The sequence below is a fragment of the Onychostoma macrolepis genome, chromosome 03 (genome assembly GCF_012432095.1).
Source record: "Onychostoma macrolepis isolate SWU-2019 chromosome 03, ASM1243209v1, whole genome shotgun sequence".
Taxonomy (NCBI): domain Eukaryota; kingdom Metazoa; phylum Chordata; class Actinopteri; order Cypriniformes; family Cyprinidae; genus Onychostoma; species Onychostoma macrolepis.
This window is the reverse complement of record NC_081157.1, coordinates 28,019,318-28,091,406: the sequence shown is the minus strand read 5'-3', so window position 1 is coordinate 28,091,406 and position 72,089 is coordinate 28,019,318. Positions and strand designations below refer to the sequence as shown.

Below are 72,089 nucleotides of genomic sequence, written 5' to 3'. Positions count from 1 at the left end.
AGCTCTGCGTGTGGCTGTAGATAACTGCCATAGACGTTTTGATATCAAGATTTCAGACCCCTCTTTTCTGAAGAAAGCCCTCCTCATAATAGGTATCCATGTTCACTTTTAGTTCTCTGTTGTCAAACACTGACAGTCCTTGTCACTTAAACTATGATGACAGGCTTTGAGTCTGAAAGGGATTGTTCAACCAAAAATGAAAATTCTGTCATCATTTGCTCACCCTCATGTTGTTACTCACCCTCACCTTTTATCCCATGGGTTTCTCTCTTCTTCTTTTTGAAGAATGAAAAAAAAAAAAAATAATTTTAAAAAATCTTGCCTGAATCAGGAGAGAAATATGCACAGATCAAGCACTGTTTACAAGCAGAAACAGTTCTAAACAAATAATAAATAATAAAATAAATTCCACCATTCTAATAATGGTGAAATAATGAATGGTGGAATTTGACATGACTGGACAACAAACAATGGATTTTTTTTTTTTTTTTTTTAGTGGAGGAAGCATCATTATGGATTATGTACGTGTATTTTCAGAAGCAATGAAATGCCTGAATTTGTTTCTTACAAACATGCAAACTTTTCACTTCACAAGATATCACTCAATGGACTGGATTTGTCTTGTGGATTATTGTGATGTTTTTTATCAGCTGTTTAAACTCTCATTCTGACGGCACCCATTCACTTCAGAGGATCCATTGGTGAGCAAGTGATGTAATGCTAATTTTTTCCAAATCTGTTCCGATGAAGAAAAAAAAAATCATATACATCTTGGATTGCCTGAGGGTAAGCACATTTTCAGCAAATTTTCATGATCTACCATGATTTCTTTGAATACATTTTGATTTGCCACCTGCCTCCTGTTGGTGGAAATAGCGCAACTCAAATTGCGGCAGACAGACAGCAGTGAATAAGACACAATCTATAATAATCCTAATTTGCATAGGTGTGTTTTTGTTAAAATAATCACAATGACTTAATTTAAATACTCATTATTAAGTGTTATTTCACTGAATTTAACACCTGGTTAGTGAATAAGAGCCAGGCTTTGCGCTAAAATGTCAGATTGGTGGGACAAAAGACGACAAAATCAGGCTGTCGAAAGTTTAAAAGTAAGCAAAAGACAGAGAAAGAAAGTGTTTTTTAATAGTGGAACACCTCTGCGTCAGTTCTTCACCCAGAGTATGCACTTCTGCAACCTAATGAGACTGTTCTCTATCTGTGGCACCCATGAATACTAAAAAAACAGGGTCTGAAAAATAATATATACAACATTTGCTCTATGATGAGATGGATTTTCCTCCCATTAAGGAATAGCACAACACAGCAGCCTGATTACTTTGACTTGAGGCAAGTTTGCGCGTCTCCCTCATTAGTGCACGGAGAGTCCACTGGGGGTTTTGCACCATGTTAATCACCTCCTGGATGCAATATGGATTCCACTCTCAAGCCCTCATTTCAGAGCACTGTTTTGACCAAGGCCTGGAGCAAATCACCTGCTATAATTGTGATCAATGGGCCATGTCAACCTATTTCACAGACAAGTGCTTCTCTTGGTGGCTGGGGTCAATGGCACAAATAGCAATGATTTACATAGCCAATACTGAAAGTTGCAGAATCACCGCAGACAACTTACCTAATACAAGAGATTAAATCTTGCAGAGCAAGAGCATTTGAAAGCTTTTAGGAAAGACACTTAGCACCGTGGCTCTCAGATAGCACTGGGACCTGGGCACAAGCCTTTAAAAGAGATATATTGTCAATTTAGTGAGAACAGAGTTAGCCTATAAAATCTTGTGTGGCAATGGTTATTAGGTAGTATTTCTGACTGCACTTCACAATCTCACCACTGATGTTACAGATTTTACTTTAGCAATCCAGGTTGGAATGGTACGGAGCTCTTTAATGGACATTGTGGTGGGAAAAATTCGGGGTGAATGGAAAAAATTCAGGGTGGGAGGAAAAACATTTTTTCAAATGTTTTGCGTTTTCTCGCAAAACTTTTGCATTCCCTCGAGAAACTTTGTGTTCCCTCGCAAAACCATTGCGTTCTCTCGCAAAGATATTTGCGTTCTCTCGCAAAACCATTTGAGTTAGGTCAAACTCTTCCTGTGTACTTTACAGCTTGCAGTGGTTACAGGCTTACAGCTCGTATGTTCACAATGGAGCGGTTCATAGAGTTTTATTTTGAACTTGGACCCAAAGTAATACAGTCAGTGCTTATTTTGAGGCACGGTTTTGGGACATTCTAAAACGCGACTTAATGTTTTAAAACAGTGACATTGGAGGACTAAATTCGATAATAATAAATCCTGATAACAAATGTTAGACTAACATTAATAACCTTATTAATAATATTACTATTAATAAAGCAGAATATGAACGCAACGCCCTGCACGTTAAGCCTTTTCTTCCCCATAGAAAATGCTTAAGGTAGGCTATAATGAAAGGTTCATGCAGCTCGTATGTTCACAATGGAGCGGTTCATAAAGTTTTTATTTTGAACTTTGACTCAAGTAGAAAGAAATACAGTCAGTCAGTGGTTAGTTCAAGGCACGGTTTTGGGACATTCTAAAATGCTTTAATGTGGCTTAATGTATTAAAACAGTGACATTAGGACCAAATTCGATAATAATAAATACTAATAAAATTGTTAGGTTTATATTAATAACCTTATTAATAATATTACTATTAATAAAGGAGAATAGCCCAGAATATGAATGCAACGGATTTGGTATTTTTAAATCACCGTTTTCATTATAGCCTACTAAGCGTTTTATGGGGGAGAAAAGGCTTAGGCTACGTGCAGGGCGTTGCATTCAGATTCTGGGCTATTCTGCGTAGTATATTAATAAGGTTATTAATATTAGCCTAATAATTGTATCAGCTTTTATTATTATCGAATTTGGTCCTCCAAGTCACTGTTTTAAAACATTAAGCCACATTAAGCGTTTTATTATGCCCAAAACCGTGCCTTGAACTAAGTACTGACTTATTAATTTATTTGAGTCCAAGTTCAAAATAAAACTCTATGAACCGCTCCATTGTGAACATACAAGCTGTAACCGCTGCAAGCTGTAAAGTAAACAGGAAGAGTTTGTCCAAACTCAAATGGTTTTGTGAGGTAATGCAAAAGTTTTGCAAGGGAACACAAATATATTTGCGAGAGAACGCAAAAGTTTTGCGAGGGAACGCAAAGTTTCTCGAGGGAATGCAAAAGTTTTGCGAGAAAACGCAAAACATTTGAAAAAATGTTTTTCCTCCCACCCTGAATTTTTTCCATTCACCCTGAATTTTTCCCACCACAATGTCCTTTAAAGGGCTCCGTAGAATGGTGTCTCACATATAGGCTGTTAGTATTTTTGCATGTTTTTAATGTTCATTCTGGTGCATCGGTGTATGGGTCATCCCACAGCCCCTGCAAGTGGACACATGCACACTCAGTTAGGGGGTGGTGAATTCAGTGAATTCGTTTTTCTATCTGCAAACATCTTGCAAATGAAGTCGCATCAAAGGAGCATAAAAGGTATACATTCATGTAGACTTTTTAATGTGCCATTAAGCGTATGTACTCAGGAACCTCAACTGCAGGGTGACTGCCAGATTTAACCTTTTTAAAACCTTTTTAATGACATAAATCCAAAATCATTATAAGAAAACTCAGAATCTCAAATCTCAAAGCACAAGAAGGCAAAATAACTATAAGATGTGGATTTCTTACTGCCACATAAGAATAAAAAAAAAAGTGCTTTGGTAAATAATAATTAAGCCAAAAAAAATCTGAATTCGGATAAAAAGTCATAATTAGGAAATAAAAAGTTGAAATTATGAGATACAAATTTAAATTCTGCGATACATAAAAGTCATAAAAGCCTAAATAATGTGATAAAAGGTCATAATACTGAAATAAGTGAGTTATGACAAAAAAATAAGTGAGTTATGACAAAAACTCAAAATCATATGAAATAAAATTCAAAATTGAGAAAAACAACTGACGCAAAGCTGAAATTATGATATTAAGTCTAAATTACAGTATGACAAAATTCATAATTGAGATTATGACAATTAACAATTAACAATGTTGAAATTAACAAAGTTGAAATTGAGACATAAAAGTCATAGCTCTAACACAAGTAGAAATTATGAGATAAAAGGTCAGAAAAGTCAAAAGGTTAATTACATTTTTTAAAAGTTAGAGTTTTTTTTTTTTTCTTATGTGGCAGAAATAGGTTTAATATAGATAATATAAAACCTAAAATTAACCTTATAAATAATAATATATGCTACCTGTTAGTGAATGTCCTTTTATAAATAAACAACTATTTTCATGGAACAACAGACAACATACAGACAATTAATACCTTGCTTCAAATATTCATGCATGATGTAACTATTTTTTGGCGGGTCTCCACCTTATGCTTCTTAGAAGAGTCACACAGATTTGCAGTAAACTAGTTTCAGCGCTGTGTGTTCAGACCGTAGGTTTTCACTGTAAGATCACTGATGTAAACAGTTTTGTTTATTTTTAAAAACCGATAAATTTACAATTTGACCATGAAATGTCGATAAACCTAGAATATTTTCTTTTACAATGTATTTTCAAGATAATGAATTATCTTATCATTGTTTGGTTGTATGTGATTCCTTCTCAGCAGTGTTAGGAAGGTTACTTTGGAAATGTAATAGGTTACAGATTACAAGTTGCCCTGCTTAAAATGTAATAAATTACATTTACATTGTACTTTTCAATTACTTTATTAAAGTAATGTAACTGATTACATTTAATTACTTTTATAAATTTCTAATGTTTTCAACTGTTAATCATTTTCAAACATGTAAACCAGGCAGTTTTAACCTTACAGTAGTACTCGACACTAATTACTGTCAGACTTTTAAAATCCTTCATCACTTGAATTAAGATTATATTTCAGTTTTAAAGGAGACATCGCATGCAAAATTCACTTTCACATGGTGTTTGCATATTAATGTATCTTAGCAGTGTCTGGACACAACCACCCTACAATGATAAAAATCCATTCACTCCTTTTTTTCAATCCCCCAAAATCCTAAACAGTCTCAATTATCAAGCCGTTTTGATTTTCTGAGCAGTATGATGTCAGAGCCGAGGACGCTGTGAATTCGTTTTGTTTTTAATGGTAATGCACCGCCAAATACACCTAAATTTGTTTGTGTCTGTACAAATAATTTTACTCCACACTGCTTTCTGAACAAGGGACAATTCAAGGCAGGTTTTGTTAAAAAGTTAAAACTCAAGGATAGATCAGTACCCATTGTTCGTGATCCAGCTGCACCTCCAGAAGAAGAAAGTATCACACTTTATATTTTTCATGATTATTTGCAAATCGCCTTTGCTCTTCCACGGAAGAAAGGGGCGGGTGAGCGAAGCTCATTAGCATTTAAAGGGACATGCCCCAAAAACAGGTAAAAAAGGTGTTGTTTTACACAACCAATGAGGAATTTTAACCAATGTATGTTACAGACCTTTCATGAAGACCCTAAAGCAGGGGTGTTAAACTCAGTTCCTGGAGGGCCGGAGCCCTGCAGAGTTTAGATGCAACCTTAATTAAACACACCTGATCCAACTAATCAAGTCCTTCAGGCTTATTTGAAAACTAGAGGGTTTGTGTGTTGGAGCAGGGTTGGAACAAAACTCTGCAGTGTTGCAGCCCTCCAGGAACTGAGTTTGACATCCCTGATCTAAAAAATGAAACCAACTTGTGGAAGATCAATGTCCCCTTTGAAGCACAGCCACCGCAAAAATCAGACTTACTCTGAGATCATTCTGAGGTTACATACATATTTAAAATCATAACAAGAAATATCTTATTAGCTATGATACTGTTTTTGAAATCAAATCTTTTCACAGCTATGACAGCAAACACTGGAATCTAACAATTCCTTGGAAAAAACAGTTAATCTTTAAACAATGAAGCATATAGGAAATAAAAGAGTTATCAGATAAGCATGTTCTAAACTCCTGAAACATTGGTGTTTCATATTTTAGAGCAGTCACTGCAATTTATTAAATAAATCAATTAAATATGTATGTTTGAGTTTGTGTGAAAAAAAAAAATCATTTGTAACCCCCTTTGTAATCCTTAACATTCATAAGTAACTGTAATTTAATTACACATTTTTCTCAGTAACTGTAACTGATTACAATTACTTTTATTTTGTAATTAAATTACGTAATTCCATTACATGTAACTAGTTACTCCCCAAAACTGCTTCTCAGTATTCATCAGCTATTGTTTCTGCAAGGCCTTCTGCAGTCTGATTGCACATCACAACCTAAGGAAAATATCCAGTCAAAATCCATTGAACACAAACTGTTTGCAGTGCAGTTTCTATTTGCAGCCTGCCTGAATGTGAATCACAAGGAGATTGTGCTTCTGTTTCTAGAAGGGAAGAATACAGCAGACCAGCTTAGAGATCCTGTTTGCGACTGCCATTCAAATATAACACGTAATCAATTCATATTAAATATGGATGCTGGACTATGAATGCTCAGCAACAATAATGAGGGTTCATTAACCATTAATAAAACACAATTAACTATTAGAAAATGCAAGGGAAATATATTACTGCATTTCATTAGATGTAGGGGATAAAACGGATAGTTCACACAAAAGCATTGATTTTTGTAATCATTTACTCGCTCCAAGTCATGCTTATACGGTTTACAATGTGTTCCTTTTACTTTCAAATTATTTTTACATCCTGGTTCCAAACTCTGCTTCACTTTGACTGTATGGAAAAGAGCAGCTTGGACATTCAGCTGAATATCTCTTTTTGTGTTCCACGGTAGACAGAAAATTGACTTGGAAAAGGCTTTCATGAACAAGGAGTAATTGATGACTGAATTTTCATTTTTGGGTGACTGGCCCTTTAAAAACAGCTTTTCAACTATATTTGCTTGGTTTCCTCCTCCTAAAACATCCGAAGTAGGAGAACCTCAAGGAAATTCCACAAAGCAGCACAAGAAAACTAGAAACGGCATGTGGTAAAACCAGCATGAAATTATCAATAAACATTAAACGGCCTTTCTGTGCAAGCAGAGAAAGATTACGCAAACACACGGCGTACAAAGAACAGAAGATGTGCAAATACGCTCACACCATCTGCAAATCCAGCCTTAATGTGATGATAGTTTCTAATCATTATCCATGACCCCAGCCTCCAAAGACAACCCGGTTAGTTTTATTTGCACAGGGCCAGGCACATATCATTAGAAGAGTCATTTCCAGTCTGGCTGACTGTGGCTCTGTGATAGATGGCATCAATGAGGGGCAATTCTCATTTCTCTGCCATTTTGTTTGGATTCAATTTAGTCAGAGCCCACAGTGGATGACACTTTGGTTTGGGCCTGGAAGCGCCCAGTTTCCACAGAGCGTAAACCTAGAGAAGCAGATGCTATAAATGAGCATGAGAGCGCTAAAAAAGGAGGCTATCAAAAAAAGGGTGTTGAAATGTTCATTACACCTGCCTAGCGAATAACTTTTTTTTTTTCAGAGAATGTAAAAGTATAAATTAAACCTCTAGATGAAGATTTTCAAAGACACATGTTGACGTGCAGAGGGGGAAAAAAGATAATCAATTTGAACTGCATATTAATTATGCATTATATAATTACATATGCACTGCACATTATAATTTCTTCATATTAATGTAACACAGTGTGCTGAAAGTTGACAGATTCTGCTTTTTAAACAGTGATAATCAGTGATCTTGCTACAAGAATTTATTTTCATGTTACTAAAATGACCAGTAAAACTTTACAGTAAGGTCTCATTTGTTACCATTAGTTAATGCGTGAACTAATATGAACTAACAATGAGCAATAGATTTTACAGCTTTCATTAACCTTTGCTAATGTTGTTACGCATTGTTAAATAAATACAAAGTTCATCCAAAAACGAAAATTTGCAGAAAATGTACTCACCCTCTAGGCCATCCAAGATGTAGATGAGTTTCTTCATCGAAACAGATTAGGATAAATTTAGCATTACATTCCCTGTGTCACTTCCTGCATGTTTGTAATAAACAAATCCATCATAAGGCTTTTTAACTTTAAACCATTGCTTCTAGCCAAAATACGAGCCCATGAGCCATAAAAATGATTCTTCCTGTGGCAAAGTCCATCACTTTTGTCCTCTCACATCAAAATCTACCAACATATTTGTTTAGAGCTGCACTTTTTCAATGGAGAAAAAGTGGATAGAGGGCTTTATTTTTAGCCAGAAGCAATTGCCAGAGGTTAAAAATACCTTAATGATGGATATTTCAAGCTTTTCACTTCACAAGATTTTAATTGATTGTAATGGAGTTGTCTGGTTTACATGTGGATTATTGTGATGTTTTTATCAGCTGCCAGAACTTTAATTCTGGCGGCACCCATTCACTGCTGAGGATCCATTGGTGAGCAAGTAGTGTAATGCTAAATTTCTCCAAATCTGTTTCAATGAAGAAACAAACTCATCCGGGGATGGCTTGGGGTACATTTTTAGCAAATTGTCATGTTCCGGTGAACTATTCCTTTAATTATTAGTTTGTGTTAACTAATGTAGTTAACTAATGTTAACAAATAAAACCTTATTGTAAACTATTACCAAACCAACCAACCGATCAAAAAAAAAAAAAAAACATACACAGATCAAAATGAAATGGGTGTCACGTGTGCTGTCTTGTGCATTAATATCTAAAATATGAAATATTCCACAGTGTTGAAGACACAACTGAATAAATCTGGGAATTCTGCCAGTCAAAGGAAATTACCAAATGCCAGTCGGAGCAGCCAGCCCAGTTAATGATCATCTACTCAGTCTTGATCAAACTCCTGCACTTCAAATATCAATGATAACCACTAAATTACTATAAAATAAGGAATAGTGATAAATAGACTACAAAACACCGGAGAAAACAGTATTGTAATTGAACTGACCTAAAACCGTTTTAATATCAACTGTGTGGGTGGCTCACTTGTAATATATCAGGAAAGCTTTACGACACCCTAATAATATTTTAGAGTGGAGTGTTCGGCCGTCTCGTAGAGAGACAAGTCAGACTAGATAAATTACTGGCAATTTTCAAGATGACGTTCTGAGATAAAGGATCCTGTGTGTTGTTGTAAGTGTCATTAAACTATCCATCAAAAAGCCAAACCACCCTCCCTGCCCGCAAACCATTTACAATTGCACTAAAGTGTTATCAGTTGAAACGCCTGATGTTTCCTTTTATTTATTTATTTTTTGTCATGTTTGTGTCTTTTATCTCCAGACAAAAAGGTTCGTTTTGACTTATGCTAATCGGGTTTACTTTATACTTTTTTTTTGTAAAACCAAAAAAGTCTTATTTTAGCAAAAATCAGAATCATCTCTCAGTGAAGTGGAAACATGCTGTAGTCGTTTTTCCGCTTCCTGCAAACTACACATATATACCGTGGGGCTAAAATGAGGGTGTATGCTGGCAGGTCTCTGGACAGGAATATCTGTAAATATCACTGCCTGCTGAGTTTCCTGCTGACTACTGCCAATACAGACTGGATGACAATTACCAGGTTCCAGAGAAAGGCTCAACCAAGGCTCTGGGCTGATGACCAAACGGGTGACATTTCTAACTCATGTCCCCCTTTGGTGAGCAAACATTAGCGATCGATGGATCAAAACAGTTCTGATTTAAACAACACAGGGAAAATGTCAGTAACAATTAGCTGATTCGGTCATTGGCAGGGGAAGCAGTAACCTGCTGTTCAATGGCCTTTCCTGGGCGCCTGGTTCCACGATATTACCTTTCCCATAATAAAGAAGAGATCGCAACGTTTATGCCTCTGGAACGCCGCTAATGGCAAACACACTACGGTCGAAACTGTCACATTTTCCACTTGCAAAGGTTTGAAGCAAAGAGAGGGTGAGAAAATTTCCTCCAGCCTTTGAGGCTGAGAATGATGCATGCAAGCAAGGGCTCTGATCTTATTACTGTTGAATGATTGCCCCAAACCGAATTCAGAGGAATGAACAGTCGTACAATGGTGATTGGAGCTTAGAGAGAAATGGCTCAGCCCTGTGCAAAAGGTAACACAAAGAGCACACATCTAAAATACCCTGTTCCTTTCCACAAGGAGGATAAAACCTGCAGATTGGATTATTTCATTTGCAGAGAATGAGACAGTGACTGGTAACCCTGTCATGATTAGGACTAATCTTTCGACAAAAGCACGAAACAAGAAAAAAGATCTTGTGAATTAATAAATAGCCACATTATCAATTCAAGAGAAAACAACCCTGTAAGTCTAAAAGAATGTGTATGTATGAGTAAATACAAGCACAGATGGTTTACTTGTCTGGCTTTTAGTTTTTTATGACGTTTTCCATTTTTTATTTGTTTTTATTGTGTCTCTTTGAGGGGTCACTCTGCGGTGCAGCTACTGCAAAAAGAGTAACACAGTTAGGTTATATCTAGCTTTTGTTTGTTTATTGTTGAAACTATTTTAACAAAGACCATTTGATGCATGACTAAAAGGTTACTATGTCTGTATGAAAGAAAGCTCTTTTGACAAGAAGCAGCTTTCAGCACCATGGACAGCGGCATGGTGCTTAAATGAGTGGATTATTATAATAAAGGGATAATTCATTATTTACACACCGTGACATCCTTCTGTTCAATACAAAAGATGGTATTTTTCAAATCTTGGTGAAAAAATAAAAGAAATAAATAAATAAGGTGAGTAAATGATGGCAGAATGTTGACAGAATAATTTTGAGTGATTTTGAGTGGTTTTCAAATTACTTTCTTTGGTGGAAAAAAAATAAATAAATAAAATATATTTTGACAAATTTTTGACAGAAGTCAAAGGTAAATAAAACCAATATTCTTCAAAATATCTTTATGTTCCACAGAAGAAAGAAAGTAATATAGGTTTGAAATTACATGTGGGTAAGTAAAGGATGACAGAATTTCAGTTTTTAGGTGAAATATAAATATACAATGAAATTATGTCATTTCAGAGTTTTGTCAATCTAATCTCCATGCTCAAGAAAGAACTTGAAGGTGGTAGTTTAAACATGTAATGGGAAATACATAGTAGAGTAAAGCCATATTAAATAGGTAGGTGAAAACAACCCCCAGATGTGTCATTCCAGGATATAACCATGTAATTGAAAATCATTTTGAAATGGCACTCTGCTACTCTGGAAATATTACATCCAGCAGAGTTTGAAATTGTTCCACTAAAAATTAAACAACTCCTTATAGGCTGACCGCACTTTGACCTGGGCTATTTCAGATGATATCTCACAGCACTAACCTCTGCAGCCAATAACATTTCTATATATTGTAGGGAACGCTCCTAATCTCGTTCAGAGATATCAAGAACGAGGCTCAGCGCTTGGTGGACTGAAAAGGTTAATGAAGCCCCATGCTTAATTGTATCAATGTCATCTGGGCCAATGCTGTTGACCCAATTGATCCATGGTCTCTGATCACATTTCACTAAAAGCGGATTCAGAATCACAGCAAGGGTGGCTGATTAGCAAGACAGACTCTCTGGTGCCCCACTAATTGGGAAAATTGTCTACAGATAGACACTCTCTCTGTAAACCCCACGAAGAGAATAGTCCCATAGCTTGCATTATATATTTACATGCTATGACCTTTGGGGCAGGTATTTTTTTCATGAAAGAAAAAAAGAAAGAAAGAAAGAAAGAAAGAAAGAAAGAAAGCTATTGCAAGGCAGGTTTTTCACTGAACGACTGATAAGCCTAATATTTTCACATTATTTTGGGGTACAGTGCTCATTTCATGGTGTCAACATTATATAAATATAACTTGCACATTCAGTATTTTGTGGGAAATGTCAGAACGACACCAAACGAGTGACATTTGCTGACTGAAATGCTCTTGTTCTCTAGTGCAATCCATGTCTACAACATCCAAGCCTTTGGAGATGACAGAGGTTAGAAATTATTTGTTTGCCTGTAAGCAGAAGTACAAGCAATTTAGGATTATATCCAATAAAAGTAAGCAATGTTAATGAGAATGTGTTTATCACTTTCAGCCTTCTACTCCACACTAAGACATGTGGACATTAAAATCCTCCGCTCTGAGAGGATGATTGTAATCGTAGGGATTTCACCTGTGCAAACCAAAGACGTCTCTCTCCAAGAGAAATGAGACCTGTCAACAATAATGTTCCTCTAGACAAACACACTGAAATAAAGCTCTGCGCAGCAGATTAGGGAATGAGGATTAAGGGTCTGTTTGTCTTGATAATTGTCTTTAGGAGATATTAAAACTACAAATGTGCACCAGTCCAGTGCCTTTGACCTTATTTAACCTTCCAATAGAGGCTGATGTTTCCAAACAACTACAAAACAGCAAGAGATAAAAGGACGGTTTCTATCTTCTAAACTATATTTACAGATGCTTAAATCGGATTCAGTATGTGACTGATATATTAAAGTTTACACATACAGTGAGGTCCAAAAGTCTAAGATTCCATTGAAAAGTACTATATATATATATATATATATATATATACTGTTACATAACCAATCGTGTGAACAAAAGTGCAAGTTATTTTGTTATTTTATTATCGTTGTCTTTTTTTGTTTGTTTTTTACATTCTTCACAGCAACAGTATAGCCAATCTACAATTTGAGGCTCAAAAATGAACAAAAATGCTCTTTACTTACATTAAAGTGCAATTAGACTTTTGTAGTTTGAACTTTTTAACAGAGCAACACGGCTGTGAATATTAAATCCACATTTACTGTGAAAATAGCATCCTCTTAACGCCACTGGTGTGAGAACCTCATAAATAATACTTTTAAGCAGAGAGCTGTTTACTTTAGGGTCTCGGAGAAGTAATTTTGTAAAACTATAAACAATTTAATATAATTAAAGAATCGATTAAGGATCCACTCCACGGTCGCAAGCAATTCGTGAAGACGCGGGGCAAATGAGAGTTTAAGCAGAAAAAAAAACAAAAAAAACAAAAACAAAATGCACTTAGCGCAATGGTACATGCAGCTGGGCAGTACTCCTTTAAAAAGACAAACGCACGAGGAATATGAAAATATGACGTGACGTCAGGCGTCGTCTTTAAATATTGATCTCGAGCGCTTGACTGCCGCAAAGCCGCTCTTGAGAACTTTAGAAAGACACAAACATGAGCTGAGCGGCGACGAGGCGAGCGCTGCGCGGCTTCGCGTTGGGAACTTGGGAGCAAAATGTGCCTTTTAGACATGGAATGTGAGATTTCCAAAACGGATTACATTTAGTAGGATGCTGTGTCACATCACCAGGTCAAACAAGAGGATTACTTTAAATATTTTAAACACTACATCAGCACAGAAGCGAGTGCGTTGCTGAGGTGATCTAAAAGTGACGCGACGCGACGCTGAAACTAAAGGGCAGTGGAATTAGGTTTGTTTTCGCAGATTTGGAAACTTCACGTTATTGATACCTGTTCTTCTCAGACTTTCTGTCCGGTAGGGAATATTAACTATCCTTTTCCCAAATGAGATGTAAATTCGCGCCGTCGGAGTTGATGGGGAGAACGAGACAGCCATCAAACCTCACAGAGAAACTTACGGAGAAAAACATGCCGTCTTTTCATCTATGGAGACATGGCATATAGGTTCCTGTCCAGCCGAATCGTGCCATCCTCAAACAGATTAAGCAGAAGATTTATTTTTATATTCACTATCTCTTTGTCTTTCATGTATCTATGCTACAGCATCCTCTTCTGCTCCGGTACAATCATGCCTAACCAGAGATTGGAGGAGCACCGCTGCGTCCGTCTGAAGAACATGGGGAGTAAAAAACTTTTACAGAAGTCACATTATTGCACTATATCAGCAAAAGCGAGAGTCATCTCAGACGAGACGAGGGCTGTGGGTCTCTTAAACCTTACTGGCAACCAAAGTAAACATTCAGCCTTTCAGAAAACACAAGATGTGCTAGATCACAAGCAGAGTAATAATAGTAATTCGCCAAAATATGGGAATAAGAAGTTGCCCAATGCACTTATAGTTGGTGTTAAGAAAGGAGGCACCAGGGCGGTGTTGGAGTTCATCCGGATTCATCCAGATGTTCGAGCTCTTGGGACTGAACCACATTTCTTTGATAGAAACTATGACAAAGGACTGGACTGGTACAGGTAGGTTTCTTTTCTGGCTTTTTGCATTAGTATTCTGGATTCAAAATTTCATTAGGCAATAGAAAATCCATCATTGCATTATACAAGAAAACCTTGAACATTTCAAATGTACACAGTTCTACACAAGTGCTATTGTACTGAAAATTGGTCCTCACAGTCATGCAGATATTCAGTGCCACAGCACAGCTGCAAGAATGATATTAATATTAATATTAATAATGAAGTTAATATTGAGTAATATTTTGAGTAACATGCATATCAGACAAATACTGACCTGCTAGTTTTTGTGTTTCTTTTTCAACAATGAAAATGGTTCCTAAATCAGTCAAAGCATCATCTTCATGTGTCATAAAGCAGTGCACAGACAAAGCCTAAAAGGAACAGATAATATGAGTGTCGCAGATTTACCTTTGCTGCATAAAAGGTTTTCTAATCACTCCACTGAAGCTCCAGTTTCATGTTATTAGTCAAGGAAACCTCATCATTGATCAATCAATCAATCAATCAATCAATAAATAATAAATAATAAAAACTACAACAACGACTCAATGTAATTTTTTTTAAACCCACTCTTTGCTCCAGGCAAAAACTACATTGTCTCCAATATTGTTTGCAAAGAAATAAAAAACATAATTGTTCCACCTTTTAAAAACCTGCTCCAGGCAAACTCCATTCCCTCCTCCACTTCCACTTACAAACTGCTCACATACAGTGATACGTTTAGTAAAATTCTTCAGTGCTGTTTTACTAAATGAGAATTCTTGGAATGCAGATTGGCCTGAAAAATTACTCAACAAAATTAAACAAAATATGTTGGTATTTCACAAAGAAACAATGCTCAGTGGCAGTACTGCTGTTAAATTGTTGATATTTATTTTGATTTGAAAAGGGGAAGCTGAGATCCAGTTCAATAAAAATATGAATTAAATCATATGAATTCAAGAGCCACTCAAACTTTTAATTTTAGGTAAATCACATTTTTCAAAATTGCGCAAATCGTAAAAAATAACTGCTTAATGGGTAAAATGTCATAAAGGTAAGATCAGCAGGGTGCAAAAATGATGAAAACTGCCTTTTTGCAGTGGCAGTAAGACAAGAGCTGAAAACTCGAACTGCTGACAAGGAGATGTTAGCAGTAAGTCATAGTGAGAGAGCAGGAATGATAGCGTTTTGGCCAGAGACCCAGAGCGGAATGACACAGAGCGATTGTAGTGTTCGGTTTCAGGGGGAAAATATGCAGATAAAGGCCAATGGATCTCTTTCAAGAGTAAACCTTCCATAAAGCCTGCCAGGGAAAGGCATGGATCATATTGATCAGTGGGCAGATTAGAATCAACTCCTTCCTTCCTTCTTCCCTTTCTACTGATGGGCTGCCATTCAAATACCCATCGGGGAGCCGTTCGACTGTATGAGAAGTCTGTGTCGATTCTGTGTGGCGTGTAGTAGGGCCGTGAAGTAGGGGTCTCTGGGAGACAATATCATCCCTCCCTCTTCCAGCACGGCGTCTGCCTGCAGCTCGGCTTCAGTAATTGCACACACACATCACATCCCAGCTCAGACAGGACAGAGAGCGAAAGAGATGACTCCCTGTGGGCCATGTCCAAACGTGAGAGGGAAAATCCATAGAAGCCAACAGTACATACCTGTGTGAGAGCAGCCCTTCAGCCATTAGCAGGTGTTGCGGCTTGTTCAGTCTGCTCGTCGTCTGGAAGCCACAATAAAACACACTTCTCCTCTGTTTGTGTTCGTTTAGGGGCAACTCCACTCACCCACAGCCTACTGTGCTTAAATCAATTGAAGCGGATGTGTTTGTGAGATGTGTGGATCGATGCTAGTCCCTTGTATTTGGACATGGGGAGAAAAAGATGAGGAGGAAAAAGATGTAAGGAGAAAAAGAGCCAAGAAAAAGGGGTGATGAAAAGGAATTGCATGGCGCAGTATGACTGCTAAGCAAACAAATGCCCACAAACAAGTTATTAATAGAGTAATAGATGTTCTTTTGTAAACTACTGCAAGATGAACCCATTATACAGTAGTTCTTGATGCGTAAGTTGCTTTGATATAGGGAAGATCATTTACAAATTGTAGTCTATTACTGATTACAGATTACATGATGAAGACCATAGTTAATAATATAATCTTGGTTAGTAATGTATTCTGACTACTTTTTAGATTACTTTTTTTTTTTTTAATCAGACTGGTTTTAACCTTACCATTAAACTTACAATATTGAAATAAAAAAAAGTAAATATAATCAGTCATAACATCATAATATTAATTAAACATTACATTACACCAAGGTTTCCCAAACTATGCTTAATGTAAAAGCTGCAGTGGGTTTGTGAGTTGATAAAAAGTAAATCATAAAAATGTAAAATAAACTAATTTAAACACTTGAACACTAAAATATAAATATATAAATATCTTATTTGTTTACCGAATGTGACCGTAATATGCTCTAATTACATGCATGGTGTAAATTGGGCCGGGGCCGTCCGGGGCTAAGCCCCGGCACATAGACTCCAGGGATCGACATTAACGCTTCATTAATGCCAGACAAGTAACATGATTAAAACATCAATAACCAAAAATAACTATGTAAACACCAAAACGCAAGTATTATTCTGATTTTATTACATTTAGAGTAAGTGGCGAATAGTGAATATAGCTACTGTATATAATGCATCTGTTGACAGTATAAGGTTGCGCTGCTGAGGCGAGGTTCACGCAGCTCTCGAGGAGAAATCAAAACGCGCAACACTAAGAAACTCAGAATACTGAGGTAAAAATTCAAAATGGAAAGATTTTATATTTAAAATACAGTTAGTTAGGCAACATCACTCACCATTACGACTGTTTAATAGTTCTATAAACAGTTCAATGAGCAAATACAATAATATTAGGTCACTTACATTTTTGGCGGAATCACAGCGCATCTCAAAGCAACCATCCGATTCATTGCTGAATGATTCAGTGTTTTGAACGAATCGGTTGAGTCAAAGTATCATTAGCCCATGCATAAACATCTGATAAATCTGCCGTTTGAACGAATCGTTTGAATGAACGACTCAATGACTCACTCATTAAACGCTCACTACTGGCACCTACTGGCGTTTTAATTTAGTTTAAAAGTATAATTTCCATCATTTCTTTTTTGTATATTCAATTTTTTTTTTTTTTAAAGAATCTCATAATTTAATGTAGTTGTATTTTTCAGTGTAAATTGTTATTATCTATACGTTATCAAATTAAACCATCACATTATTTTAATTGAATTTATAGATCAAATGTAAGAATTTGAAATGAAAGTTAATGAGATTAGTGGGAAAATGCCCTCTATAAAGGTAAAGAAAAAAAATATAAAATACCTTGGATAAAATGTAAAAAACATGCAGATGTATAGCCTATGTCACAGCTGATAGAACACTGATGAGAATATTGCATTAGAATAAATCATTTTTGCAAAAAAACAAAACACACACACAATACATATATATTTCCATTGTCCTCATTTGTAAGTCGCTTTGGATAAAAGTGTCTGGTAAATTACTAAATGTAAATATATATATATATATATATATATATATATATATATACATATATAAGCTCGATACCATAGAGCCCACCCCACAAAGCAAATCCCAATTTAACCCCTGCTTACATGTACTTAATTTTTGGAATCTCATTACGTAATCCAGATTACATGTAATCAGTTACTGCCCAGCTTTATAATTAAACACACACACACACACACACACACTGTAAACAACATGCCTGTAATATGTACACAAGCACACATTAACACATAAATACTCAGCTTCTCTTATTCTCACACTAAGAAACTCATCAATACTATTTGTGGATAGGTTAATTAAAATGCCACAGAGGCCAAGACACTGAAACAGTCCCCCTAATCCTTACTGAAAGCCATTTTATTTTAGCCACTGACATCTTGCAATAAGAGGACCAATAAGGGCGGCAATAAAGGGCAGAAGTAATGAGAAAGATGAATTGGCTGATTAAGTCAAAAGTTCCTTATAAAGCCCTTTAATAATGTGTTTTAGAGTCTTGTTTTTCATTTTACTTCAATCTTTGTCTTGGCAAGGCCCATTCATTAAATTCATATAGCGTTGTTGAGATTACCCCTGGGTTTTTACTAGAAGTTGTCCTAGATGGAGCAAAAGCAACAATGTCCTTGCTTGAAATAATAAGATCTCCGGCATAGCTTAAACAAAAAAAAAAAGCAAGGTTTCTGGACAATTTCGTTAATTGTTTTTTTTTAGTTTTGTATGCTCTACCACTCCTCCGAAGCATACAAGAGAGATGCAATACATATGTGGCGATGCTCATTACTTTATTTTTAGAATGGACAAGGATCCTTATGGCCTCATTTGTTGTAGGCGAACCTGTTTTCCCATTACGAGTCGACACTCATCAGCTAGGGTTCATATTCCAGCGATTCATCAAATCAAACAAATACTCTGCACTACACACCATTTTGACTTAAAAGGGCATCTGAATTCTATTGATTTTACTATAGCTGGAAGTTCTTCAAGTAGATTCCCTAAGAAGTCCTCAGATTGTACCAGACGTGTTTTAACATTTGCTAGAGCCAAGAAATTCCTCCTGGTCCTCCATTAATTGGCTCGAAGGGGAAAGGAGCAGCGAAACACAACAGTCAGAAAGGTTGACGAGGACAGAAAGTTGGACAGAGCTTATTTAACTGGGAAAACCGCACATTCCTCCATGCACACGAGAGACCTTTCTATTCCCCTGCATCTCTAGCGGGAATTGCTAATCCCAGCATGGTTCAGAGAGCTGTATAACTTCCTGTAGCATTAATTACCTACACAATTCAGTCTTGGATGTGCCCCAGCAGGAAACAGCAAGCTACCGAGATGGTTTGATTTGGCGATTTTAGTGTAAATTACTCATTAGACATGAGTGCCACTAGCAAGAGCGCCGAGTAAATAGGAGCTACTCTGAGGCAGTGTGTCTACCAATGGGAGTCCATTATGGGACTGACTGGATTAAGGATGAATGTTGAATGCTCCGAGTCACTCTAGAGACAAACCACAGAACCGCGGAGGAGCTGAAGGTGAGGGCTCAGATTCACTTAGAATACTTGAAGAGAAGCAGTCATCATATATTATCATACATTATGGCATTCCACTGGCCCTCTGCTGTGCAAATTAAATCGTGCATATACTGGGCCTATAAAACACATTCACCCCTTCACACATTTTGTGTTACTCTGTAATGCAAAGAAAAAATATATATATATACAAAATAAATTACAAAAAAAAAAAAAAAACATACTTTGTGCATTTAATAAAAATGTAAATTATGATAAAAAAATAACTAAATGCATTCTTCATGCATTTAATAAAATCCATGCCCTTGCTTTTACGCATGTAAATTATGATTAATAAAATAGCTAAATGCATTCTTCATGCATTTAATAAAATTCATGCCCTTGCTTTTACATAAGTTACAAAAAAAAAGAACTAAATGCATACTTCATGCATTTAATAAAATTCACGCCCTTGCTTTCACGCATGTAAATTACCCCTGAAGTTTTCTCTATACACATTAACATGACCTGCGACCACCAGTGCAGCTGAGGTGTTACACGTGCATTGAAAATACACCTGTGCGTGGGAGAATACTCTCCACTGTAGTACATTTCCAGGAAAGGGGTGCATCATAAAGACCAAGGACACACTTCATAAACCTGCCTCATATAGTGAGAAGAAATCCTTTGTTGGAAAAAGATGTCTCTTGATCCTTTAACACCACACGTTGTGTTTGATGATAACCTAACATTGCACATTAGAACACGTTCCTGACAGTGAAGCACTGGGAGAAGTTTTTTTGTGGATGCTTCGCAGTTCACAAAGACAGGAAATGAATGGCGCTGCAGAGAAAAATAGAGAGGAAAACATGCTGCAGTCTGCTGAAGTACTGAGACTTGGAAGATGATTAATCTTCCAACAGGACAATGACCCAAAAATATACCAAAAAATATAATAGTCGCACTGGAGTGGAGAGAATAGTTAATGCTCTTAAGTGGCCCAAATCAAAGTCACTCCAGATTAATTATATGCATAGGAAAAATGACTTGTTATTCATCAACAGTCCCCATCAAACTTGGGAGCATCAGCAGTTTTGTTAAGGTTAACAGTTATGTTCTGCATCACCTATCTCGACCGAAGAAGACAACAGCTGGAGTGAGGGAGAGGAATACTAATGTATCCAATTATTATCTATTTTTTATTTGTAGAACAGTAAAATGTTTGGATTTTTCCCTTTAACATCATAGAGCACTCTGTATAGATGTGGAAAAAAATCCAAGAGATTTTATAGTGCATATATGGGCACCAGAGAGGGCTATAGATATCATTTTTCACTTTTTTTCAGGCTCCACTGCGTAAATATAACCATTCCCCATTTTAAAATCAATTCACAAGCCAATGCATATTCACAAGTGCGCCTAATGGGAGAAGATGGCGGTGGGAGATGGTGTGCAGTGAAGTTGTCTGTCGCTACTGGATGCCATTTTAGTCATGACTTCTTTGGGAATGGCTCCAGTGTCTGCCACTGCACACATCATCTATGACCATTACCCTTCAGTAGCTGCATCAAGAAAAAAAAAAAAAAAAAAATGTATACATTGTGTACATAGAGTATGTTATTTAAGGCCTCTATTTTCATGCAATTGGACAAGTCATTAACGTGAGAATTTGCAATGACATTTTGTTTAGATCACACTTTACTTGCTTTTTAATGAATCACGTATGAGATGAAAAACAGGTATTCGGCATTGCGTTCAGGTGTCCTCCTAGCCATTTGCATTTCTGCCACATACTGCGTAAGCCTGCTTCTCATTATTCCATGGTAATGTTCCCATTATATCCTGCAGCTTTGCAATGAACCCTTTAAAGCAGCAGAGAAAAATAGCTCTGAGGAGGCAAGTAAACCGAATACGAAGTTACACCCGGCTGGCATGCCATGACACAAGCATACATAGCTGGATGTCTATTTGAATACATAACGCTCTGGATGCAACCCAACAATGAATTAAAGTAATCTGAAACACTGACACAATTAACTACTAAAACTCACCAGAAAATGTGCAGTTTGTAGGCCTCGGATTTGGGAGGCCATGCATTTTCTTTGTGGGTGGATCAGACCCATTCCCTGTTGGACAATGAAAGCTTTGGCTCTCCTCGCTTTCCACTTCTACGACTTTCTGAAGCGAGCAGTACTCTGTCTGTGCCTTTGAAATGAATGATAGCATATTGTGTTTTGACAATGCCACTGATACAAGACTGAAAATAATTGGGATAATGAAGCAACAACACTATAAGACTCATCGAATTTTGTAATCACTGATATAACGAGTATGATTTTTTTTTGTTTTACAAAACCATCCTACACAGTTCTTAGCTATGAAATTTGAAGCAATTTAACAAACTGAGATGCTCATATTACTCAGTATGATTGAGGCTACAACTATAAAATAATTAGACATACAGGTGCATCTCAATAAATTAGAATGTCGTGGAAAAGTTCATTTATTTCAGTAATTCAACTCAAATTGTGAAACTCGTGTATTAAATAAATTCAATGCACACAGACTGAAGTAGTTTAAGTCTTTGGTTCTTTTAATTGTGATGATTTTGGCTCAGATTTAACAAAAACCCACCAATTCACTATCTCAACAAATTAGAATACTTCATAAGACCAATAAAAAAAACATTTTTAGTGAATTGTTGGCCTTCTGGAAAGTATGTTAATTTACTGTATGTGCACTCAATACTTGGTAGGGGCTCCTTTTGCTTTAATTACTGCCTCAATTCGGCGTGGCATGGAGGTGATCAGTTTGTGGCACTGCTGAGGTGGTATGGAAGCCCAGGTTTCTTTGACAGTGACCTTCAGCTCATCTGCATTGTTCGGTCTGGTGTCTCTCATCTTCCTCTTGACAATACCCCATAGATTCTCTATGGGATTCAGGTCAGGCGAGTTTGCTGGCCAGTCAAGCACACCAACACCATGGTCATTAAACCAGCTTTTGGTACCTTTGGCAGTGTGGGCAGGTGCCAAGTCCTGCTGGAAAATGAAATCAGCATCTCCATAAAGCTTGTCAGCAAAAGGAAGCATGAAGTGCTCTAAAATGTCCTGGTAGATGGCTGTGTTGACTGTGGACATCAGAAAACACAGTGGACCAACACCAGCAGATGACATGGCAGCCAAAATCATCACTGACTGTAGAAACGTCACACTGGACTTCAAGCAACATGGATTCTGTGCCTCTCCACTCTTCCTCCAGACTCTGGGACCTTGATTTAAAAATGAAATGCAAAATTTACTTTCATCTGAAAAGATAACTTTGGACGACTGAGCAACAGTCCAGTTATTTTTCTCCACAGCCCAGGTAAGACGCTTCTGACGTTGTCTCTGGTTCAGAAGTGGCTTGGTAGCCCTTTTCCTGAAGACGTCTGAGCGTGGTGACTCTTGATGCACTGACTCCAGCTTCAGTTCACTCCTTGTGAAGCTCTCACGAGTGTTTGAATCAACTTTCCTTGACAGTATTCTCAAGCTTGCAGTCATCCCTGTTGCTTGTGCACCTTTTCCTACCCAAATTCTTCCTTCCAATCAACTTTGCATTTAATATGCTTTGATACAGCACTCTGTAAACAGCCACACCTTTCAGTAATGACCCTCTGTTACTTACCCTCTTTGTGGAGGGCGTCAATGTTCGTCTTCTGGATCATTGCCAAGTCATCAGTCTTCTCCATTATTGTGGTTTCAAAGAACAAGAGATACCTGGAATTTATACTGTAGGGATGGTCATTAATTGAAACTCAAATGTAAATATTCTAATATTTTGAGATACTGATTTTTGACTTTCATGAGCTGTAAGCTCTAATCATCAAAATTAAAACAAAAAAACTTTTGAAATGTTTTACTTTACATGCAATGAATCTAAAATATATGAAAGTTTCACTTTTTGAAATAACTTACAAGAAAAAATGAACTTTTTCACGACATTCTAATTTATTAAAATGCACCTGTATGCTGTGTCCCAAATGTGGCATAATACACTTTTTCTATGTATTAAGTACTCTACCATCTAGTGTATAAACTTTAAAATGTCAGAAATTGCAACAATAGGGTTCAATAATTAAAACAATCCATTAATTTTCTCAATAGGGAAATTGATTTTTAACTGCATAACACTGCATAAATCTTTAAAAACTGAGCTCTTGTGAATTTCTGGTGAAAAAACTACATTACCCATGATACAGAAAATACAGAAAATTCCACCAATCAGAGAGTCACAAGGAGCAAAGCATGGCAAAAGAGATCTTTAAGCTACTCACTTCTATGAAGCACCACAAATGACGTAATCGAGTCAGTAAAATATATTGTTTCTATAGATACAACCAGCAACTTTAAATTATAGCTTCATATACCTGTTGTTTTTAATGCCATGTTGCCATTACCAATGTTTCATGGGATTGTAGTTCTTTCCCTCATGGGACTGCAATACCTTTGTCTTTTTGACAGATTTTCAGATACTTTTTCACTTCAAATCAAAGTGTAATGTTGTGATTCTTTTTGTAGTTGGTTGGTTTGGTTCATGGCTTATAACACTTTATAAAATACTTTTTTTTTTAAACCCCTATGGGAAAATATGTAACCAGCATTGCTGAAAAAGTGGGCGGGCACTAATACACTTCATTTGGTTATCCAACATCAGAGTATGATAGCCCCTCCCCCTCCACTACTTAAGGCTACTTAATGTAAAGCACATGGGACTACTCACTATGTATACTACAAACAGCATAGAATAGTGTGTAAGCATGCAAATTGGGAAGCACCTATAAATACAGGTATGATGATCGTATTTGATACACGTGTGATGTTGTGCATCGCACCTTGAAATATGATCGTTGGACCACCATTTCTCTGAACTTAAGCCAGAATCCAGGAGACATCACCTCTTTGAGCTCTCCTCCTCCTCCTCCCAGGGACGTATCAGAAGTAAATGAGACCAAAAATACTGTGGCACTGCTGAGGCGCAAAAGATGTTTCAGTTCCAACACAAATGAGTTTGGAGATTGACAAGTCTGGGACCTTTCATCTTTTTATAGTCTCTGTTGAGGAGCTCTTTGAGCAACTACACATGAAGTCTGCAGACGCACCGCTCTGAATCAAAATACACCGTTTCCCGGTGTGGTGTATGGTAAAGTTAATTTATCACCTTGTGGTGGCCTTGCAGTCTATTTCAGGGTAGTCGATGGTCTAATTGCTCATGTTCTTTCTGTCCAGATCAATATTACCAACAGATCGTTATTGTTTAATTTCATATGTTGCAATTACAGATAAGACATAGCATGATGAATCCATGAGGGCAATTGAACACTGAACATGTTGTGTTGACAAATGTCTAGCAGAGCTTTAGCATGTATAAATCATTCATTAAAAATGAAGGGCTTAGATGAATGTGTGGCCGAAATGATAACACATTTTTAAGGTGTCATATTGAAGGAGTTATAATTCATTCAAGTGCTGATTTTAGTCGCATTACTACTGCCAGCACTGTTCACCTCCACCCACAGTGTGATGTACTGTATGTGTGGATGCTTCATGGTTAACTCTTAATAGACTTTCTCTGAGGCGAGTTCCTGTTGCTGACTGGTCGTTAATGGTCTGACATCCTCCCAGAAGAAAATCTGAGCAGCTGAAATATTCATGATTCGTATTACAGTGGTGGTAGAATTAAGCCATTCGCTCTTGCCAGGCCTGGAAGTGTATTGAAATTAGACATACATCTGTGAGAGTATACGACTTTGTTTATTACTGCACATGGAGATGTAACTGGTAATCAATTCACAGTTTCGACAATTATGGTAAACTGCATAAACGCTTTCAATTAACTTCCCCCTGGCAGTGACACAGAGCATGGCATTGTGTCCTAACAAGACGTGATGTTAAAAAAAAAGGTATCTTTTCCATGTTAAACACAGATTTTGGCCTTAACTAGCCATGATGGCAATGCACCATCAGCGATGAGATTCTATTTGGAATGGTTTCTATTTCTGTCACATAGCGGCTGACAGTTCAATCATTATTTTAGGTGTGTATGTGTTTTGTTCAATGTTTAAATAGTTGAATTTCAAATTATTTTTGCATGACTTTAACAGCCATAATGAAAATGATAACGGATAATTTATCTCAGTTTTTGAAAATAACTTAAAGGTTTTAAATGACAGCACAAGAGATAAACACGAGGGATAGGAGGACAAAATAGGTACATACTAGATTCAAACTTGCGTTCCAATGAGCCATGCATTATACATCAGGAGGCACATGCATTTCTAGTCTCAGCCTCAGTCACCAGGCCCGCTGTGACCATCTGATGCAATCACACATCTGATTGGCTGGTGCTATGCAACTTCGCCGACTCTGGGGTTGAGTTTACCTTGACAAAAAATTGTGTACAGGGTCAATACAGTGAATCTTCTGGAAGAACTACATAATCATTGGAATTTTCCAGTTTAGTGGTGCTACGTTATTGAAAAATATTTGAGTTTTGTTTGAGACACTTAAGTTAGTTAACTAGACACACTAAGAGTAGAATACATTCCGCAAGGTATTTTTCCACATATACAGTACATGTGAAATGGACTTGCTTTATGCCTGATCACTTCTGCATTTACCCTCAGTGGCAACCACAACTTCTGGTGTAGCGCAGTGTTAGAAAATTTTGAGGAAATTAAGCACAAAATGAAATCTTACCAGTCAATATGGACGAACTGACTGCTTCTATGCACACACACACACACACACACACACACACAAACATATATATATATATATATATATATATATATATATATATACAGTATATAATATCTTTAGGAATACTTTGTCCATGCAGAAATATTTATAATACAAATATAATATAGTTGCATTCTAGCTTTATATATAATAGATATGTTTGAGGGAAAAACGCACATGTCCTAAAACTATCCACTTCTGAACAATATAAAAATTTAATATTTAATAGGTATGTAGTAACTGTACAGGTAACGAAATTCAGTTATAATATACTTTTATTTTGATGTTTTTAAAAACATTATCAATAATGAAAAAAAAAAAAATCAAATCTTCAGGAAGTGTTAGGTAAACAACAGATCAAAGCAATATCGATTTGATACACCTTCATGCTAACTGTACTTAAAGCTTCCGTAATACTAAAATGTTGTGCTTACAATAGTTATAATGCACACTATACTATTACACTACAGTTTGTTGTGATTGATAGATACAGCAGACTATGAATCAAATATGTCAGATATTGGAACCTTGCATGATTTTAGTAGAAATACGTAGGATGTACAGTAGAGGCTACTTTTTGGATGGACACATATTCAGATTACAGTCTGCACACATTTCTGCTAATTTCTTTGTTGTTTCTATTTCGGTAATGACATTAGTTAACATGAACTAAGAATGAACAATACTTCTACAGCATTTATTAATCTTAATGTTAATTTCAGCATTTACTAATGCATTATTAAAATCACGAGTTGTGCTTGATAACATTAGTTGATGCACTGTGAACTAACGTGAACAAACAATGAACAACTCTATTTTCATTAACTAACATTAACAAAGATTAATAAATAGTGTAATAAATGCATTGTTCATTGTTTGTTCATATTAGTTAATACATTAACTAATGTTGACAAATGACACCTTATTGTAAAGTGCTACCACTGTTTCATATAAACCTGCATCTAAACAGTATATAAAAAACAAATCCAACTGTGATTGGCTGCTGTCTTCCCATCTAAGTGGGCAGTTCTTGGCCAGAAAAAGCTGCAAACTGAGCTGATGCTGTTTTGAAAAGTCTGGCTGTGTGAGACTTATGAACTACCCACTTCTAAATGTTTCCAAGAACACTTTTCAACAACGTTTGTGCTTAATATGTTGGACGCCATGCAAAAGCCCTGTTGAAAACATTTATGTAATTAAACCAAAAAGTGCCATAAGAGACAAACTGATAGTACTTTATATGACCCTAGGAAGACACAGGCACAGGATATTGTTAACTGGGATGGGCTCATTAAGAGTGTCAGCGATGACAAGCATTTGAACTGAGACAGGAAATGAGGCTCGCTGTCTAAATTGCTGTGAGCGTATGTCTCTGCAGCTTTGTCATGGTGATTGATGCTTTTCATTTGAAATACCAATCAGATCAGCACTTGCACCAACATGATTGTGCAATCCTCTGTCCTGCCATAAAGCACTTTAATTAGCACAATGAGGCTTAGATTAATTAGAAAGAAAGCAGCATAACTGCCCAGTTAATAATCGCATATGTAGGCTTAAGCAAGACTTCAGCTAATGCAATACTGCAGAGCCTCTGAGCATGCATTAGCTAAATATGACCAGGTTAAGTTTAATACCCGTGGATTGAGTCATTAGATTTCTATAGCGGGTGTAGAGGAGAACAAACCTCAGGACACCGTCACACATAAATGAACTGAAATCTACCCTGCAAAAGAGGGAAGTACAAATAACTTCACACATTTAATCCTTGGATTTTATATGTATAGAATTTTTAGACAGGTCAGATGTGCTTAAGTGCATGAAAGCATCAACCACAATGCAGAAGAAAACAGACTTTATTCCCAGTCCTGCTCATACAGCATCTGGAGGGCGTTTAGTATATCATATTGACTGAACATTCAAAACTGACCTTTTCATCAGACGTTGGTAGACATTTCTAAGGATCAAAATGGTGGACTTACAAGTTCCAATTTGAAGTGAAGGTTCAGGAATACAAAATTAAAAGAAAACGCCATGAAACAGCAATCAAAGCACAGAGTCGACTGTACTCTAGCTGTGCTGCATTCCCCAGTCTGTCTGAACTTCTAGAAAAATCCTCATGAGGTTGCATCAGAACAGTGTATAATGATTATGGTTATATATATATATATATATATATAGGGAGATTTAAAGTCAGTCAAAGTCACATTACTAAACAGGCATTTGCAAGTCAAACTATTACAAAAAGAGACAAATAATGATAGATTAATGTGAGGGCTGTTAGTAGTAGAATCAAAGTAGAATCTAGACACTATCTAGAGAATCTAGAGAAGTTGATATGCCCTACAGTCTTTCTTCACAATTGAACTTTTCACTTTCCAGTGATTAAAATACTTTTTTACGTTGGTTGTATTTGGTCTTATCAGATAGTGTGTGAGAAAGAGAGGATCTAAAAACATCTAGTCAGTTGTGGAGCCATTTATAGGTGACAATGGAGTGCTGTCTTACCAGTCTATATGGACGTATTGAAGGCTTCTAAAACGCAAACATATTAACGTATGCACAAATTTAGACACATAAAATATCTTCAGTTGCATTCCATTTTGTATAGATATTTTTGAGCAAATAACACCATGTGTGTCCTAAACCTAAACTACTTTTCAACAATATAAAACTGTAATAGGTATAGCAATTAGGACAAGGTGTTCAATAAATTTGACAGCATTGAACATATTTAATCTCACTGATTAAACAATAAAATCAACATATGAATTCAATTAATTAAATGTTCAATGAAACTAAAAGGATTCACAAATGTATATCTCCAAAGGTGTAAATGTGTAAAATGTTTTTGATGCTGTCAATACAGTTATGTATATTTTGTATGTGCAAATATATGAAGCTGTGAAACTATCAGTCATGTCAAGCGCAAAACGGATTACGATATGCTTTTTTGGTGTTAAATAATGGTGTAAATACCATTAATCTGACTAGCACAAACCTTAGTAAATCATGTTTTCATGATTTATTTAAATACTCTCCTCCCATAAATTTTGTGTCTGAAAGGGAAACTCGAAACTCCCACAAATGCATATGCAGTGTGGTCAGCTACAAAAACCACGGCATGCCTTTTAATCGCTAATTTTTCACTGCATGTCTTTAGGAAATCCTGAGTCTGCGCTTGCGAAGTCTGTTAGTAAATCAAAATACAAATGCAAATGAGATCATGCTGGCACATCGCTGTCAGAGATGCACTTCATTTGTACAGTATCGCTCATCCAAAGACTCTTCGAATAGTGCGCCACTGCGAAATCGGATGCATTATTAATTTATTTCCAAAAGTTGCCAGAGTCACATCTCATAGTCAGTCTGAAATCCCCCAATTGCCCTGAGAAGAATGAGATTAGATAGTTTCTAAAAGGTCTTCTGCATCCTGTGCACTGCCATCTATTAGACAAACATACTGCAGCGTGTGGAACACAAAGGTGGGGCGCAGAAGAAAGTCATCTCAGCGTGCAGGTTGGCCAGAAGCTTTTTTTAATCAGAATCAATGACCTCGGTAGGAACGGCACATTGGTTTGCACTTAGCACGGCATGCAGACTCGTCAGATTTTTTTGTCTGAAGTGGTGTTTTTTGCATTTATCGTCCAGCTCACAATGTGGCCCTAGAATAGAGATGCCTGGGCTGACAAGAGAGCCTGCAGGAGACTTTTAATTTGAGAAGATAACTTTAGGTTGGTGGTATTAATATGACACAAGCTGATGCAATTCACAGAGCTTGTTCTGCTGAGCTCTCACGACCTTGTCAGCAGATCCCAGACATATCATAAGAGCTGCCCGGCTCTTTGAAAACTTCTCTTCAGCAGAAAAGACAACAGGAATACATCGTGCTCTGGCAGACAATTAACAGCACTGTAACTTTCAGATGTAATATCAGACCTTTGCCTGATGTCATTTCTCATTTCTCGGAGGTGGTGGATCTGTTGGCAGTAAGTAGTGACTAAGCCCCCTGATGAATTAGAATGTCAATCTGCATTAAAACTGAAACCCAGTGATACCAGACATCAGGATATTCTCCATTATGTAGACCTGTGTCTACAGATAGTGTGATCTAATAAACACAGGGCTTGGAAAGATAGCTGAAGTAAATGTTACGATGGAAACGTTCCCCTAGGAACGTTTGGTTTCAAACTGGCGGTAATTGTTTTATGTCTTACTTGTTTATGATAGAAATTCAATTAGGAATTAATTCTCTTTAATTCTGCAAGAGACTGACTTCAAAGTTAATTCAATAGGAAAAGATAAAAATGTTTCCTTTGCTGCACCACGATAAGCTTATTAATTATGTAATTGCAGAGGAATTATGCCAGTGATTAAAATGTTTACATTTTTGGCATGCTTGCTGTTGCTATTAAAATCAGTCCTATTACAAGGTAATTTCAGGACTCTATGTACACACTTTACTTTCAGATTGTCTTTTTATTCTTATGCTAAGTAGAGTAAAAAACAATGGGCAAAGGTTGGTTAATGTCTGATTTCCGTATAACGATATAGCTCACTGCTTAGTACGATGCATTGTTGGAGAAATTAACCAGCTAGTCATGACCGTTTTCTGAAACCATAGTAACTTTGTCTTTCGAACCATGTTGGTTCAACAATATAGAACTTCCGTTAATGATGTCACACAGGTGTTTGAGTAATAAATTCTGTTAATTAATGAAAAAATCAAATCAAATCCCTGTAAATAACAAGCATGGCATAAGAGAACTGTTTTCATTCTCTTGACAAACTAAAAGGTTTAGAATCAATTTTGTGTTGTCATGCGTGATAGTCCATGTCATACTAACTAGAAACTATATAACCACAAAAGCTTCACACACTTTTGCAATCCTAATTGCGAATGTTCATTGGAAGTATAGTAGGGTGACTCTTTTTTCCTGGACATGTCCCGGCTGAGATATCTAAATGTCTGGGTTTGTTTTCCTATCGACATGCTCTCTACTGTCATACATACCTCATACATTACATGTGTGCATATTTGCATTGACCGTTCTCTGTAGATTTCACCTTCTCGCATGTCATAATTGGTCAAATATGCACAATGCCTGCATGCTATGGCCATTTTGGTACCGACCATAGTTGGCTAACGATGCTTTTGGAAAACACACCCTTGGTTTTAACTTCACCATCTGACTTTGAAGCCATCTATTCAAATCAAATTTCTGCAAGCAACATATAGGTGATATTTCATTATAACATAGCAGATTTATTATAGCTATTTTGGAGTACTCTTAGTGCCACTTTTTTGTCACGGCCCAGCTTAGTAAACGACTTATGGCTCCATCATCCAATCAGCATCATCATGACATAATTTCCTGGTGAATAATTAGCCACATCAAATTTTGGCTCAGCTGATTGGCTCAAAAACAGTTCAGGCATCCAGAACTATGATAGAATATTTCAAATCATGTATAGTCCTGTGCCAGCTGACTAACTACCATTGAGATAAATGACGATACTAACAGTCAGCTTTCTTACAGTATTATTTACAGCTCCTTAAATGAAATATTAATATTTTTAATTGAAAGTGAAAATTAAGATCTACTTCTACTGCATTTCACAATCTTTTCTGGATACCATTTAGTTTTGTTTCTGCATTAGCCACAAAATTCAAAGCTTTTAAAAAATGTTTTACAAAGTGCCAGGAACTTTTTCCACTTATGGCTGAAGTCACTGACTAGTCTTCACTGTGGACCCAGCAGTACACTTCTGTGCACCACTTTGCAATTAGCACCTCTCTATTCCAGCTTTCAGCTAACTTATCCTTCACTCTTCTCACTAAATGAATTTTCTTCTAAAAGACCAGACTCTTATGTAAGCAACAGAGCACCTGCCAGCCCCCATCTCAAGACAGCAGATGAGAGGCACATCAGTGATGTGATAACAGGCAGACTGGCAAATCCATGCCATCTTTTGATTCTTGAAAATGCAATTAATTAAAGAACTGTGAGTACAGAGGTAGGCGATGGCGCAAACACAAAATAAATTGGAGTTTAGGCTGAAGCCTTTCTTTTAATAAATATTCTGTATAAGAGGACACACAATTCTAAGGAAATGTCTTTTCTGTGCAATTTAATAATAATTTCTCACAAATATTCACATAATAAAAATCAGTATTCACTGAGAAAAATTATAGTGCACTTCAGTTGAGTTGAATAAAGCATAAATTCTCCCTTAGCGATGCATGAAGAAAGTCTGGTGTTACAACTTCAATAAGACAGACTCAGAAAAATATTTTTTTTGGAGTGCATTTTTGATGGACCTTGTCTGGAATGAAATACAAGTTTGATTATGTAACTGAAGTATGCATTGCATCAGTATGAGGCTGTGATTGGTGCTCTGCATTCAAACACACAGTAAAGTTGTTTAGTGGGTGAAGCTCCATTTCACCGTATGCAAGATTAATGGCTGCCTCTGGCCCTGAACCGCTAAGGCTAACAGAGACACCCTGGCCAGAAACGCACCATTTATAAATCAAGCTAAATGGATCAATATTTTCGGGACTATGAAGGTAAAGTATAGCAACTCCTGCTTTAGGAAAGCCCATTATGAATCGGGGATGAGTCACAACTAGTGGAAACTCGAGGTTACTCTCTGACCCCTGTGTTCCATACAATAAAGACGGTCAGTATAATTTCCATCTTTATTACAGTCTTTCGCTAAGATTTAAATTCTTAAGCCCTCACTAATCCTGGCTTATAGCTGTAATTCTCAATTTAATGGTTGAACACTGATGTAATCACATAAAAAGTTCATTTATAGCTTGGTTTAATACCATCTTGGAAGAAAAATATGAGGGATTTGTAAATGTATGACGGATATCTCATTCATTAACTAATGTTGATTTCTTACAAGTTTACTTGATCAATCATATAGCAAAGTACATTAGCCGAGAGCATTTGAACAAAATATTTAACAAGACTCATTCATATGTTTGTGTGATTTTTTAATTATTATTTTTTTTTGCCAATTTTATTCATTCAGTGATGGAGAATGGGCGGTAAATGTTATGGAGAAAGGAAGAAATGGAACTGGAAAATCCAGGGCCTTGTACCACGATTGTGGCTGAACAAACTAGGGGTTACAGGATTAGATAAAAGTTGACATAACCAACCCAATCCAATCTGGCTTTGCATGACACTGATCATCAACTTTCTTTGACAACTCAGGCTTGATCCTGAGTCTATGGAGTGAGTCCACATGAAAGTGTGACATCAGTAGCGAACAGTCTATCACATGCCTTGAAATTGTGACTCAGTTCTCAAGAGAGAGTCAGTGTGATTCACTGGCAAAGACAGACGATTTTATCTTTATTTATTTTATTTTTTTACTATGTAGTGCCCTTTAATTGGAGCAAGAAAAAAAATGTGGGAGTGACTGCATCAGAGATGTGTTATTATGCTCAAAGCTAATTGGTCAAATTTCGGTTTGAGATCTCTAAACATAACCTGTCCTGGAACAGGTTAGCCGTGGAAGATTTAAGTTATTATGGTGATGAACACCTCGAAAAGCCAAACCACTTTCAAGGGGCATAAAACCTAGAGTTGGTGCAAACTAAACTGAAGCTTACCCGGCAAGCCAGCTAAACCAGCTTCATGGGATAGACCCCTCAAAATTCATGATAATATAAGTAGTGACAGATCTTTTCTTATGTATTGTGACCTTCATCCAAGTGAATTATCGAAAAAGAAAAGAAATGTTGGGCAGAAACTTTGTTCAAGGTCAGTCTGAATTAAGACTTGCAGTCACTTTTAAGGAATGGATGAGGTTTATGCTGATGATATGATTGGAGTCCACCATACTTCATACTTGGAGTCCAGCATACTATGCCAGAGAGAAGTCTACCGTTTTTCCAGAAGATCATTGATGTATCGTTCATTTTGAATGAATCTTTAATATGACTTGGGAACATTCAGTTGTCTAAGTGAGGGATTCATTCATTTTGTGTTGACTGTGCATGCACAACATCCTACTGGTTCTTTATAGGAAACAGACCTCTCGAGTCTTCAGGTCTCAGTTGTTTGTTCTCTTGTCAGCAGCATTGGATACAGAAATTAGTTAATGATTCCAATTTTCCTTTCAAACACATGCACATTTCTTTCTGATTTCAAACTGTAGCTTATTATTTCTTACAATTTATACTTTTGTGAATTTCTGTCAAGTTGGTTCTTTTCCATAACATTGAATGTGAGTGTGTGAGTTTATTAATGCTTTAAACTTTATCCGTATGATGGGGGAAAATCACTGTAATAAAGCGAAGATGCCTATATACAATAACAGCATGCAGTTGATAAGTAATGTGTGTGTTACTAAGTGGGCATGTGACAAAAGAACGAATGACTCGAACCCGAAGACTCGAGAGGTGAACTAATCAATTCTGTTTTCTGATACAGACTGCATAGCTTCAGCTTACGGGGATGTGGCGTGACAAAAGTACAAATCACTCATATTGGGAGGGGAGGTGAACTAACAGACTGCATAGCCTCAATTAATTAATTGCTTCTGTTTCTCATAATTTGGCCTTGGTTGCATTATAGTTTATTTTTCTTATTCTAAATGTGATCAACGTCACATAAGTAGATGTGTCGGGGAATTCGGCTGTTAACATGTAACATTTTAATTATATTCTGCTGAAATTAACAAAATTACTTAAAAATAATTAATTCATTGTGATGAACAAGATTCAAAGATCCGAGTCAGTAAAATGATCCAAATTTTCCATTACTACAGAAGATCCAGTTATGATATTTGTATTAAAAATTACAAGCTGGGAAAAACAAAAAAAAGTAAAAGTTAAATGTATGGATAACAGTAAGATGCATATAAAGGGTGAATTAGCATTTCATTCTGTCTTTAAACGTTGTGTTAGCAACTTTGCTAACTTGCGGCACTAAATTATACTGCCCTCTCCTTCAAACAAACAACAACAACAAAAACAGCAGTGTTGCCGACTTTGTCACTAGATTTAGCTACTTTTCAGACCACCTTAGTGATTTTGTTCAAAAAAAAAAAAGTGCCTAGCAGCAAATCTAGCGACTTCTTAGACGAACCTTATTTAGTTTCTGAGACTCGTCGGTACTGCTTGCTTTCCCAGCAGGCACACACACCTCTCTCTCTGCATCTGATCTGTTCAGCGAGCAGCAGAGAGCAGCGCTTTCAGTTAAAATAGATATTATTTTGCTTCTCTAATTTTACATGCAAATACAGCATAGCCATTGTCTTTATCTTATGTGTATTTGATTTCATCAGATGACGGCTCAATTATAAATCAGGATTTCTGTGCAGATTAACATCTTGGAAGGGAGAGCTGGTTATGTAGTCTTACAGGGCCACGTTTCAGTCACTATTTGATATTCATCCCGTTGTCTGACAACAGAAAAAGTAAAATATATAAATGAAAACAGTTTTATTGATAATAGGCAATATGACACAATGACGTCGTGAATATGCTAATTAGCATATGATGTTATCTAGTGACATTTACCTACTTTTCAAGCTGTCTTTAGCTACTTTTCATTGAAAGGAGTTGGAAACACTGAACACCACTCTGCATAGACATGTTAGCGCACCACATGTCAGTGAAGCCGAACACTCAAAATGACTTCTGACTGGCTAAACGGTAACATCCTGCATTCAGATAGCAGTTTTCCTGCCTAGGGCTGTCGCAGAAAGGAGTGTGATTTCTCAAGACACCTGTTTCAGTGATATCTGTCAGGTAAGAGGGAAGTTTTCTGCGTGCCGTTCCATAAAAATTGCTTACGGCTTACGGTTAATATGCTCGCTCCTTCAAAGAGGTTAACGGGGCAGCAGCTATCTGCTACAACAACAGAACTGTGACCGAGTGGATATCACCTTATGTAGTTCATCAGTTAAAGTCAGAACAACTCTAAAGTTGGACTCGATGGTTTCGTGAAGAAACTTGCGAAAATAATGACCTATTTCGCATGTCCCAGATTTGCCCAAGCCTTTCTCTCTATTGTGCATCTGTAATGCAGGTGATGGTGATTTATGAGCAGGAGTAAAGGAAGTGCCTGAGATTTGATAATTTCCCCATACCCTTCAGCATCACACTCACCCGGGAGATAAGAGACTAGAAATATTGCCGGCGAGTATTAAAACCTCATGTGTGCACTCTGATTATTTTGTCACTTGCTGTAACTGAATTCCTATTTGTCATGCTGGAGTCTACACTAATGTGAGGGGTGACCACGTTCCACAAGCTATCTTGCTTTTTCCTCTCAAGGCTGTGAAAAGAAAATGCCAGGGTTGCTTATATAGTTTCCTCAAATAAATATAATGCATTTTTTACACTCTCTGAGGAAATGCGAGTGGTGTTTTCCTGTGGAACGCTCACAATGGTTTGCTGCCAGGGTTGCTAAGGTACTATGGGTGAGTGGTTTTTAGCATGTTGCTAAGCGATTGCTAGGTTATTGCAAGACGGTTGCTTACTCAAGTCAAAAGTGTGGTTCCTATAGAATTTTGTCGGTTTTATTTGCCAAATGTCAGACTGCTCTGAAAAGCAATAGCACACCCCAACAATTTGATGTATCATTCATGTCTGTAGGGACATGAATGGGGAGTTGCATGCTGAATTTTAATACTTGGGTTCGTGCTTTGTACTTTTGATATGAGCAATGATAATAGCTTGCTAAAAAGAAGTTCAGGGGACTTGTTATTGCAACTTAAATAAATCCATGGTTAACTAAAAAAAAAAAAAAAAAAGTATAATTTATTGATTTAATTTTATGGCAATATTATTTTGATCAGTTCTTTTGACGATGTTAATCACTATATTAACTTCAAATTTTAATTTAAACTGATTTCTTTGTTTATAGATTTTTTTTTATTATTATTTTATTTTTTTAAGCAACTTAATTGTAGTGGCAGCAGCTGAAATTCTTAACTTCCAAAATTGGGAGGTGGATCTCATTTCATGCTGATTGTTTTTTATTTATTTTATTATTATTATTATTATTATTATTATTATTATTATTATTATCATTTAAATAAAAATATAGTGTTTAATGTTGTTATGTTTAACATTTAAAATATTTTCTGTTATTTCATACTTTATGATGCAAATGTTTAATATCATACTTTATGATATTAAACTCAATGTATTTTGACGGAAAATAATTTCAGAATTTTGTCATAATAAAAGAAAAGATTTTGTCATTAAAAAATAGTTTGTTTCAAAGGTTTGATTCCCAGGAATACATGAACAAAATTTATAGCTTGAATGCAATGCAAGTAGCTTTGGACAAAAGCGTCAGCCAAATGTTAAAATAAATATTTCACATTTTTCTTCAGGGTAAGAATATATATATATATATATATATATATATATATATATATATATATATATATATATATATATATAATATATATATATTTTTTTAATTATTGTTTTAATTAAAGCATTTTATTTATTTATTTATTTATTTATTCTTTCTCTCCTTTTTAAATATCCTTATCTTATGACTCTGAGCAGATCTTGGGTTTTATTGTATTGATTTTATTGATCTTGGGTATTATCTTTTCAAATGTGTTATAAATAAAGAATCAATAAAAAAGAAAGAATTTTATTTGCATTCGATAAATGCATTTTTACATTTTAGATTTTTATATATATATATATATATATATATATATATATATATATAATTAAACAGCCTGTTTTTGCTCTTATATTTACGAAGAGTGCCAGTGTTAATGTTGGTGGCTTACATGAAAAAATCCTTGTGAACTTATATTATACATTCATTTTGATGAATATTTATGTTTGTCTTTTCACAGGGGCCTCATGCCGCGGACTCTAGACAGTCAGATCACAATGGAGAAAACACCAAGTTACTTTGTGACCAGGGAGGCGCCGCGGCGCATCTCAAACATGTCTCGCGAAACAAAGCTGATTGTAGTAGTGCGGAACCCAGTCACGAGGGCGATATCCGACTACACACAGACCCTGTCGAAGAAGCCCGACATCCCTTCTTTTGAGGAACTAGCTTTCAAGAACAGGAGTCAAGGCATCGTGGACACCTCCTGGAATGCCATCCGCATAGGCATGTACATCCTCCACCTGGAGAACTGGCTGCAGTACTTCCGTCTATCGCAGATCCATTTTGTCAGCGGGGAGCGGCTCATCACGGATCCGGCCGGAGAGCTGGGCCGCGTGCAGGACTTCCTGGGGCTCAAACGCATCATCACGGACAAGCACTTTTACTTCAACCGAACAAAAGGCTTCCCGTGCCTGAAGAAGCCAGAAAGCAGCAGCCAGCCCCGCTGCCTGGGCAAGTCCAAGGGCAGAACTCATGTTCAGATTGACCAGGAAGTCATTGAGCAGCTTAGAGAATTTTATAGGCCATTCAATGTGAAATTTTATGAAATGGTGGGTCATGACTTCAGATGGGACTGAGGAGGAGGACCTTGATGAAACCAGCCTTGCTTTTCTGATGATGAACACATCTTCATGGGATAGTTCACCCGAAAATGTAAATTCTATCATCATTTACTCACCTTGAAATTGTTGCAAGCCTGTATGCCCATTATTCTTCTGTGGAACATAAAAGATGATATTTACAAGAACTTGCAATTTGCTCATTTTCCAGTAAATCATATGGACTACTATTATAATACTTTTATGGAGTTGTTGCAGCCTTCAGTCTATTATATATACACTATCCTCCAACAGTTTGGGGTCAGTAATTAATACTGGATATTAATATAATATAATAAATATATATCATAGTTTCCACAAAAATATTAATCCGCACTACTGTTTTCAAGATTGATAATATGAAATGTTTCTTGAGGAGCAAATCATCATATGTGACCCTGGACCACAAAAGGTATATGTGTAGCAACAGCCAAAAATACATTGTATGGGTCAAAATTAACAATTTTTCTTTTATGCCAAAAATCATTAGGATATTAAGTTAAGATCATGTTCCATGAACATATTTTGTAAATTTCCTACCGTAAATATATAAAAACTTCATTTTTGATTAGTAATATGCATTGCTAAGAACTTCATTTGGACAACTTTAAAGGCGATTTTCTCAATATTTCGATTTTTTTTGCACCCACAGATTCCAGATTTTCATATTCCTAACAAACCATACATCAATGGAAAGCTTATTTATTCAGCTTTCAGATTATGTACAAATCTGGTTTTGTGGTCCAGAGTCACACATTAGAATGATTTCTGAAGGATCATGTGACACTGAAGACTGGAGTAATGATGCTAAAAATTCAGCTTTGCCATCACAGGAATAAACTACATTACATTACATTACATTCACATATATTTAAATAAAAAAACAGCTATTCTGAATTGTAATAATGGTTAATGCTTTACTGTATTTTTTGATTAAACACAAGCAGCTTTGGTTAGTATAAGAGACTTCCATCATTAAAATCTTACCAACCCCAAACTTTTGAACAGTAGTGTAGTTTATACAGGTTTCGAGGGTGAGTAAATGATGACATAAATAATTTTCATTTTTTGGCATCCCTTTGAAGTAGTTTGCAGGACAAAAGGAAACAGAACACCTCAAACTAATTAAGACCCAGTGCTCTTAATATATTTAAAAAAAAGATAAAATATGGGCAAAATACAAAGTTGTATGTACTGTACTGTACTATAGCTCAAGAGACTTTGCCTTTGACATGAAATGCTTTAATACATTTAGAACCCATGCAAGGTCATTAAACAGAAGAAGTGAGAAGCTCTTGTTCAGTGTCAGAGCGTTTGGTATGCACAGCATTTGTTTCGTTCATTGCCCTCCTGTTACTGTTTTCGTCTTGATATGAAATAGAAACCCGTAAAGCATACAGTGAGTACTGAGGTGTGTCATAACGTTTATCTCACAAAATGTAACACAGCAAAACAAATTAAATGAATCATAAAAAAAAAAAAAAAAAAAAACACATTCACTTTCATCCTCAGTGCAGTACGAGAAGTTAATTCAGGTTCTGTGCATGCAATGAGAACAACCTCTGGCCTTTTTTTTTTCTTTTTTTTTTTGGATAACTCTCAAGGCCAGTGGGATAACTTGTTCAGCATCTTTCAGCATCTTTTCATTGGTTATTCTGATGCACAATTCTGACAGTAGGAAAACATCAATGCATAACTGTCTATGGTAAAAACTGAAAATAAGATTGTCTTGCTTTTTGTTGCTCTACAGTATATAAACATCATCAAACATTGAACACTCAGCTCTCTTTCCCCCAGTCATTCAGAAATCATCACAGCATTGATGCCAGAGCCATGAAAACATTTAAACAGGGCAGTTCAGTGTACTGTGTTCCTGTAGATCATGCTGCTAGCAACAGCAAGGTCATAGGTTTCATCCTCTGATGGAACTGATTAAATGCATAACTTAAATGTACGGTAAGCATGAGCAAATTATAAATGTGAATGTAATGTTTAGATTGAAAAGCCTAGATGAACAAAGATGTGAACTATACCACGTGTCATTTGCATACAAAAACATAAAGGTACAGTGACAAAATTATCAAGGCCTTAGGGGGGGAACAGTCATGTCAAATTTATTTAGAAGTAAATTAATGACAAATATCTTTGAAAGCATCCTGAAATTCCAGAAAGAAAGAAAAAAAATGTTGTGCAATGTTGATTTTTTTTTTTTAAATTAATATTTTGGAAATATTTAATATCAGTTTTATATTATATTTATATTCAGTCATTTAGCAGACGCTTTTATCCAAAGCGACTTACAAATGAGGACAACAGAAGCAATCAATTGTAGTATTAAAACAGATCCAAAACTAAAAGCTAAAACTTTATAAATATTATATATGCACATTTAAAAAATAAAGAAATGAAATAAAAATGACAAATGCATACAACAAAATTTCAAAACTTAACATTTAAATGAAAACAAAAAATAAAGCTAAAACAATTCAAAATATTAAAGAACAAAAGGTATAAGAGTATAATAATGATTCTAACATAACACTAAGCCAAACACCACAAAAAAAAAACAACTACATATATGTACAACCACACACACATACATACATATAAATACATATATATATATATATATATATACACACACATTTAAAAATTCTAAATTCTTTCATTTCCATAGTTGTTTTAAGTACTAAAATAACTCCAATTAAATAAAAACTAAAACTTAATAAATAAAAAAAACTATACAGACATAATAAAACAACTAATAAAATGACAAATATTACTCCAACTTTAATTAAAATTAAAATAGATAACAAATAAAAATCAAAACACCATTAGTTTATCAGTAATCCTAAAAAAATAACACTGAGCCAAACACAAATGCTAAAAAAACAACAACTTACTTACACATAGTAAGAAATGGTTATAAAAACTGAAACAGAAGTGAAACAAGTAGTAGGAAAGAGGAGAAATAAAAAGCGATACTTATATCCTTTGTCGGTGTCCTTGCCCGGTGGAGTCGCACGGTAGAGTCAAGAGAATTTTAACAATGAAATTGTGTGAAATATTAATTGAATATGTGCTAAAATATATTAAATGTACATCAAATGTACATGCTTAAATAAACAACCATGTTGAATTTCAACTCCTAAAAAAACAAAACAATGAAAGCCATAATGAATGCTTTTTTTTTTTTTTTTAATTATATTCTTAAAAAGAAAGGTTCTTTATTAGCATTGATGCTTCCATGAAGATCCTTTAACATTCATGGAATCTTTCCATTGTACAAAAGGTTTTTATAGTAAAAAAAAAAAATGTTCTTCAGATTATTAAAATGTCCCTCACACTGTTAAAAAGTGGTTACTTTAAGAACTGAAGTGTGAAAGAAAAAGATTTTGTTGGAATGGTTGTTGGAAATTTTAACTTAGAAATTACTAGCAAATTTTACGCATAATTACAAAGAAAATGCAAATATTTGTTTAATGTAGTGCATTTCAACGTATTTGTTTCAAACACATTTGTCATTAACATACTTCCATATTCTTATTATAACAAACTAGAACCAACTCAAATTACAGAATTACGAAGGTTTTTTTTTTTTTTCTTCAAGACATAAAAGTGGACATCAGAGGACAGAAAATGGTGCAATAGTGTCCTCATATGCCCCTATCCTGTCTCCTCCTTTCAAAAACTGGTTTTAGCTATACAGTCCCTTGGTTAAAATCTATAAATGAGAAAATGCAGTGGGTTTACTCACCTAATGATCATTTATCTTTCATCTTTTATGTGCAGTGATGTCCTTTATTATGAATGCAGTATTTGCAGCATTTTGATTGAAGCAGAGCTTCAGTCCATCTGTCAGAGCTATGAATCAAGCATTAGTCCTTTAAAACACATCAGTGTGCTCTGAAAAGGTCTACCATTGATTTGCTATGATCATGAGGGAGGAAACAGCACAATTACTGGTAGAGGCCAGTTTAACCTTCAAAGTAAATACCGAGAAATAAACAGACAGTGCTGAAAATGTCATGAACTTTGAGCTTTTCAGAAGCATCTTGTACCTCGGCCTTAATAAGTAATGTCAACAAAGTCAGGTATGCCTCGTCTGCCTGTCAGAGATGGTTGGAGAGTGTGATGGTGCATTAGGATGTTATTCTTGAGCTGTTAAATGACCTATGAAAGCATCCCACATAATGGTCGACCAATATGAAGTATTCAATGACTGATGCAGAAGGTAATAACTAGAGATGCAGTGGATGATGCTTCTCACACTACTCAAGAATCCATATTTTGCCAATAACAAGGATAGTTAAGAAGGATTTTAATGAGATTTCAACTCTTTCACTGCCAGCAATTTCATGACCCCCAAGAATAGTTTGTTGTATGAATGTGTAAACATTGAATATATCAAAGGGAAACAAACAAACAATATACCTATGCTTAAGTTCCATCAAAAAGTTCCATTTTTTATTATGCTGCTGAATGTTTGGTGATCATGTTAGAACAACTATCCTGGTATATGCAGATGTTCTTTGCATGTTTTAACCCTTAAATGCAGTAATGTTTCGCCAATATTTGGATCTTCAGAGACCCGGACCTATATACACGGACAGATCTCTAACTGCGGCAATAGCATAAAACTTTCCTGATACTTTAATAACAATTACAAAAGCATAAATAAAGTATGCTTTGTTACCTTTTGAAACTTGGAAGGGTTCAGTTTGAACAGATGATTATACAATTACTATCACTGTCAGAGCACACTTCCACAATACATTCAACATCTAGCTCATATTCGCGATTTCAACCAAACTCTCAAAAATATTGTTTTCAATTACTTCATAATTTATATTTTGATCACTGGCAGCTTATTCACCACATCCACAATCAAATGAAAGTGACACTTGTATTTAATTGCGTACAGTAATTACTCTACAGTACAGCCATTCAATCCAGTTAAATTTTTGCTGATTATATTCTTTTGCCTGAGGTAATTATGAGTGAAACACCATGCCATTATTGTGTATAAAACGGTGCCACCTTGAGGAATAAAGATGAATTGCACTTACAATTACATCAGCCAATGAGCTTACTGCCTTGCATTTATACGGCTGGCTAGCATTCACTTGAGATTCTTGCAGTTTCTCTGAAACCCTCCACCTTCCCCAGCTTCACCTGTGTAGATCTGCTACGGCTTATTTTATATGCTATTTGTGCAGCAGCAGTATGTCTTAAATACTCACGGCACCGTATCACCATATGCATTGGCAGTAGCAAGTTCCTGTACTTGCTTGCAGCAGCAATAATCTACAACTACAGCAATAACCAACAGCAGCAGCAGCGTAGCAGATCTATTCCGCCAAAACCAAATACATTAACATTGTCATATCCATCACGATGCTAAAATCTTCCGAGAGTTGTCATTATTGAAATATACTTACATTATTACATACCTGGGGTCGCTAGCAAAAACAGATTTTTTATATAATTGTATTTTTTTTTTCTTGTTATATTGTTTACAATAAATAGATTGAGGAATACTAAAAAGGTTGATGTCTAACTTTGAATGACATCACGGGTCGCTAGACCCGAGGTATGCGTTTAAGGGTTAATAGTCAAAAACTATTACAGAAGGTCCGCAATAGTGCCCCCTATCATATAAAAAAGAACTTTCCGGAATAACTTGTCAATGGTGGAGAAGCATTGTGTAATAAATGATGGAAAATGTCATCAATTGTGGGGAAAGGGTTAACTGAGATATGTTACCATCTTTCTAACCCAGCCCTATAAAAACACTACAAACAATGTCAGCAGAGAGCATTTCCAATTGGATAGTTTTCTAACAGCTATAAACTTGTTTAAAGAAAACACCTGTCAGGTAGTGGGACATTGTGTGCTAAAATAAATAAATAAATACATTCACTTTTAAACAACTTGCCAATGTAATAAGCATTTATAATCTAAGATTTGTAAGCATAACTGGTCAAAAACATCAGAATGTGTTGGAAAACGTGTGGGCAAATAAAAACAGCTAGCGCAGCTGTTATTGTCATCATTTTCACACCTGCAACACAATGTAAGATGCTGTGCTTTAATGCAAACCAGTTTATTTAAAGCTTCAAGATACCAGACTTTAAACATCAAGTAGTTGTAATAGATCAATTTAACCTCTGAAGAACTTTGATAACACAGCAGATGTTAAAGATCTTTTGCTGATATGGATTAGCATACTCATAAGGGTAAAAAGGTGGACTGCAACAGTATGTTGCACCATTACAAACATCAAAAATAGATGTGCTAATGAGCAAAAAAAGCATATTGCTCCACACTTCAAATCATTTGAGGTGCTGAAGAGTCATCATCCAACTGCTGAAATTCATTACAATTCAGCAAAGCATTCCACGTGAAAAACAAAAAAAGATCTGCCCCATATGCTCACACAACGAACATGCATCAATATTAAAATACATCTTGCCAGTGTTGGCCATACAATTTAAAATGGAAAAAGCATTTTGTCTTGCTATGAGGGGGAAAAAGTCTGAAGTATACCCAAAATCCCACAGATGTCAATGGACGGAAATACCTGCTGAGAACTGTTCAAAAGTGGGAGTATCGAGGGGAAGCGAGGTTTGCTGTAGCTGATTTTGTGCATGACACACAAAAGATGTGATCTCCTCTAAAGCAAAGTAGTTTGTTACAAATGCCTGCACAACAGCACCACAAGTTTTCTGCAAAAAGCCTCTCAATTAGCATTCTATCTTGATTTGATAAGGCCAACCCCTTGTCACGGCTGTCAAGTCAGAGACAGTTTTGTGTCCTGCAGCGGTTTGAGCATTTAGAGCTCAGACTGGCATGTAGAACGAGCGAGGCCATCAGAGGGCTATGAGTGTCACAACACTGTCTCACCTAATGAACAGCATGCCAGAAACGTCTGTCTTCATGCAGTATTAGTCCATCCTTGTTAAAGGGGAAAAAAGGAAAAAAAAGCTGCTTTTGCACTGAACATGGTCACATTTATTTAGGCCAGAAGACTGTGGATTTCTGCCACACGATTCAAATCAAGCACTTTATTTGGTCCTTTAATAAGCCATGTAAATGGCACTTTTCATGAATAAAATATGAATGAATAAATGGAGATTTTTATATTTCTTCTTCAATAATGGCCAGTGAAAACAGGTGCATAACAACTTCAAGAGGCCAAACTAAAAATACACTAACATTCAAAAGATGGAGGTCAGTGAGATTTTTTTAAAGACAATTATACTTCTATTCAGCAAAGACACATTCAATTGATCAAAAAAAAAAAAAAAAACGGTGAAGACGTTTATAATGTTCTATTTCAAATAAATGATGTGATTTTCTAGTCATCAAAGAATGCTGACAAAAATGAGAAATATTTCTTAAGCAGTAAATCAGCATATTAGAATGATTTCTGAAAGATCATGTGACACTGAAGACTGGAGTAATGATGCTGAAAATTCAGCTTTACCGTCACAGGAATAAATAATAAAAATAAAGAAAAATAAAAAGTATATATATATATATATATATATATGTGTGTGTGTGTGTGTGTGTGTGTGTGTGTGTGTGTGTGTGTGTATATATATATATATATATATATATATATATATATATATATTTAGAGAGAAAACTCACTGAGTTATTATGTTTTATGTTGTTGTTGTTATTATTTATTTTGTTATTTTTTCCAAGTAAGTGCAGCCTTGGTGAGGAAAAGGGACTTTTCTACAACCTTAAACTTTTGAAGGGAAAGGTTTTATTTATTTTGTATTATTTATTTTTTTTTAGTTTCAACTCTTGAGTTTGGCAGTAAACATTTTATGAAGGTTATGCACCTCTTTTCACTTTTCAGCATTATTGGAAAAGAAAAACAAAACATCTCTTTTTATTCATTATTTTATTCATGGCAAAGTGCCATTTAGACAGCTTATTAAGGACCAAAATAAAGTGTTTAATTTTGCCATGTGAATCTTGTTAATTTCACGTTTTTAATACATGCGATTTTGTTTTGATTTAGTAACACACATACTAAATAAATGTGAAAACTAAATAGACTAATTAAATAGTTTGAACAATTGGCAGGAAATTAAATATATTGGCAACTGTGTGTTTTTTTTCTTTTTTTATTTAGTGTTTTTGACTGATTTGGTCAAAACTATGACATTTGTATATGATTTTTATTTTTGGATACAGAGGAAAAAAGTCAAATCATCTAAGGAGTGGAGGCTAAAACCACAATTTTAAGGGCAGGGAGTGATTTGATGAGTTTAAAACTAGCTAATTTCTAGGTTAACTGCGTGTTAGATAGCCTATTAGTTCGTTTAACAGATCTAATAGCTCACAATACATAAGAAACATGGGATTTGTTTATCAAAAAAAAACAGTCACTGCACACCAAAATATACTGCATTCATGGAAAGTGCCATAGCATGCCTCTCAGAATATTTAGCCTATGTTATTAAGTGCAGAGCTGAATGAATAAAAAATAAAAAATAAAACACTTTTTCCTCCATTTTCTTGGAATCACATTTAAATAAAAAAGCAGCTTTTTATTTACAAGTAAAAATTAATATTTAATACTGCTTTTCTAATATATAGTTGGAATTTAAAAAAAAAAAAAGTCTTCCATAATATTAAAACTCATTAAATAAAATCCAATGGGGAATAAACAAACCAAACTTTCAGAGCAGTATAATGGCCCAAGAATGGTTCCCTCAGCATTTTAAGTGATTAATTCTAATTCTCTAAAGTAATCACCTCTGCTCTGCTGCATGCACTGCCAAACTGATGAGCAAAGCACAGAGCTGGAAAATGGGTCCCTCTCCGTAAAAGTACATGACACTTGTAAAAAGCTCGTCATGTTTTGATACGGCTTTAAATCAATTTTATCGGTGCTAAAATCACAGTGTGTTTTTCTCATCCCTCTCCTCATCGCATTCACACGAGAACGAGAGCCATTAATGGTGACGGCGACTTTGTGAAGTATTTTTATCAAAGCGCCTCACCTCACCGCTCTTCACTGACAGGAAAGCCCACACCGGATAATGAGAACGGCGCCTGGCCGCACTGCCAGAGAGGAATACTCGCCTATGGATGATTTATAGGATGACAGGCATGTCCCACCTTCAAAGGATTTCTTATTATGTACAGGACGATCACGTGAGCAAACCTCTTCTTGCACCAGAACACAGTGGCTCACAACAGTCATCAGCGCCACTGCACCTTTTTCCCAAAATAGGGATTTTATGACATAGAGAAAGATAAAAAGGAGTGGCTTGGTTTAAAAAGCAGCAGTAATGGTGGCTGATGAGGGTGTGTATCTCAGAGACCTGGAAGCAGCTTCTCTGATTCTTCATGCTTTATGCTATATAAATGCTTCATTCATTTATGCTTGACATACTCAACCTGACAGCTCCTGTGCCACACTAATGAAGAGCGAGCTATTAGAGCTGCAGCGCACACAGTTAGTAACTTTGATGAAGTCAAGGTCTCGACATATCCATGCAGGGGAAAGGCAATGAAAACCATACGCACGAGCCCAAGTACACAACGGGTTTTTTTCTATATAAAATACAACTCGGTTCTATTGACGTGAACATCTGGCTTCTTTCAAGAAACGTGAGTAGAACAAATTTCAATAGAAACTGTACTTAAAGCCGTTTGTATGTAAAATGTTACAGACTATTCAATGTCCAATTTACAACAACAACAAATGTTTTGCTTATTAATGAAGCCGATGGTTAGCTATCCAACATGAAAAGTGAGTACAGAGTTCATACAACATTCTTAAAATATTCTGTGTTCCACGTTTAAATAAATAACATAAGCACCAAAAATAAACAAAAATAAGCAGGTTTGCAAGGGGAGTACATAAAGTTAAATAAAATATTAATTATAAAATAATATTAATATATACACTGCAGATATAAGGTGTTTCCTGATATTTCCTATATCTTGAGTTGTGCTGTTTAATATTTTTGTGGAGAGGAGACTGGGAAACTTTTGTTGTTTCTTTAAATATACGTTTAAAATAATTACATTTATTTTAACATTTTTGTGGAGACCATGAATCTTTTTTTTTTCTTTTTAAATGTTTATATTTCTTTCTTTTTATTTTATTCTAAAATAAAATTCATTTTCTTCTTAAAATATCTTAAACCACTGAGCTAGATTTATATTTTATTATTATTATTTATTATTATTATTATTAGACTTTTTTATTCATATTTTACTGATTAAACTTCTATTTAACTAGTATCTTGAAGGAAATTTTTCTTTCAAAATTGTGGAAGTCATTGTCATTTTGGATCCCTTTTTTGTCCGATTGAGGTCCTTACACAAAGGATTTGCATTTAGTCATTAATGAATTATTAGGCTTTATTTAAACGTAGCTATCTTCTACTATCTGCTAATACTTGACTGTTTTCATTTTGCTTGTTTTTAAACCCACTTCAGACGAACACAAAACCTGCTGTGCATTGGCTCAGTCTCTTTTTAATGATCAGCAGCAGGAATACTGATAAATTTCCCTTTGGCAACGTATGCTTCTCAGGGTATCTTTAGACGAGACGATGTCTGGGCGCCAGCTCCAATGCCTTCACCATCTCCACCTCCCCTCCTAGTTGGGCTTGTCAGAAACCTCCTTGGTGCTGCTCATTTTCCTGTGGCCTGTTGAACACGCACCGGTCGCTTACCTTTAGGAAAGGTCAAGCGCTGAACACTTCTCCAGGCAACAGAGCTGGGCTAATTAAGCTTCAGCAGTGGAGAATTCTGAATCCCCAGACGCCCGGCTCAGAGAGGAGACCTCTGCAGGTCATGGCCATCTTGTCCCAGATTCATGCCTGTGTATGCCATTTGCATTCTCTTGTAGTCAATGCGTGATAAAATCCCTCAGGAACATCCGTGGTAAGTTAGAAAATTTCTATGACAGGAAAGGAGAGAGGAATTTGAGATGCTCTGAGCGAAAAAAAAACTGCTTGATGAATGAGGTTGGGAATGTTTTCTGTCACTGGCTCTGCCTTGACGACACTCACTAAACTAGACACTCAAGTGAAGGTCTGGCCGTATTCATCTCAAAGAGCAGAGTTGGGGGTGAAATGTTACAAGTAAGATGTTACTTATTACATTAACAACAATGTCCATATTGCTTTTTCAAATATGTAACATGGACTATTTTCTATTATTTAATATATTTACTAAGAAATACAACTGAAAACTCATAGAAATAGGACATATATGTAAGGTGCGCAAGCAGCGTAGATTATTTGGTTCATATACAGAGCATGACAAATTTGAATTAAATTAGCATAGAACAAAATTCCAAGGCACTGGCGTGATGAAATGTAGAAACCTTTAAAGAAATAGTTCACCCCACAATGAAAATGTACTCACCCTCAGGCCATCCAAGATTTAGAGGAGTTTGTTTCTTCATCTGAACTGATTTTGAGAAATTTAGAATTACATCACTTGCTCACCAATGGATCCTCTGCAGTAAATGGGTGCCGCCAGAATGAGAGTTTAAACACCTAATAAAAACATAACAATAATCCACATGACTCCACTCCATCAATTAACATATTGTGAAGAGAAAAGCTAAGAAACAAAGAAACAAATTCATCCTTAAGGCATTTTTAACTTTCTCAGTGAAAAAGTCGTCTGAATCATGAGAGAAATATGCCCAGATCAATCTTCGTTTATACGTTTACAAGCAAAAACAGTCCAAAACAGTTCTAAACACATAAATTGGTGTATTTTGATATGAGACTTTTTCACTAGAGGAAGTTCTATTATGGATTATGAACTCATATTGTGGACAGAAACAATGGTTAGAAACGCCTAAGTAATGAATTTGTTTCCTACAAACAAGCAGCTTTTCACTTAAGATGTTAATTGATGGACCAAAATTGCATGGATTACTTGTAGATTATTGTGATGTTTTTATGAGATATTACACTGATACAGTGCCCTCCACTAATATTGGCAGCCTTGATAAATATGAGAAAAGGCGGCTGTGAAAATAAATCTGCATTGTTTAACCTTTTCATCTTTCATTAAAAAAATTCACAAAATTGTAACCTATCATTGAAGTAAAACAATTGAAAGTGTGGGGGGGGGTCTCATTGTGAAATAAATGCTTTCTCTAGTTCATGTTGGCCACAATTATTGTCACCCAATTATTGCAACATCCTTTTCCCAAGATAACAGCTCTGAGTTTTCTCCTGTAATGCCTGAAGAGTTTGGAGAACACCTGATATGAGATCAGAGACCATTTTCTTCATACAGAATCTCTCCAGATGCTTCAGATTCACAGCTCCATGTTAGTGCTTATTCTCTTCGGTTCACCCCACTCATTTTCTAGGGTTCAGGTCAGAGGACTGGGACAGCCATGGTAAAAGATTCATTTTGTGCTCAGTGACCCATTTTTGTGTTTATTTTGATGTTTGTTTTGGATTGTTGTCCTGGGGCCTGTTTCAATAAGGAGGTTCAACCAACTTTGAGTATAAACTTGAACTCTGAGTTGACTTACCGTGAAATGGGAAACTCAAGAGTTTTCGGTTTCAGAACGGCTGAATTGAGTTTATTCAACTCTGAGTAGGTTGACTCTGAGTTAAGCGCATACACCACAACTATGAAAAGTCATGATCAGTGGAGCTCCGAAATTACGATTCACCATGGCAACTGCTCCAGCCAAAAAGACGTTCGCGTACTTCCGAGTCAAAGCATAACTTTGATTCTTAATAACTGTCAATAACTTAATAACTGTTATAATATCAGAGGTGAAAATTTTAAATTATTGAACTAATATTCATTTTAATGGTATCCCATGGCCAAAAAAAAAAAAAATATATATATATATATATATATATATATATATATACCCTATGGTGGACAATTTTACTTGTTTTACGTAAAATTCACTTAAAAGGAAAATCCCCCAGGAAACGAGACTAAATATCTTTTTTTTCATCTATAAAATGTATATTAAGAATTTTTAGATATTTGTACTTGAAATAAGACAAAAATACTCAGTAAGAAAAGCTATTTTGTAGCGTGAATGAATGAATAAGGTATTTAAACTTCGCAAACACTATAAAAAGGGGAGGGAGACCGAAAGAAACTCTGGGTTTACCGAAGAAAACCTGCTCCCAACCAGATTAGGTTCACAGAGTAAGTTACCACGGTAACTGACTCTGAGTATAAGTTACCTCTCTTTCAGAAACGGGCTTGACTTACCCTGCTTTCTCAGGTTTGACAAACCTCCCAGTTTCCTTCACTTCAGGGTTAACATACTCAGACTTTTCACTTAACCTCCTTTCTGAAACGGGCCCCTGGTGGAAGATTCAAACACAGCCCATTATAAGATTTCTAACAGAGGCAAACAGGTTTTGATTTTTTATCTGTTGGTATTTGATAGAGTTCATGATGTCCTGCATCTGAACAAGATGAGCAGGACCTCCGGCAGAAAAACAAGCCCACAATATTATAGATCCAGCAGTATATTTAACCGTGGACATGGGGTACTTTTATTCCTGTTTGTACTAAACTCATCTAGTGGGTTTGCTGCCAAAAAGCTATTTTTTTTAGTTTCATCTGACCATAGAAGCCAGTCCCATTTGAAGTTACATTCGTGTCTGATAACTGAATATGCTGGAGTTTGTTTTTGGATGAGTGAGAGAATTTTCCTTGAAACCCTCCTGAATAATATGTGGTGATGTAGGGCAGTGGTTCCCAACCTGGGGGGCGTGCCAGAGTTCAGTGGGGCGCGGAAGAAGATATACTTTGAGGTTGGGCTGGACGATAAAACGATAACTACAATTACAGTAATATAATTTTCCTAACCCTTCCTCGACAAAACAAGTTTGATAAACATTCAATGTAATACGAGAAAAGCGGAACAAAACAGCGCTACTCAAAAGCGCTCAAAAAAAAAGGTTGGGAACCACCAACATGATCTCACAGAATTCCGTGTAATGTTCTTAAGTGGACTTAATTAACCTCTGAATCTGTGGTGGCATTACGAAATCGCCGAAAATTCCGTGATGGGCTTACAGAAAAAAATCCGTGATGGGCTCACAGAAGTGATACCAATGTAAGTCGGTGACAGGTATGGCGTCAAATCTGTGCCATTAATAACCGAGCGCGCCACTTATGCTGGCGCGCGCGGTAAATCACTTCCGCGAGAGGAAAACAGATCTACACGCGAGGAAACGGGAGCCCGCGAGCTAATTTCAAACACTCGCGCGCGCGTCACTCGTCCTCTGCGCACAATACAAGCCCTCACAAACTTTTTTCAAATAAATTATGGATGGCCTTTTCACAGGCGTCCAATCACAGCTGACTTCCGGAAAAGGGGAAGTAACCAATGGCGTTAGAGATAACAATTAAAACAGCAAGCCCCGCCCCACGACTGACAAAAATAGAAGTGTTCGCGCGAGCAGGTGAGAGAAGATCGAGCGCGAGGATGTGGGGGATTTACCGCTCGGTTATTAATGGCACAGATTTGACGCCATAGTAGGGGTGGGGTCAGGTACTCCAGTGAAAGTATAACTGTATCGGAGTCACTCTTTTTACGTGGTCCGATGCAGCGCTGGTGTTGAACCAGTGAATCCGTGCATGGACCACGGCTGATGCCTTCTGTGAGCCCATTACGGAATTTTCGGCGATTCCGTGATACCACCACAGATTCAGGGTTAATTAAGTCCGTGATCATTACACAGAATTCTGTGAGATCAGGTTGGAACCACTGATGTAGGGGATGTTTGATAGATATTTTTTTTTTAGGTTTCTGACCCCAAGATTCAACTAATCTCTACAATTCTCCAGAACAATGATCCTTGGAGAGTCTTTGGTCACTCAAATTCTCCTCCTCACCGTGGATTAGGATGATAAAGACACACGTCCTCTTACAGGCAGATTTTTATCATCTTAATTATTACCCTGATGGTGGAAATGGGGATTTTCAATGCTTTAACTCTTTTCTTACAGCCACTTTCTATTTTGTTATGCTCAACAATCTTGTTCTGGGTGATTCTTAGACTATGGGCACTTTTATGTTCTTTGGTCATATTTTTAAAAATACATATAATTTTGGACAAATTCCTCTTTCTTTGTCAAACTAACATTAAAACCACCTTTAAAACTTTTTACTACCTTTCTATTATGATATTATTAAAATATTAACAATTTCTCTTGTAATCTAAGTTTGACCTCTTACAGACCTTAAAACTAGACAAATTATTTAAACTTATGAGACTGTGTTACGTGACTTTTGAACAAGTTTTTTTTATTCAACTTCACAAGGCTAAAAGTGCCCCTAGTTGAAGAAACGCCCACATGTTTTACTCCTTGTGATGGATGATTAAGGGAATTTGGCCTTTGTGTTCCTCATATTTATAATCCTGTGAAACAGGAAGTCATGGCTGGACAATTTCATGCTCCTAGTCTCCCTGGTGTGCTAAAAATGTAAATATGAATGGGAATATACTTCAGAAATATTTTACTCAATAATTGCCAATAATTGTGGCCAACATGCATTGGAGAAAAACATTTATTTCATCATGATTTTCTCCTCACTTTCAATTGTTTTACTTCAATGATAGGTTAGAATTTTGTGAAAGATCAAAAGGATAAACAATGCAGATTTATTTTCACAGCCGCCTTTGCTCATATTTATCAAGGGTGCCAATATAAGTGGAGGGCACTGTATATGTAATACTAAATTTCTCCAAATCTATTCCAATGAAGAAAAAACTCTTAATAGCCTGAGGGTGAGTACATTTTCAGCAAATTTAAATTTTTAGATGAACTATTCCTTTAAACTAGATTAATAAATGCTGCAAAAGTATTGCATTATTTTTTTATTTATGATGCCTAATGAATTAACTAATGTTAACAAATCAAACCTCGCTTTAAACAGTCTAAAGAGTGACCCGAAAGCCAAGCAAAGCACTTCCACTTTGGAGAAAGCTAGTCAGCTACTGAAAGTAAAGGAAAAGGAAAACTTGTTTCCTTAACTTTGCATAAAATTTAGCAATCAAGCATAATTAGTTAATTTTATGAATTTATCACATAATTTTAAAAGTCATATCACCCACACTGTCAAAGAGTGCTCAACACTGCCTGATTTGATTTCTTCTCGTGTTTACTTCACAGGTACTTGACAAGGATGCACATACTTTGTGTCACTTTCATAAGCCATTGCGCTTTACAGAATTGGAACAATTCCACACCATTTACCGGAGCGCACGGTTCAGCGTTAAATACATTCTCACAGCTATTACTGTGGGTGAAATCACAGACAGCTCTGCCTGGAATGATGCATCAACCCATTACACAACAATGGTCATAATGCCAGCACATTAGCTAAATCCTGCGTCCACTACTCTGGCGAGAGGCCGTGCAGATGATATTCTCAGATGTAAATGAGCACCAGAGACTGGGCCTGCATTATAAACATTCCTGCAGTGAGAGAGATTAATTTTCTCCCATTCACACCCCCAAAATGCCTTGTACATTTCCTGTCCACCTCCACACTCCCAATGAGCGAAATGCTAAAGATGCACCAAATAAGCTAACTACTGAAATTACCAAACCCTCATATTTACACTGTTTTGTAATATAAATGGGTGCTAAAAACAAGGAACTGCCTGTTGTTTTAGAGTATATGGGGAAAAAACAAGGAAAGTGGTCACATGGTTATCTCATTGAGCATTAGTGTGTAATAGCACAACAGCATCCTCAATTCTGAAATATTGCAATAGTTTTGCTATAAAAATTCAGGAGCAATTTGTTCCAATTGAGCTGAATACAAAAGGCATCGATGTGAATTATGTATTGTGAGCAATAAAATAACTGTAGGCCTTCATAACCCAATTTGTAGCTGCCAGAGCCTGTGTTTAGCACATTTTTGTGACAACTTTTTCTGTAACAGTTAATTTGCTTATGTCAAGTTCGCGTTTAAACAGCATCAGTAACTCTGACAGAATAGTGACACATATTGACAAAAAAGGTCTCTGGAATTGTAAAATATGCTTGTTTATTCGGTGAGAAACTCTATAAGTAATGAATATATTTCTTTCATAGAACACTAGGGAAGAATACACTGTCAATTGTCACTTGTTCACTTATCAGCACTTATGATTAATGTGCCATATTTTAACTTTTGGAAGCCATACATTAGCTTTGTGTAATAAAACAGACCAAAAATCGTTATTGATAACCTTCCCCTCAACTAATCTGGATCACTGAGAACCAGGTCTTAAACTTAAAATTATTATCTTAAACAATAAATCATTGTTAAATCATGTATAGCGATTAATATAGATCATAAAAAATACATTTTTATAAATATGTATGTTTTTAGAGCAAACAAAATGTGGGACAAATACAGTTTGTGCAAAAGGTTAATAGAAAACAGTGAAAAGCAGGTACAGCAACAAGGAGAAACACATAAAGAATATTAAAAATAAACAGACATAAGTAAATACCTCATGAGCAGACCTCTGTAGAAAGGTTAGCCTGGTGAACATGCAGATTCATTGTCCATATTTTCACACAGATGCCCAGATTTGTCGTGAGAAAACCTGGCAATCCGCTAAAGATGCGTTTTTATAATTTAAACTTGACTTGGCGTCATAAACGTGGTAATTTAATAAATTCATAAAGACCATGTGTACCTTGAGTGCACCATGGGGCAGTTTTGCCAAGTCTGTGGTTTTCCAGTGGAATTGGGCTACTTTAACACTGTTGCCATGATTGTTTTTCATGTGTGCGGGTTGAAAGGACCCCAATAACGTGATGTTTAGCCCCTGGAATGCAAATTGTACCAGGGGAACCCCACCAAAAAACATGTATTTTACCCCTCGGAACGTGTTTTTTTACTGGGGGACACCCTCGAAATGTGATTGAGCTAGTTTTGGGCTAGTTCTGAGTAGCAATAGAGCAGGTTTTGTTGCAAAAACCTGGCAACCCTGCCATGGGGGTCCCAAAATCTACAGTATAGGACGGTCCTGTATTGGATATCTTCTTTCTCTCACAAACCTGCCAGATTACAGAAGTAAAAAAGCTTACGAATGCAGATTCTTACTTTAAAAGCAAGATTAAATTTTGCAGAAAGGCTTGTTTTCTTTGATTGCCAGAGATCAGCTTTTCAAATTTTCCCTCATGAATTGACATCCTACATTTGAAAGTGTCGTGCAGGAAAGGTATCGAATAACACAAAGAGGAATCATTCAGAGTAATTGCTTTGTTGATACTGAGGGCGACATTGGAGATGGACTGCTAGTGGCATGCTGGGGAAGGAAGTCCATATCGGTCTCGAGAAGTCTTTGAAAAACAACCCCTGTGGGGACACAGGAGTGCTGGCTATGTTTCAGGTGATCCACACAAAGGGCCTGAGGAGAGGTCGATACAGCTAGAGACACACAGACTGGTCCTCAGAGCTGGTCTCGACCCGTCAACACCGTAGACTTCACACAAGGTCAGCTCAGGCTCTGTATTTATAGAGCGATGTCACGGCTTCCTGTAAACCTGCATCACCTGCACGTTTTATATCAGCTTACATAGGAGATTATTTTAGCCTTTAATTGAAAGCATAAATCTCGCTTCTTCATTATCTAAAGGTTTGGTAAACACTCGAAGGAGGTGTTGTCTCATTCTGCTGACTTGGTGCAAAAAAAATGAGCCGTCCTAAAAGGGGGGAATTTTTAATTACTGTTGACATAAAAATAAAGCAAGTATGGAAATGAATGGAAGATCAAAGACTATATGTTCACACTAAACGCAAATCTATTTTGGCTTTACCATGTATCTCATGTTTACATCTGTGGCTACACCACAATATTAAGGGACATAGTTGGGGAGAAGTTTAGTTTAGGCTAAAACTTTCATACATATAGCAAAAATTCATACATATAGCAAAATGACTAGTCATTACACATATTGCAAATCAGCATATTGGAAAGATTTCTGAAGGATTATGTAACACTGAAGACTACATTACTGATGCTGAAAATTCACTTAGTACAATAAATTACATTTTAAAATATGTCAAATTGAAAGCAGTCAGCACTGCTTTTACTGTAAATAAATGCAGACTTGGTGAGGATGAGACTTATGTGTATATATATATATATATATATATACTACTGTTTAAAAGTTTTACACAGTTTTACACTTTTTACACTTTTAAACGGTAGCATATTATCAAAGACAGACTTTAATAGTGACATCAGACTATAATGGATGTAATTCTCAGGAAGTTGATATGGACAATATATCGGTTAATTAACTTCAAACTTCAAGCATATGTCTTCTAAATGGATAAGAACATTAGTGAAATACAAGTAGAGCAGTGTTTTGTTTTGTAGTGCGGTTTTTGCTGGCAAACCAGGCCCAAAAAACATGTCATATTTGAATCGTGACCCTAAAGCCAAAAGTTACACAAACATCTTTTTGCTTGAGTCAGTTCAAACCCCATGTGTGTTTAGTTTGGACCAGGTTTATAAATTTCATGTGTTTCATCATGTATATTTCACACTACTGTACAGATAAACTAATATGAATCATTCATCCATCCATTCTCCAAAGCGTTTGTCCTATGTAGGGTCACGGGGTGCTGGAACCCATCCCAGCATCTCGGCCCGTAGGCGCTAATATGAATCAGATGAGCCAATAATAATAATAAAAAACTTTTTCTGCCTGTCTGAATAAAGTCAAAGTCCTCACAGAAAGACTTGATTAGCCCTGTTCCTGATGAAGCATTCAGAAAACATCCAAGCATTTCAAGGGTCTTGAAAGCAAACACAGGCATCAGTTTTTTCCAACAACCACTGAAATATGAAAAGCAGAATAAATAAGCTATACCCAGAAATATATAAATAAACAGGGCTCTCAGTTGAAGAATGCTGCAGTGTTGTTCGCTGAAATTTCATCTGAGGAAATAATAGGAGCTTGTGAAGGAGTTAAACTGGTCCAGCGACTCCACGGCTGATATAAAGTCTGAGAGAAATGCAGAATACCCATATAGTGAAAACATCTCGATCCTATTTTCTTCTCTCCTTCTTTTACTTCAAGGACACTTCAGATGGAAAGGACTACATCAAAAACTTCATTGTAGCCTAAACTCTCTGGAAGGGCTTTCATGTTCAGAGAAGGAGCTTAGGCTTTGGAAGACTGTGCGTTTTGGGTTGATATGTTATTCATTTCACATTTTCCACTGCACAGAAAGAAAAATAAATCGAATACCTCAACTTAATTCAGTAATAAATAAATGAGTGATACCAATCTCTATTTTCTGAACCTGCAAAGGCCAGGTGCCCACTTCAACTCTCAATGTAGCGTCACATTAGCAAAATTTCCATCATCTATCGTTAATAGTGTGGTGATGTATGAAGAACCGCTCTAGCTATGTTTCCATCTACTTATTTTTGTCCAAATATTGGGATATCGCACGAAAAGCACTGGATGGAAATGGCAAAATGCACATTAAAAATTGATGCACTCAATTGAGGCGGATCATTTTTTTATCCAAGACATGAGCATAAACTATAATGGAAATAAAATATTTTATGCGCATCAAAAAAGTCATGTGACTTTTCTGAAATGTTGGTTTAGTCTGAAATGCTTGAGCCATAGTCTGTCATCGAAATGATTTGGTATATTTGCCTCCCAGAACGGTCTCACACGACTGCGTTCCCAAAGATCAGGAATCCAGCTCCAAATGCAAGATAACATGACAGTGTTTATTGCATGTTGTCTGCACATTCTGAGGAGCAAGCTACTGTGGCTCCTCCTATTGAAGCAATTTCCATTTTTCTTGCTGATATTTGGTGTCAGTGTATACCAGGAAGTGACAATTTTGTTCCTTTGGACTCACAGGATGGAAACGGTGCTTTAATCGCAAATGTTTTATGCAATATTCCAATTTTACGGATTAGTTACGGATTAGAAACATGGCCACAGAAGTCGGTTGTTACTTTAAGCAGCTTTCTCTTGGTCAATACAGCAAATTTGTGTGAACCCGCTGAAAAATCTGTGTGAGGAAATCTTTCACCTTCACACGAAATTCCAGATTTTCTATCAAAATTACTGGATTTTGTCTGCAAAAATTTGTTGAGCTACGGTAAAGATGCAGTCACATACTAGACTAGGCTAACAGAATTGATTATCTTTCCACATTATTTTTAACGTAAGAGTGGATGCGATCAATTTAAACCTGAATGTGCGAGGCTTTCGGTGTCAACTGTACAAAAACAGTTCATTAAGCTGCTTGATGTTGCAAAATGGTGTTTCTTATTACATTATTTTAATTTATTATTGCAATCACAAACACCCTAATTTGTTTTACCGCTAACTGCACTTCGTTATGTCAGTCACACACCAACAAGGAAGCAGAAATCTTATATACAGAAAATAGCTAACTTCCACTTAAAAAAGACCCCCTCCAAGCCACCCCCCAAAACGTAAAGCGCTATGAGTGCCTAGAAAAGTGCTATATAAATGTAAGGAATTATTATTTTTATTATTAAATAAATAAATGAATATGATAAATAATATAAAAACCAGAACATATAATATTGAATATTAAGCAAATCATTCCTAAAAATAATAATACAAATGCAGAATTGAATAGTAAGTCCTGAAACTGCAATATCTGGTATTGCAGGATCATGCTACTCAATTTTTTTTGGCAACAAAGGTCCATTGTCCATTCATTGTCAATACTGCAGCAATGCATGAAGCAGCTTTCTGTAGGTTACAGTGGCAAATTCGTGTGACCGATTTTTGTCCCTTGTGCAAAACGTTATTTTGATGCAATAATCTGCAGAACAGAAAAAGAAACTAAAAAAAGGATATATATATATAAGCAATTTAAGTTTTTTATTATTTTATTTTTTGTCTCCCATTTCTCACTGTGTTGCCCTCTTGTGCTCTTTCGTTCTCTTGTAATTTAATTGGTTGTTGCTCATAGCTGTTTTCTCTCTACTCTACTTTGCTAGTCACCTGAAGAGTGGTTGCATTTAACACCAATTTGAAATGTCTCATAGCATCTGCAACTAGCCACGGCGCATCTCACAAACGTGCATACTAGAACGGACGGCAACAGGGAGTCGCCTACCATCTGCCACTTCTTGTTGCACACCAGCTTCAGTCTTACAGTGCGTGCTTGACTTAAGAGACAAAAAAAGTCATGTTCTCTATGCGGAATTGGAACCTTTTCTAATCTGAAAAGGTGTAACAAAGATAAATAGTGGCCTTTGCGATGCCCTGCGGTCTCTGTCACGCATCCTTGCGCTGGGGAGGGTCAGAACAACTTCCTGTCGACCATCCCTAAGACAGAGAGACATGCCACGGCTGAGACTCTCAGTGCTTCATCATATAAAGGTCACGGGTATTACTGTAAGGAGCCGCTGACAAGAGTCCACTGACAGTCTATGGAGAGATATGGACCACTACTTGCAATGCAACGCGGCCGCCATCTCCGCAAATGGAATTTTAGTTCATCTGAAATCATGGCTGAAATTTCCTCTATATCACCCTTTCCCATTTATCTAGATATATGCGGCAGCGGTGAGGGTTATAGTCTGCGAATATTTCATAATAACAGGCCAAAGCTGTCTGGGAAGCTATAACATATTGTACTCCTTTTGAGGATGCTTGATCCAGCCTGCCAAAAAGAGTCCTGATAAGAACCGAGAGTGATTTTGCTTAGCATTGTGTCTTATGTTAGAGTGCTGACACTGCCATTTTGCAGTTTGCAGGCTCTCAGAATACTAAAAAGGTTATCATTATACCGCAACCAATTGGATGAACCATTATGCCACAAACCAATTCTAAATTCTCACCTTGCAACAAATGCGTCCATCTATATGGCAACAGATCTAATGAATAAAAGGGGTGAAAACATCCATTGTATTACAAACTACATATCCTGGCCTACACACTACGGTCAAAAATTATTTTGGCCTAAATTTAGGCTTTATGTATTTGAATTGGATTCAATTGGATTCCATCAATTTAATAAACGTAATGTGATGCACATTTGTCATACATTAACAAAACAGGTAAGATTTTTGTAATACTACTAATAACCTGAAAGTGTTTTAGATACACAATAGCCACACTGTAAAAAATAAATAAATAAATGAAGGTTGTAATTAAAACAAAGATTATTGCAGTAAATTACTTCGGATTTCCATTTCAAAATGTCATGGTTATATCAGTGTATTACTTGCTGTTTCTTACAAGCAGTTTCTGAGTGAAATATTTTTTCCAAATGCAGATTTATATATTTATCATCATTAAACCGTTCCAATCTTATACAATTTAAGTAACTGAATATTGCTTTTTCCATAGCTAGCCATAATTTAAAAACACATTTGTTTATACTTTTTACCTGAATAAAGTGAATTGTTATCACTGTTAACAGATTTATGCTATATAATAATAATAATATAATATTAATAATAATGCTGATTCTTGGCAATTTGAGTGAATGCATTTTGAAAGTGATATTTTTTTTTATTATTTAAATCATGAATAATTATTAATTATTTAAATCAAATCAAACACAAATACTTATTTACATTTTTTTTTTTTTTTAAACTACGCCACAACTTTTTTGGCTACAGAAATCTTACCGGTTTCATTTATGTATGACTGACAGCTCACATTAAGTTTGTTGGTGAAGTTAAAACAGTGCGATTGTATTGGGTGTACCTTTTATGTGCATAACTTTTATTTGCAATTCAAATAAATCTTTCATTTAGGCCAAAATATATTTATAAAGTCCAATAACCAGCCAAAAGTGCTATATTTTTGCCCAGGAATCTGATCCAAGAGAGCCCTTACCCCCAAACACTAATCCGTAGCAGGGGGTCTGTTATCATCTGAAACGTGCTGGACGTGCTGATCTCGAATCATGAGGCTCGAACAGAAGGAATGTCAGCTTCAAAGTGAATCGGTCCTGTACTGTAGTTTGTTTGATCACAGAAGACAAGTGATCTTAAAGCTTCTGAGAATATTTACACTTCACTTTTTTCTCCAAGCCCTCCTTAGAAACATTCTCAGGCATGCTCGTCTCACGGAGCATGTGATTGCGTTATCAATGTCACTGCGGAGTGGATAATTAGCACAAACATCAAACATTAGCGCCCCCTCTGTGCCCCATAGTGAGGCTCCAGAAACATTGGTAGATGTTTGTTGATTTTACTGAGGCTGCCTTGTCCCGTATGAAATTCAAGATGTACAAACATTCACAAGACCTACAATAATGAGCAAAGAATGAAAATCAAGCAGAGCCCATTAACACACCGGTGTAATTTGATTTCTGTAGTATTTATTAATGCAATATGATGATATAATTGCAGATCTACAAGCTTAAGGGGAATGTATTGAACACTGTTTTATGGTGCCCTCCCCCCTCCCCCTCCTCCTGTCTGTAACTACAAAAATAAAATCCTTTGATATCTGAATACCACATAGTCAGTGTTGACATGTAAATGGGTTGTACTTTTTTCAAATGTATTTTGTTTCTGGACAATATTGAACTCATTAAGTTTAAGACGTTTTGAGCACAAGTAATTTTTTTTTATCTATTTGTGTTTTGGCAGCTTCATATCAATAAAGGTTTTTAGATGTGGAGAAACTTTTCAGTTTTGAAAGTTAAAGTATGTTTTTATAGTACAATGAACTCTTTTATCCCAAATGATCAAGGACGATTAAATTCCTCATGATATCTCTCAGTTTGAGTATAGTATTTTTTTTTTCCAAGAGTAAAGAATAGACACAAAAGCAGAGGCCAGATTTGAACAACTTCTCTTTATGTGTCATGAGCATGTGCATTGAGATTTCTTTTTTTTTTTTTTCTGCATCATGCGAAGCTGATGTTGCAAATTTATATTGAGACATTTGAATTTGTTAATTAATTCGTTTCACCTGGTGGTGATTATCGACCCAATTTGTATCTGTTTTTCATTTGATGAAAGTATACCTAGAAAAAGGCTGTAAAACCCAAAGCAGTTTACAGATAAAAATGGACAGTGTCACTCATGCACACTTTGTCTCAGATTTTGAACTGCATTCAGTTTTAGTATTGAAAAAGTAATAGCACGCATTCATGTGTGCATCCCTCGTCACTATTTAGTCTGTATACTCAGACCTAATGGTCATATTAATAATTTAAAACAGCAAAAATGCTGATATAAGTGGCATTAAGAGAGGCTGGGGCACTGCGACACTGAAATATGCATTGGTGCAGAGTGCCCTCCTTCCTGTATAAATTAGCTACTGCTAGAGTTATTAGCATTCTGCTATTTATACATTTAAACTCTGAACTCCCTCCAGCGATGCTCACATAAAAGTGATAAGCGATTTGGCAAGTCTGAGGAATAAATCTATTTACTTACACAAAATCCATGTGATAGCTTTTTAATAGAGGCCATTACCATTGTTTCCAGTGATCTAGTGCAATTCCATTAGCGGTTAATTTCTTTGATGATTAGATAAACAAATGCCCTGATGAAACTTTGATTATGTTTCCCTCTCAAATACAGTACAAATCTAATACACAGGATCAGCGGGTCCACGGGACAGCTTCAGAAGGGATTTCTTACGGCTTTTTCGAATGCATCAAAAAACACAAATGACATATTAGCGTGTCATTTAATTGGACGCGTGCCCGGAGAGATTCAGATAACAATATATCGCACCCAGCAGCCTGTTGACAAATAACTCCATCACCTCCTCCCGATCTAGCTGCTTCGAAATGACTGAAATAATTCAATCACAGTATAATTGCTAACATCAGAGCACATCGATCACAATATTCTGGGAGAGTGCATTCCTGTGGAGGGAATTAAGACTTACAGTTCACGAGTAGAGTAGTCTCTGCCAAACTTTTGACATGATCTTTTATCTCTTCTTGTTGTTCAGCCATCTTCCAGAAGCTTTTATTAGAAAAAAGATCTATGTGTCACATTCGAAATGGAGCAAATTACATGGCCTGTTGGCCGGGCATAACAACTTTGCTCATGGACAGTTTTTCTTTTGCACTCTGTTATGGTTTACACTTTCTACTGTAATTGCCTTTAGACTGTGTTTTGTTTTGCGCTCTCTGTGTGTGGGAAAGTATTTGTGCACTTTTGATGTTCAGCACCTGAATTTCCCCCTTAGGGATCAATACGTTTCTTCCATCCATCTTGCCATCTGCCATAACAGGCACTGAAAGGAAGCACACTGCAAACAATCATTTCTTTATCAGGAATTTTGTCTTGTTTTCCAATGTGTGTGTGTGTGGATAGATAGATAGATAGATAGATAGATAGATAGATAGATAGATATCTTGTTTTAAGGATGTTTAGATGGTTTTACTGAAAAACAAGACCAAAATACTGATTAGAAAAATGTTTTTTTTTACCCAGTGCATCTTATACCAAACAATCTCCTGCAATTTTGGAACGGCAAAAACAGCCTTTCCACCTACACAGATGCAAGAACCAACATTCAGATACATCATCCAAGCTAAGAGCCTGGTAATTAACGGCCCTGGGCATTTTGTGACCGAATCAAGACCCAATGACCACACTTTCCCTGTAGCCGAATATGCATATCTCACAGAATACCAGACGTATCACTTGAGAAATCACTCAGGGCCTCACACGGGGCATTTGGGAGGGTAAATCACTAAGTGCACAAGCAATCCCGCCATTAGTTCTCCCTCCATTTCCTTGATTGCACAAGTGGCATGAACCATAATATTTGTGCCAACCTCCCCGTCACAAATTCATAAGGATCCGGTGCAGCTAGAGCTTTTCCTTCATCTCAGCTAGTCCAATTACCAGTATGTTTTTCTTTGGCGAGTTTATCAATCATTTACGCTAAGGGTGCCTGTTGTGGGAAACAGCACGGTGTTCGCTGATACCGCATTCAGGTCGTGTTTGTGTTGTAGTAGGGACGCGGAACAGAGTTTCATCCACCTCATATTGCTTTGCATACTATTCTATCAGGGAGGAATGACACTTAACAAGTTGATGAGGCCCGTGGCTGGCAGGGTCAGTGTTCGGGTGGAATTATTTCACGCATGGGTTCAACATCTGGCGCATTTGTGTGACAGGCACGGAAAGCAGCTAGCAGCTCAAACCCGCAATGTAGATTTTCGGATGTGATGCCACACTTCGCTGACAGAGCGCAAACTCGTCAGCTGCACGCAATGAATGTGAATGTGTGAATTCGTGAGCGTGTGTATAAGAGACTCCTGACCATGTAGTGCTTTGATAGAAGCATGGACACATTCACGAGGAGGATTAGCCGAGAGATCACTCTTAATCTCTCTCGCTGACACTGTATCAGAGTGCGGGTTTACAACTGAATGAGAATGCCTCTTGCGTTCTAATTTGCATTCCAGTCCTGAATTTGAATTGAGGGAAAAACAAGATGCAGTAGTAATTCGAATTTGAATGCAAAGAGGTAGAACTCATTTGAAGGAGAATCCCACATCAGTCTCAACAAATCCACTCCTGATTCCCTAGTGTTTTAAGAGAAAATCTTGTGTGCTGAGGGGTTAAATCTAAAATGTCAAATATTTTGAGGTGAACTTTGATTCATACATTTAATTAAAGCTGCAGTATGTACCGTTTGTGGTTGCTCAAAAAGAATGAGCAAGTACATAAGACATCAGTGTTCAAAACTGTCTTCCATTTGCATCGGTAAGCTTATAATAATGATTTATAATTTGAGGTGTCATGTCAGATTTCGCGGGAAATTGACGTCATTTGTCAGTTTGATGTTATATGTCATTGCGTGGTTACGTCACATCCATAAATGGAAAGAAGAAGACTCAGCTACCGTGTGTGTGTGTGTGTGTGTGTGTGTGTGTGTGTGGAGCATTTGTAGCTTGTTCTTACAACAGCTGCTTAGATTTCAAACGTATCTCAATTGCTACATTTAATTGGTAATTTTCTAAATGGTGATCAGCATACACTACTGTTATAATGAATAAATTAATAATTATTTATCAATGATACATTGATCAAAAGTGACAGTAAAGACTTTCGATGTTATCAAAGATTTCAGTTTTAATAAAATACTGTTGAATCAAAAATTCCGAAGAAAAATATTACATTTTCAAATGTATTAAAATAGAACATTTGAAATATTATGTTTGATTGTAATAATCATTTACAAGATCACGATTTTACTGTATTTTCTTACATAAATTGAGTATAACAGACTTTCAAAACAACTTTAAAAATCTTTCTGATCCCAAAGTTTATATAATGATGGTATTAAACAGTATATATATTTTTTATGTTTTTAAAAAGTCTCTTTTCAACAATATAATGTACCTTTTTCCAAATAAAAGAAGTAATTTATTTAATAACAACCAAAACTGTAATGTATAACTTCAAATCAGCATATTAGGATTTCTGAAGGATCATATGATACTGAAGACTGGAGTAATGATGCTGAAAATTCAGCTTTACCATCACAGGAATAAATAACATTTTAAATTCTTTAAATTGTAATAATATTATATGGTATTTCATTTTTTTCTGTATTTTTGATCAAATAAATACAGCCTTGGTGAGCATAAAAGAATTTCAGTAACATTATCAAACTCTCAAACATAGGACTGGCAGTGTTCTGTAGTCAAATTAATAACCAGGCAAGCTAGTTCTTAAACTCTTAAATTTGGCCTAGCCCTAAATAAAATATAAGTAAACATCAAAGTCTGATCATAATCACCAAGTAAACAGAAAAACAGGATGATTATTTTTGTGCACTCCTTGTCTTGTTATATCCACATATAGGGGGACTGCAAGTTTAAGGCGGGTTTTAAATTAGGCTTTCCCAATATAGTGTGTGTGTGTGTGTGTGTGTGTGTTGCAGACGCTGATCATTTCCTTGGTCTTATCTTACCCGATAACACAGTGCTCACTCAACTCAGGGCTTTATAATTAAAACCATAATTACACAACTGTGCAGACAATCTCATTTCCAGCTAGCAGCAATTAAATATAATGTGACAGTGACTTAATGATCATTAGAGAGGAACTTTGTATCCAGCAGCCTGCAGATCTCATGAGACGCATGTGCAGTGAAAGACAAAGACCATGTTGAGGCCTGTGTGATGCACCTGTTTAATCAAGGAGTAAAAAAAGATATAGCACACAAATCATTTCCTTTCCTTTTCACAACACGATGGCCTGCATTTATGGGCATGTCGCTCCAAAGGAACCTTGGATCCTCGTATTGGTCGGCAATCAGCACCAAGGACAGATCCAGTACAGCAGCTCCAGGGAAAGAGGAAACACAAAACTGAGCAAAACAGAAAGAGGCATTGACATTATAGCACAGACGCTTTAATTGCATTCCTATGCAGAAATGAACCCAGTTTGAACACTCTGTCTAAACCACAGGCTGAATCATAAAATATGTTTTAGGGCCAATTAAATGTGGTGCAATTATAAGGGAGACTGGAAAGAGTCAAATAAAAAGAAGGATTTACAGTGGAGATATGGCTATAAATAGTCCTATTCAAAACTTGAGAGTTAAATGGCTTTTTATTGGACTGTTTTAGCTACGGGGAGTTCTTCTTTTATGATTATCAAAGGGAAAGGTTTGGTGAAAATATTATCCAGCGCAGGTTTCGCCTATAATTGATTAGAGCAATTCCACCGCACTCACAGGTTCAGGCTAGAGGGAAATGCTTACTTTCTAGTGAAATGTATGTCATGTGTGACTGACTGAACTCAATAGAGCAGAGACCCCATTCACACGGCAGCATTCATAACCATTACTGCCTGCATCGTAAACGCAGGGGGGGCTATAAATTTCATGTTAACTTCTCGCCCTTCATTCAGTACTATTGGAGAATCAATCAAAATAGCCTGTCAGTTTCTCCATAGATTTTCACACCAATCACTTGATTACAAGCTAACTCTTTGCTGTTATTAAAAAAGGCTTCTGAAAGGATTCGATATAACTAAGAAAAACAGTAGCCTACCTTTCAAAAGTTTAGGGTCAATAAAGTTTTTTTTTTTTTTTTTTTATGAAATTAGTACTTTTATTCAGCAAGGATGTATTAAAGATAGGTATAATGTTAAAAGATTTATTTTTCAAATAAATGCTGCTCTTTTGAACTTTGTCTTCATTAAAGAATCCTGAAAAAAAGTATCACTGTTTCTACAAAAATATGAAGCAGCACAACTGTTTTCAACACTGATAATAATAATGTTTCTTGAGCATCATGATAGTCAGCATATTATAATAATTTCTGAAGGACCATGTGACACTGAAGGCTGGAGTAATGATGCTGAAAATTTAGCTTTTTCATCACAGGAACAAATTACATTTTAAAATATATTCAAATAGAAAACTTTTTTTTATTTTCAAATTGTAATAATATTTCACAATGTTAATGTTTTTACTATTTTAATGTAATATATATTTGATGTATTTTTGATCAAATAAATGCAGGTTTTGTAAGCATGAGACTCCACTGAAAGAAAAAAAAAGAAAATCGTACAAACCCTGAACTTTTAGAGCAATAGTATACAGTATAGTCTAATAACAAGCAAAGATATGATTCACAAATATTACATTGTAGTTATAGTTATGATGCTTCTGAAAGTGTCAAATTTAGGAATAAGTTTGGATTTATATTTGTCAGGATAGGGCTATCACTAGTCAAAGTTTTGGGACTGTTCTTGTGGTGCCATCAATGAATCTGTGTTGCCTTTTTTCCCCCTCACCATATCATTTATGTCAAAGTGTCCATGAGCAAAGATGGAGCCATGCCAAAAAAGTATCAATTAAAACATTAAATGTCTTAAAATGGTAGCTTTGGTCTGTCCCAACTCAGAGTCTTGACTTCCATCCAAAATTTATATAATTATAATCATAATATGTTAATACATAATTCAACTTAATGAGTTAATCCTTAAATAAAGAATACAGATGATTTTCTATTGAGAATTGGTTTCTGACATGCTGAAATATCAAACTTGTCAGCATTTTAGCAGCTTTTATATTCTCAGTGAGTAAATCTGCATTCAGGAGTGGGATTTGGAGAGTTTATTTTATAAACCAGCCTGACTATATTACCTATGACTAATGAAAACTCATCTTCACAACAGACTATGAAACTAAAATGGATAGTGGCCATTGTAAACTGGAGGCAACTGCATAATGTTTGTCCACACGAAGTATGTGATATGCACAGCATAAATTTAAGCCCACCGGCAACTATATTTTAACTATTTTTCTAGATGTTATCCATGTTTGATGTCTCAATGACATGCAAGCTAACAAACAAATAGAGGATTTCAAGGAGAACAAAAAGGTATTCACTTCCTTCCTGTCACATGAGGCTGTCAACTTCCTACTCCTATTTTCAGGAAGTACGGAAAAGGCAAAACCTCCCAAAGAAAGGTCATTTTCATGTTACTAATAAGTATTTTATGTTGTCATATATACATCTACATAATCATGAAGGTCTCTATAATCATCCAAACAAAACAAATCTTACAAGAGAGCTATAGTTTTTTGTATACTTAATCAAAAGTCCAAGCGGCAACTATAGTTGCTGGCGCAAATTACTTGTACATATAACATACAGGTGCTGGTCATATAATTAGAATATCATCAAAAAGTTGATTTATTTCACTAATTCCATTCAAAAAGTGAAACTTGTATATTATATTCATTACACACAGACTGATATATTTCAAATGTGTTATGAGAGCCCAGGTTGCTCTGATAGTGGCCTTCAGTTCTTCTGCATTGTTGGGTCTGGCATATCGCATCTTCCTCTTCACAATACCCCATAGATTTTCTGTGGGGTTAAGGTCAGGCGAGTTTGCTGGCCAATTAAGAACAGGGATACCATGGTCCTTAAACCAGATACTGGTTGCTTTGGCACTGTGTGCAGGTGCCAAGTCCTGTTGGAAAATGAAATCTGCATCTCCATAAAGTTGGTCAGCAGCAGGAAGCATGAAGTGCTCTAAAACTTCCTGGTATATGGCTGCGTTGACCTTGGACCTCAGAAAACACAGTGGACCAACACCAGCAGATGACATGGCACCCCAAACCATCACTGACTGTGGAAACTTTACACTGGACCTCAAGCAACGTGGATTGTGTGCCTCTCCTCTCTTCCTCCAGACTCTGGGACCCTGATCTCCAAAGGAAGTGCAAAATTTACTTTCATCAGAGAACATAACTTTGGACCACTCAGCAGCAGTCCAGTCCTTTTTGTCTTTAGCCCAGGCGAGACGCTTCTGACACTGTCTGTTGTTCAAGAGTGGCTTGACACAAGGAATGCGACAGCTGAAACCCATGTCTTGCATACGTCTGTGCGTAGTGGTTCTTGAAGCACTGACTCCAGCTGCAGTCCACTCTTTGTGAATCTCCCCCACATTTTTGAATGGGTTTTGTTTCACAATCCTCTCCAGGGTGCGGTTATCCCTATTACTTGTACACTTTTTTCTACCACATCTTTTCCTTCCCTTCGCCTCTCTATTAATGTGCTTGGACACAGAGCTCTGTGAACAGCCAGCCTCTTTTGCAATGACCCTTTGTGTCTTGCCCTCCTTGTGCAACGTGTCAATGGTCGTCAAGTCAGCAGTCTTCCCCATGATTGTGTAGCCTACAGAACTAGACTGAGAGACAATTTAAAGGCCTTTGCAGGTGTTTTGAGTTATTTAGCTGATTAGAGTGTGGCACCAGGTGTCTTCAATATTGAACCTTTTCACAATATTCAAATTTTCTGAGATACTGAATTTGGGATTTTCCTTAGTTGTCAGTTATAATCATCAAAATTAAAAGAAATAAACATTTGAAATATATCAGTCTGTGTGTAATGAATGAATATAATATACAAGTTTCACTTTTTGAATGGAATTAGTGAAATAAATCAACTTTTTGATGATATTCTAATTATATGACCAGGACCTGTATATCATGGGGAAATGGGGGTATATTGTTGCTGGCATCATGCTAGCCACATGCTAATCATGCTAACTTAATGCTAACATGTTAATCATGTTAGTATGTTGTTAGCATCATGCAAATCACATTAACAGCTTGTTTAAAACATGTTAACATCATGCTAGCAGCATGCTAATCATTAAAAAAAAATTTAACATTTACTTGTGTTAACATGTTTTTAGCATAATGCTAACACAATTAACATGTTTTTAGCATGTTGTTAACATGATGCTAACATGATTAGAGTTACTATTAGTGCCTAGTGCCGAGTTTTCCCAAGGCAAGCACCACTCACATTTTCTTCATAAAATGTACAGTGCCCTCCACTAATATTGGCACCCTATGAGCAATATGAGCAAAGGCAGCTGTGAACATAAATCTGCATCGTTTATGCTTTTGATCTTTCATTCAAAAAATTCACAAAAACAACTGAGGTAAAATAATTGAAAGTGGGGAGAAAATCTCATGATGAAATAAATGTTTTTTTCTCCAATGCATGTTGGCCACAATTATTTGCCCCTTGAAATATGAGGTCACTCAGGTTTAGAATTTTTTTTT

General features: G+C 36.2%; 1 protein-coding gene and 1 long non-coding RNA gene across 2 annotated transcripts; one reads left to right on the top strand and one right to left on the bottom strand.

The window, feature by feature from the left end:
- Positions 1–13,279: 13,279 nt before the first annotated feature.
- Positions 13,280–39,963, top strand: hs3st2 (heparan sulfate (glucosamine) 3-O-sulfotransferase 2). Its single transcript, XM_058770647.1, has 2 exons — positions 13,280–14,179; positions 37,883–39,963. The coding sequence occupies exons 1-2, from the start codon at positions 13,647–13,649 to the stop codon at positions 38,499–38,501; spliced, it is 1,152 nt and encodes a 383-aa protein (XP_058626630.1). The 5' UTR covers positions 13,280–13,646; the 3' UTR covers positions 38,502–39,963.
- An 8,595-nt stretch (positions 39,964–48,558) lies between these two features.
- Positions 48,559–51,874, bottom strand: LOC131537790 (uncharacterized). The gene is made up of 3 exons (XR_009270387.1): positions 51,777–51,874; positions 49,935–50,068; positions 48,559–49,464 (listed from the first exon to the last, which is right to left on the bottom strand). It is a non-coding gene; the product is annotated as an uncharacterized LOC131537790 (long non-coding RNA).
- Positions 51,875–72,089: the final 20,215 nt, after the last annotated feature.

What these genes read in the sequence shown, in the direction of transcription:
- hs3st2 (XM_058770647.1), top strand. Translation starts at nt 13,647, where the DNA reads ATGGCATATAGGTTCCTGTCCAGCCGAATCGTGCCATCCTCAAACAGA. An exon ending in AAAGGACTGGACTGGTACAG is followed by an intron (nt 14,180 to 37,882) that starts GTAGGTTTCTTT and finishes GTCTTTTCACAG; the next exon opens with GGGCCTCATGCCGCGGACTC.